The sequence below is a fragment of the Lactuca saligna genome, chromosome 4 (genome assembly GCF_052625555.1).
Source record: "Lactuca saligna cultivar CGN05327 chromosome 4, ASM5262555v1, whole genome shotgun sequence".
Lineage (NCBI taxonomy): Eukaryota > Viridiplantae > Streptophyta > Magnoliopsida > Asterales > Asteraceae > Lactuca > Lactuca saligna.
Genome location: NC_136420.1, coordinates 98,466,530 through 98,538,618, shown reverse-complemented (window position 1 = coordinate 98,538,618; position 72,089 = coordinate 98,466,530). Strand labels below are relative to the sequence as shown.

General features: G+C 35.3%; 2 protein-coding genes across 7 annotated transcripts; one reads left to right on the top strand and one right to left on the bottom strand.

The window, feature by feature from the left end:
- Positions 1 to 21,266: 21,266 nt before the first annotated feature.
- LOC145042455 (uncharacterized) lies at positions 21,267 to 24,417 on the top strand. 6 transcript variants are annotated; one of them, XR_013680661.1, is made up of 8 exons: positions 21,267 to 21,830; positions 21,923 to 22,195; positions 22,533 to 22,667; positions 22,762 to 22,827; positions 22,931 to 23,028; positions 23,282 to 23,416; positions 23,887 to 24,000; positions 24,170 to 24,417. XR_013680661.1 is itself a non-coding variant. In XM_078990882.1 (7 exons), the coding sequence occupies exons 3-7, from the start codon at positions 22,601 to 22,603 to the stop codon at positions 23,899 to 23,901; spliced, it is 381 nt and encodes a 126-aa protein (XP_078847008.1). In that variant the 5' UTR covers positions 21,267 to 21,830; positions 21,923 to 22,195; positions 22,599 to 22,600; the 3' UTR covers positions 23,902 to 24,094. The 6 variants fall into 6 exon arrangements, 4 of the variants coding, with proteins under 4 accessions (XP_078847008.1, XP_078847009.1, XP_078847006.1 ...); XR_013680660.1 differs by having other exon boundaries at positions 23,887 to 24,005; XM_078990882.1 differs by lacking the exon at positions 24,170 to 24,417 and having other exon boundaries at positions 22,599 to 22,667; positions 23,887 to 24,094.
- Positions 24,418 to 63,538: 39,121 nt separating this feature from the next.
- LOC145039947 (uncharacterized) lies at positions 63,539 to 64,727 on the bottom strand. The gene is made up of 3 exons (XM_078987942.1): positions 64,587 to 64,727; positions 63,862 to 64,492; positions 63,539 to 63,792 (listed from the first exon to the last, which is right to left on the bottom strand). Exons 1-3 carry the CDS (start codon positions 64,725 to 64,727, stop codon positions 63,539 to 63,541), a joined length of 1,026 nt encoding a protein of 341 aa, XP_078844068.1.
- Positions 64,728 to 72,089: the final 7,362 nt, after the last annotated feature.

Here is a 72,089-nt window from a genome sequence, read left to right as displayed (position 1 = left end):
TTAACTAACTTTGTTTCTTTGAGTTTAGTCATGCTTGGCTAAACTAATCTTGGTTGACTTTTTGTTGAATCCTTTGAAATTTTGTTGGGTGTTGAAGAATCCATGAACTTGTTCTTAAATCTTTATGGAAATGTTTTGTGTTTTATCATATTATCACTACTAGTATGATTTTATTCATGAGTTTAAATGTGTTTGTGGTGATTAGTTGGCTAATTTCTTGATTAAGTAAATGATCCTCATTTAGCAAGAAACAAATGCTTTTTGTGTTGTTTTTGCTTCACACAATCATAAAAACATTTCCTCCAACATGGTGGTGAAAGCATTTGACCCCTCTTGGATTTGGTGACTTTTTGGTTCTTAATGCTAGTTGACTTTCACTAATTACATGCTATTTGGAATTAGTGACTTTGACTAAGGAAATTGTTATGAGCTTCTCTGGCCATTTCAACAATTAAGAAAAGTCTAGATAATCTCAATCTCCTTGGATTACTATAGCCAAATTAAGGATTTAAATCAAAGTATTGCACCATTGGATTCTAATGATATGTTCATCAAAAGTCAAAGTGAGGAAACTTTAAGTCAACCATCTCTCCCTTATTGATTTTACATCAAACCCTTATTTTTGTTGAAATTGTCTATTTAAATCATAGTTAATTCTAGTTTGTTTCAAGTATCTCAAAACACCAAGTCCCCCATTTTATTTTTATTGTTAGTTTACAAGTATTTTTACAAAAAGATTTTTCATTGAGTTACAAATTGAACCAATCTCCATGGATTCGACCCTTTTACCACTATACACTATTTTAGTGTGTAATATGTAGGGTTATTATTTGTGTTGGCCTCGACAACCACCAAATTTTTGGCGCTGTTACCGGGGATTGGTTTATTTTTAATCAGTTTGTTTCTCTATGCCTAGATCTCATTATGCAGGTACTCTAATTTAAAACCCCAAAATTAAAAAAAAAAGTATGATTAAAAAATGAACACTCCTTGCACTGAAGACAAACTTTCTGAGCTAGCTCAGTTAGTTATGATTATTGAAAGTGACCAAAGTGTGCAACCTACACCTCTTCTTTGTGATTATTGTGCCCAAAATGGACATCATTCCGACATGTGTCCATATTTACAAGGAGAATGGGAAGAAATGCAAGAGAAGGGAAGATACTGCTGGTCAAACCAATGGAGTTATGATCAACCTCAACATGATCAATGGTGGGACAACAACCAATCTTGGGGATACAACCAATACCAAAGCCCATACCAAGCTTGGAGTAACGACCAATACCAACAACCTCCACAATTCCAACATCCATATCCTTCACCTCCTCAACAACCTGAAACGCCAAGCATGTCCTTAGAGGACATTGTGAAGAGCATTGCCACATCTACCCAAAATTTCCAGAAAACAATGCAAGCTAGCCTCAAAATCTTAGAGCAACAAATAACACAACTTGCTCAAACAGTAAGTATAATGGAAGATCAAGATAAACTACCATCTGAAAAGAGTTGATGTGCCATTCCTTTGAAAGATGAGAAAAGTTTTGATGGCCCAAGAGTGTTATATGGAGAAGAGGAAGAAGGTGTAGAAATGGAAGAGGCTATCAAGGAGGAAGAAGAAATTAAGAAAGATGTAATGAAAATATAGAGGACGTGTTGGGGATTAACGAAAGAGAGTTTGAGCCACCCACTACCATTGAGAAACTAACTCTAGTGGTAGATGAACCACAAGAGCCGTGAATGATAAATATGTCGGACCCTTTAAAGGATACATATGTCGAGAATGAAGACGCCCAACCGGTCACCAACTTGACCACCATGTCAAAGATGGAAGAGTTGGTCACCTTACTAAACAAGTACAATAAAGAATATGGTTGGATGATGTCTATTATCAAAGGTCTAAGTCCGGTATGGTTCTCCCGTAAAAAGAAAGTCAAGTACAAGAAAAGAGTCCCAATGGAGGTTTGGAAATTAAAAAGTATTGACACGGGGCAAGTTTTCAACATTAATGGACATTGGTTGAAACCTTTCTATGAAGGTTTTGATTCAAATGTCCAAGATGTCGTCCATTTGGACGCCCTAAAGTGTTAAAGTGAAGTTTGGAGGTGTCTCGCCAAAGACGTTAAAGAAGGGCAGTTTTGGAAAGCATTGTGCTTTCGTCTTTTGTAAAACGAATAAAATGATTTTGAATTTTTTTTTGTTTTGAAAATGTTCATTTTTGAAAATTTTCAAGCTTTATTATCACCTTTAGTCCAAACTTTTTGTTGTGTTTTTGAAATCGGGACTTTACGAGAATCGTTTTGGCCAAAAATCAAGTTTTAGAAAATTTCAAATTTTGAGGTGCAGGAAGTCACGTGGCCCGCGTGAGGTCATGTGCGGCTTATGCGCGGCCCATTCCTTGCATGCGTAAAAGAATCACCTCCAGCCCTGTTCAGCACACGCGGCCAGCGGGGCTGGTTTTAACACTTACTATTTTTTGAGCTTCAGTTCACGCGACCTTTATGCGGCCCGCGTGTTTCGACCCAAAATTATTCTGAACCTTCTGTGATCTCAAGAGGAAACCAAGAATGTTACACGCGGCCCACGCCTCGCCCACGCTCCACACAAAAACTTGATTTTCCGGAGATCTACCGGTCGGAATCCCGCAAGACCACCACCATTCTTCACCATTTTTCCTCCTCTACAAACCCCTATGCTCTACCCAACCCTCCGATTTAGGTCATTTTCGCCCTTTCCTTAAGCATTGAGGACAATGCTTGTTCTTAAGCTTGGGGTGGGGCATTTCCCTTTCTTTTTATTTTTTCATGCATTTTTCTTTAGTTAGGTTGCATAACATATTAGTTTAAGTTAATTTGCATTCATTTTTTTTTTGATAAAATTTCAAAAAGTTTTTATTTCCTTCTTTTCCACTTTTTATTTTTGCATAACATTTAGCTTAAGGCATTAGCAATCATGCATTTTTGTTGTCTGTTTATTCTCACCTCCTTGGATACCATGGAATAGGTACATAGTTATTGTATCATTATTGGTTCATGATCTTGTTGTTATCTCACCCATCGAACCGGGACCACTAGCTGCAGTTTAGGATTTCATACTTGGGATCACATGCTGGAAGCTTAAAGGGGTAAGTGATCATGGCCAGGTAGTTTCATGAAGAATTATACATACAATACTAACAACTGTAGGATATACTATAGCAATGGATGTTCTTAGCCTTGCGGTCACTACCGCTGAGAGGATAACACTTGATCATGTTTGAACTTTTAGGATGAAGCATTGGTGCTTGTCCCCGAGTAGAATCCATATCCGGTCTCTTTACATCACCATATTTTTTTGCGATTTTCTTAGGATTTTAGAGAGTCTTTTAGTCCACATTTGGACATTTTCATCATCTTTGAAAAATCACAAGTTTGAAAAGGAGCTTACATTACATCTTTATGCTCCACACATGGTCATTTTCACACTTAGACCATTTAGATTATATCACTACCCTTTTGGTTCCACTTTCACACTTTTGGGAACCAAATTATGAGTAAAAAGGTTCTTGCTAAAAATTTTGATTGTTGATACATTACCTTCAAGTTTATCAAAAAACAAAAAAAGAAAGAAAAAAAAAAGAAAAATAGAGAGAAATGAATAGCATGCAAATTTCTAGCTGCAACTATCTTAAATAGGTGACCGGTTCAATTATTGAACAAAATTTCCAACATTTTGGTCACCCGACGTTTGATTTTCATTTGTATAGGCTTGTTTTATTGTATATAGATCGAGTTGTTTTTCGAAAATTGGTGATGTTAGAGAGACTGCCGAGTCGGATAGTACGGGAGGTTGGGGCCAACACTAAGTGAACCGATTCCTACGACGTTTCCCGAGTGATTAAACCCAATTACACATGAGAGTAGCCGGCAGACGTGAGATAAGAGTGTACACTTAAAAGAAGAGCTCCACACGAGCCCATCCACTTGCTTTCTCCCTATTACAGATGTTCTTCATTGTATGCATGTTTCATTGGGGCTGCGACTGCTCATCCCTCCTTACTCACCTAAAGGAGTTGTCTTGGTTGTGCTTTATGGTTCCTTTGTCATCGGATGAAAAAGTAATGAGATAAGCAAGATCAATTCTGACCATGTTGACTAACGGTGATCAGGTTCTGCGGTTCTATCCATTCTTTTTATTTTCCTTAAGATAGTTCATCCCAAGTTCATTTTAGTCTTGTCTCACTTGAGGACAAGTAAGGTCTGAGCTTGGGGTGATTTGATAGTTTGTTTTATTTACTTCTTTTATAGTTTATTTTAGAACATTTCATTCGCATTTTAGTTAATTTCCATGCATATTTTCCATTTTGTTATTTTTATGACCATTTCGGGTACTTTCTAGTTTCTTGTGCATTATTGCAGATTTTCTTAGAGACTAGCGGAGCGGGACTCTTAGGAGGCGATTGGGCTTGAAGGGAAATGGGGATTTCGTGCTTGATGGCTATGGAGGTGATTCATGGAGTGGGCTTGTCAATTGCTTGAAGGCGTGGAAGTGTTGAACTTTAAATTTGAAAGGCGCGGGGGAATTCTTGAGTGTGCAAGATCGATGTTTAGGAGTTTGCGGAAGCTTTGAGTGATGTGGAGAGGCAAATTGGGCTCAAATTGATGAAATATTGAAGAAAAGTGGGCTAGAAGCTGATTAGACTCGAACTAGGCCAATGGTTAAGCTGTGGGGGCCCAAATCTTGAAGAAGCCCAAAAACTCCGTCATAGTCACGCGGCCCGCGTAAGATTCCCCGCGGCCCACGTGGATTCCTGACAAGGGAAAATTCGGGATTTTGTCTAGAGCTCTATATTGGGAAGGTTGGTGTGCCTCTTCAGCCTTATCTTGGAGGTCCGACTTTGATACTTTCTCTTTGGAGTTTGGAGATCTTTTGGAGGCCAAGAACACTTCAAGAATATCTTCTTTTCATCTCTTGATTCTTGTCAAATGTTTGGTACAATCTTAACTAACTTTGTTTCTTTGAGTTTAGTCATGCTTGGCTAAACTAATCTTGGTTGACTTTTTGTTGAATCCTTTGAAATTTTGTTGGGTGTTGAAGAATCCATGAATTTTTCTTAAATCTTTATGGAAATGTTTTGTGTTTTATCATATTATCACTACTAGTATGTTTTTATTCATGAGTTTAAATGTGTTTGTGGTGATTAGTTGGCTAATTTCTTGATTAAGTAAATGATCCTCAAATTAGCAAGCAACAAATGATTTTTGTGTTGTTTTTGCTTCACACAATCATAAAAACATTTCCTCCAACATGGTGGTGAAAGCATTTGACCCCTCTTGGATTTGGTGACTTTTTGGTTCTTAATGCTAGTTGACTTTCACTAATTACATGCTATTTGGAATTAGTGACTTTGACTAAGGAAATTGTTATGAGCTTCTCTAGCCATTTCAACAATTAAGAAAAGTCTAGGTAATCTCAAGCTCCTTGGATTACTATAGCCAAATTAAGGATTTAAATCAAAGTATTGCACCATTGGATTCTAATGATATGTTCATCAAAAGTCAAAGTGAGGAAATTTTAAGTCAACCATCTCTCCCTTATTGATTTTACATCAAACCCTTATTTTTGTTGAAATTGTCTATTTAAATCATAGTTAATTCTAGTTTGTTTCAAGTATCTCAAAACACCAAGTCCCCCATTTTATTTTTATTGTTAATTTACAAGTATTTTTACAAAGAGATTTTTCATTGAGTTACAAATTGAACCAATCTCCGTGGATTCGACCCTTTTACCACTATACACTATTTTAGTGTGTAATATTTAGGGTTATTATTTGTGTTGGCCTCGACAACCACAAATATTTTGGATGTTTTATTATACTGTTGGTTTTATAATAGCGTATTTAAAAATGAAATTTTTGCCTGAATTTTTGGGATGTTACAATGAGACTGTGTGTGTTTCGAAAAATTGTTATTGGTTACTAAGAGCAAAAGCAATTAAAAATTCTGATGGACTTTTTCAAGTGAATAAATTTGTTGATGTACACGCATGTTCTTCAACAATTTTGCAACCTAATCATCGACAAGAAAATTATGTTTTGGGTGAATATCTTGCTGATGTTTTGGCTAAAGATTATAGTAGAGTTTATCAGGGAAAAGATATTATTAATGATATGAATGCTCAATTGAATATCAATATCTCATACCATCAGACATGGCGTGCGAAGCAATATGAATTGTTGTTATTAAGGGTACAAAAGAGGATTCTTTTACCAAACTTCCAGCTTATTTCCACAATTTGGTCAAACATAATCCAGGTATGGTGACACATATTAAAACAGATGGTGATGATCGCTTTGGGTTTTTGTACGTCACACTTGGTTGCTCGGTTAGTATTTTAATATTTTATTATTTTTTTGGTGTATTTGAATAGATATACATTGTATTGTAGGTACGCACTTTTGTCAAATTTTGTAAACCGAGCCTTGTAGTAGATGGAGCCCACCTAAAGGGCGAGTTCAAAGGTACCATGTTATTTGCAGTTACTAAGGACGGACAAAACCAAATATTATCGGTTGCATATGGTATATGCAAAAATGAGTGTACAAATTCTTGGACATGGTTTTTTCAAAAACTACGTGATTACATAAGAAATATGCAGGAGCCTACAATTATATCTGATAGGTCTCCATCTATAGCAACATCCGTAGCCAACATTTTTCCTCACGCTCATCACGTAATATATGGTGTCCATTTGTATTTCAACATAGTATCTAGATTCAGGAAGAGTAACACAGTTAAAGGAATTTTTTGGGAGGCTTGTAGGGCGTACACAGTTGATGCTTTTGACGCTGCCATAGATGTTATGAAAAAGACAAAAGAACCAGGGAGTACTTAAAAAGTATAAATCCAGAAACTTGGTCAAGGGCACATTTTAGAGGGAACCGATACAATCTAATGTCGTCCAACAATGCGGAGTCTATAAATGCATTATCTAGACACGCACGTAAGGTGCCAATACTTATGTTGATCAATTTTTTTTCGTGCAACAATGCAACTGTGGTGGTTTCAAAGACGTAACTTTGCAGGTATTAAGTTAATTTTTAATATTAATGTTTTATTAATTAAATGTTATTGAACTTAACTTCTTCATTTTGCCTGTTTTTTAGCGGAAGCAACAACAACACTCATCCCTTGGGCCGATGATATTGTAAAAGAAAACAAAAAAACTTTTAGTAAGCGGGATGTTCACATGATCTCAAATACGAAATGTGAGGTCAAAAGGGGGGCACAAAACGTGATTGTTGATTTCCAACATATGACATGTACATGTCGGCATTGGCAACTTGATGGGATACCTTGTGGTCATGTCATAAGATGTTTAACAGTGAACAATTACCAAGACTGCTAGAGGTATGCATTAAATGCTTACTTCACTGAAACATTAAGGAAAACGTATGAGGAATCAATAAACCCTTTGCCAAAGCCATCCGAATGGGATATCCCCGATGATTTGATGATTGTTAAGCCACCTATAGTGGATAAACGTCAGCCAGGCAGGCCAAGAAACACAGACCGCATTCCATCCCAAGGGTCCAATTAGAAAAGAGTGTTCTACATGTGGTCAACTAGGACACACGAGAAACAATTGTACTGGAAGGGCATCCGATAGTAGAGCACGTCGTTCAATTTCTACTGCAGAAATGACATTTAATATTAGTGGTTCACCGAGTTGCTCACAAACCTATGACACTGATTTTGATATAAAAACAACCTTGAAATGAAGAGTTGTTAACTTATTATGTATTGTAATTTTTGTATTAAATCTTACAAGACATTGTTATGCTTTCATATTGTAGTTTAGTTTGCAGATTATAACAATTAATGAAGCTTTATATTATAATATTTAGTTTGCAGATTATAACATGCAATTACAAGATGTTATTAAAAAAACAAGTCCAAATCGTCACGATCGTTTGATGTAGTCATTCGGTTTTCAACGTTGAAGATATTGGTTAAACGAGTCCAAAACATAGGATCCTTTAACTTGTTGGTCTCGTACACATGAATATATGCACGTGTAAGAACCAAGAACTCCTCATTGCTCCATGGTATAGAACTCATTTTTAGTGAAACAAAGAGAGTAAAATTTCAAAAATAATATATGAATAATTGTAACATTGTTTTGTAAACTGTTTTTTTTTAACTTAATGTCAATTTATAGTATTTTATACACAATATCGCAGTCCAATATTCTAATTTGTCTGCAATTCATAGTCCAACTTAACTGAAGAACGTAGTGTACTAACTGAGAACACAACAGATCACTGTTCTAGTTGACAAGTTATTGTATCGAATGACAACACAATACACTGTTACTTGAGTTGACAAGTCATTGCACCGGAAAGATAAGGAGTCGTTATAAATAGTTGTTCATATCCATTTTGATTGTATCACATTACTTTTCCCCTTGCAACTATGGACTCACCTGTACCACATAGATGGAGCAACGAAGAGGAGGTCGCTTTGGTTCAAGCTTGGATCATAACTGTAGAGGAGGATTTTCCACTAGGTCCGCCACAAGTTCGCGTTGGATCATTTTGGTCTCGTGTCTGTCATTTGTTTCATCATCAAATGGGGCGTACTCAATATCGAAGAAGAAGAGATGTCAAAGCGAAGTTTCTGGATTTGAAAAGAAAGGTCAAGCATTTTCAACGTATTTATAACGAGCTGGATAATGAACATGCGAATATAGATGAAGACATTCTCATACAAGTGGCTTTGGAACTATACCGTTTCGAATCTGATGGTAGAGAGTTTACCCACGGAGATGCATGGAATCTTTTATAGAATGTCCCTCACTTTTAATATGCATGTTGGTTAAGTTAATTGTTTTTCGTTAGTTAAGTTGCTTGTTGTTGCACGTGTGTTTTGTGACTAGTTAATAAATCTCTCTTACTTTTAATGTATGTTGTTTCCTCAATCGCAATTAAAAATGAATTAAGATAACAGGTACATAAATTAGTAATACATAATACGACATAAAATGAAAACAGGGTGCATCAATTAAGATACCAGGTACATAAATAACTAATACATAATAGGACATAAAATGCAAATGGGGTACATAAATAACTACTTCTTTTAGGGAGTTAACAGTACCACCCTTTCATTTGGTATTTCCCAGTGCACATGTAATGGTATAGATTCACCATCTCGGATCCAAATGCAAGTCGATACACGAAAGCAGTGAGCTTATAATCAACCATTTCGTGAATGGCTTCAGACGTACGAGTTCTTAGAGATGCTATAGCGTGGCCACATGGTATACAACTTTTTTGCCATTTCCCAAAACTGCATACCCTAAGTTCAAGTTGTACTTTGTTGGTGGCAAAATTGTCATCGACTTCAAATATATCCCCATATAAACGTCTTGCCATCCAATTATAAGGCTAGTTGATACGTTTTTGAACCTTATTCTCAACATAAGGGGTCACCCCACCAGACAACCTCCCTGCAAAATTTGTTAATTTTAAAATAATAATACAATAAAAAACTAAATTTAACAATCTCCCTTACCCGCCACTTCAGCCCGTTCAGCATACTTTGATTGTATCGACGTATTGATTAACTTAATTGTCGTTGTTATAGGAAACTCACTTGTGGACGTGGATATAATTTGCAACATTTCAGGGACATCAATCGATTTAACATTGTAACGTACTTTTGGGAAAAATGCTCGTGTCCATTTTGAAATTGCTATATCGTCAAGCCAGAAAATTGGACTCCTAAGCATGGTGCAGAAAGCTGGTTTCCTACAGGCACTTTGCAACCTTTCCAGACACATGTAAAAATCATGAACACTATATGCATTGCATGACTTCCAAAACAACGTTTCAACTTTCGTATCATTATGTCCGACAGAGTCACATATTTTTCGAGCTATATCTTTAGGACAATATCCACGATACGGAGTATATCTTCAGGACAATACCCTAAATGGAGCCGTATTTTTCGAGCTATATCATTAGGATAATACCCTAAATGGAGCCGCAAATCCTAAGACAGAGTATTTTAAAGTTTGGCGATGCTCAGGCAGTGATAAATATTTATTTATCTTGTTCCACGTATCCTCAAGGTCCTCATAGGTAAAATCCCATAAATAGCTACCCCAAGCAAAACTAACAAAACAAATAAATATTAATTATAATATAAATTAACATTAATAATATGAAACTTTCAAAGTAAACAAAAAAAATACCTGTTCCAGACATCTAAATTCTCAGCCAAAAAAACTAATCTTGCGGCACCCGATAATTTATTTCTTTTCCCAAAAAAACCTTCACACAAAATATATATCAAACATACTCTAACTGCATCAGCGTCGCCAACTTCTAAGAATGGTTGATTTAAAATAAAACTTTTCAGGTCATCGATTTTCACCGAACTATTTGTATAGTTCGGAAATAGTCGTACACACAATAAACATCTTTTTTTACTACTAACTATTTTTTCTGACACTTTTTTCCCGATATTTTTTGAATACTCCCCAAAATTCAACTCGGTTATCAAACAAAATTCTTCCGGATCATATATCATTTTCGTATCACTCACTCTAAAATATAACCGTTTTATCCCATCCGGAGATAAAACAACGTTCGACCATATTTGATGAAGAAACATCTTGTGGAACAACAATCCGTCCCCTTGTAAACGAGGGACGTCCAACAAGTAACCAAATATCGTATCTCTAAAGATATCACGTCTGACACCATCTAACACATCAAATACTTCTCATATATTACACCCTTATCATTTTAAGTTGACAATAACTTTAACATTGAAATTATTATAATCATGCTGCACAAAAAACAATAACATATTATAAAACTAAACAACTATTTCATTTTAAAATATCAGATTATAAAATGCAATAATAATCCAACATTCAAATTACAAACATAAACAATAATAACAATGCAAATACTAACATTTAATCAAATAATTTATATTATATATTTACGTTGAAAAACAATAACATACTGTATAAACGACAACTATATAAACAATTTTCCAAGTTATACGACAAGTATACAAACAACTATATAAAATAACATATTCTAACCATACTATAACAATTTCTCAACTTAAACAACAAATATATACAAAATTTCAAGTTATACGACAAGTATACAAACGACTATTGTAAACATATTGTAAACATTATTTTAACCATTTTTCAAGTTTTAAAACCACTTATACGATAAGTATATACAATTTTTCAAGTTATACATACAACAACTATACAAACAACAAATAACATATTCCAATTAAGAACTTAAAAAACCACTTATACGATATAAATTTTCAAGTTATAAAACCACTTATACGATAAGTATATACAATTTTTCAAGTTATACATACAACAACTATATCAATTTATCAACTTAAACCACTAACCAAACATTTTCTAAACATTATGGTAACAATTTATTTAACTAAGAACTTAAAAAAAAAAATAATATATTCTAACCATTTTACTAAATGTATAACTAGCCAATACACATTCTACTCAGTCTATATTTGTACGTTCATACCAACTAAACAACCTATAATTATATATATAATTAAAGCTCAACATCGTTGTGAACAGTAACTAACCTACGTACTGTTCATCGGTTAAATAAACTCCACCCTGGTTATGTCCACTGTTTCGATTATATTTCACCCCCCTTTCTCTTTATTGACTGCTTCTCCCTTAATCGAATCAATGGTAACCCAAAGCCTAGAGACGGAATGAGACCGAACAGAGGGAGGGAGGGAGGGTTTAGGGCTTTGGTAGGATACTTTAAGAAGCATGTCAACCTGATCATGAAATGCTTGATTCATTTGGTCTGCTTCTGAAACAATTGGTTTTTCCACACATTAGTTGTGAAGAAAAAGAGGTGCATATTTGACGGTTGAACAGAAATATACTATATTTATCTTCAAAATAGAAATGAATTGTTTGATTTTGGAGAAAAAGTTAGTAACTTCACAGAATTGAAGTGACATAACAGCTTCATTCCGATATTTTAGTGTTTCTTTATAAATGTATGATTGGAAATGATGTAGGAGAAGGGAGTTGGATCTTTCACAAGAAGAAAAATTCAAAATTTTAGTTGCCCTTCCAAAAGATTATACAGATTTGGAACGGTAGTCACAATGGCTTGTACGACTTTTTAACAAAAAGCTTTACTGCAATACTTTCCGTGTCGATGACAACCATTGTTTAACTCAATAATTTGTGAGATTGCAGTTATGAATCTTGCTAAATATGACAAACTTTGTTGTCATCTGTAACATTTAGGAGGTCTGTTTTTTGAATAGGTTATTTTTTAATGTCAAATGCATTTGGTATCTGTTTCATTGTGTTATCATATTATATTACTTTGAAAATGAGTTTTGAGCCCTAATATTTTATAACTTGCTTTCCCTGTAGCTTTACGTCATATTTGAAGCTATGTAACCCTCTTCCTTTCTCGGTTGATCACGTCTAAAGAATCAGGTTGCATTCCTTCTTTAGTTTTTTAATTGAATTAACGACTCTTAGGTTTTCTTAATATTTGATTTCGTTTAATTTTGTATTTGACAATTTTGGTTGTTATTAGTTGGTTTTGACAGTGTAATATTAGGTGTGACCATTTGAATTGTCAAAATTATTGCCATGAAAGCCCAAATTAAGGTAACTTTACGGTCATGTAATATCGGAAAATCAGATGACATGAATTTTATTAGTTACGACGACAAGTCCCTACTGGTAATTCACCTAAAATAATAGAAGTGGTAATCATTTCATTTGTCTAGCCCTATTTCTATTATGCAATATAACAGTAACATTTGGTTTCTATGTTTTGCATTTACTGGTGCATGATTGGTTTGTTTATGTGATATGTTAATGTGTATGGACCTATGACATCAACAAAAAGAATTACAACAAGAAAATAAGCCTCCTTGAGCATTAGGCCTCTCGAAAAAACCCGAAACCCGTTCTATCCACCCAACCCGTTCCGAATTCGGGTATAATGGATCGGGTAGAACAGGTAACAGGTATGAACATTCGGGTAATAGGTTAACCCGATAATAATATAGGTCGGGTTTTAGGTATGAATATTTATTTCCGGGTATACCCGAATACCCGAATTCGTTTTTTAAATAATACCAAATATACAATGCAGTCACGTATGCACACTTCAAATAAAACAAAACTCTTCGTTTCCTTCTTATGAACGACGGCTCGACAGTTGATGCAAACTTGCAAAGGAAATACGACGCTGAAGCTGAAGTCCTGAACCGTCATCACAATTCTCAGTTTCTCTCTATCGCACGTAATGGAATTAAAAAAATACATAACATATTATAATGATTTGTATTGTTATTATAGATGTACTTGTTAATTGTATCAAGTATTTTCCTACCCAATTCTTTATTAAACCAACCAACATGTAAAAAAATATCAATAAGTGTCATTTAAGAAATTTTCGGGTATACCCGATAATTACCCGACCCGACCTCAAACCCAAATACCCGAAACCCGAAAAACCGAATTACAATATAGGTCGGGTATCGGGTATTATTTTCTTAAGCAAATACCCGTTCTATCCGACCCGTTCTACCCGAAACCCGAAAATTTTACCCGTTCGACACCCCTATTGAGCATTGGGTAAAGAAAACAGAACCATGAAACATCAGTTTATTAATGGGTGTTCTGTTTTTTTCTTTCCTTTTGCAGCAAAGAATAACCGAGACAAAGAACATTTGTCTTTTGGTGGTTGGTTTACTGTTTGTGACTGCATACCGACTCATTTGGATAAAAAACAAAAAGAGGCTTCAACAAATGGTTCTAAGCTCTTACCACCTCTTCATCAAAACCGTACTTTCAACTTTTTTTTTATTAGAGTATTGTATTTCAAAGTTTTTGTCCTGTTATAAAGTGAAAAAAATGCTTTCCGACCCATGTGAAGCATGGTCCCTACACTAGTTTAATGATAATAATAACACAAAACTTTAAAAATGGTCCCTATGGTTTTCAAAAATATCAAGTTTAGTCCTTAAGTTCAAAAAACCTCACAGATGGTCCCTGTGGTTTCAAAACTTTTAACATTTGGTCCTTCCGGCTAACTCCGTTAGCTTTTGGCCGTTAAGTCAGGGGCATTTTTGGCATTTCATTACACAGGGACCATTTATGAGGTTTTGCAATTACTTTTTTTTAAATAAATAAATAAATAGTATTTAATATGCAAGGGTCCTACCCCATCTATCTCTCTCTCTCTCTCTCTCTCTCTCTCTCTCCCTCTCTCTCTCTCTCTCTTACACACACACACATACCATTTAAACATCACCACCTCACCTCCTTTTCTCTCCCTCCTATCAATCTACTGCACAAATCGAAGAAAGAAACAAGGACAACCAAGGACTGCCACCCTCAACCACCCACCGGTGACCCCCATCGTCGTGAACCACCACAAACGGCCACCTCTCTCCCCTGATGTCGTTGCTTTGCACCTTTGAATATCAGATTAAAACAGTTGTACTGGAGAGCACCTCTAACCACCTTTTCCACTGAGCTTATTATCGTTCTCGGTAGTCTCTTTGATGTCTCCGGCGTTATCATTCTCGTTAGTCCATGTGGCTATTCCATGTCTGATTCCTTCATCGTAAGTAAACCTAGTCATGGAATGGAATTCCCAAATCCTGGTAACCAAACTCATTCATAATTTCATATTCTGTTATTGTATAGGTCCAAATTTGGGCAAGCAACAAAATACACAAGGAAGAAAGACCGTGTGTCGGAAAATGGGATGTGAAATCAATGCTCACATCTTCGTCGGAGCTTTGTGGTCCAGAAGAATGCAATACTCAAATGCCTCGCCACATCAAATTCGACTTCTGAAATCCTGTTCGATGTCGTATGATTTGGATAAAATTAAGTATCCAAAATGAATTTGAATCATTACAAGAATGAATTTGGACAAGATATTAACAAGGTATGAACATTGACTTATTGACGACTTTTTTGGCAATTTTAAGGGCAACAATAAAGGGATTGACGTATCCTATGAAATACTTTGAGAAAAGGTTAAGGCTAGCAATTGAGAAGACAGGGACTGATGAAAGTGCACTCTCAAGAATTTTGGCTACACGAGCTGAATTTGACATGAAATTTTATTGACTTTTGTTGCACACACCAACTGTTTGACAGATTGCTCCAAAGAATAATCATTTTCTAAAATGTTGTTTTTTGATTGGATTTGTTGTACAAATTGTAAACCCAAATGTGCATATTGACTCTCTGCAACATCACACAAGAAGCCATGGAGGGGAGCTGGAGAGGTTAGTAGAAAAACAGAGAAGAAAGGGAGGGAAAGAGCAGATCGGAAACATCACAACAGGTGGGGGTTCGTGGGTTTGCTCAGCAACCGAGGAGAGGTGGAGAAGTGGACAACCGGTTTTTCCGATGGGCTCTTTTCCTCGACTGTTAGCTAATCTCACCAGAGTTGTGGATTTTGGGAAAGCAAGGGTCGAGCAAAATAATAATAGAGGGTGTTTGGGGGTGATCCCTCTTAACGAGAGAGAGAGAGAGAGAGAGAGAGAAGATGGTGTGTGTGAGAGAGAGAGGGGTGGGACCCTTTAATATTAAATAGTTATATATTTTTTCTTTTTTTTTAAAAAAAAATAAGGTAAAACTTCATAAATGGTTCCTGTGGAAGTGAAATGACTGAATTGCCCTTCACTTAATGACCAAAAGCTAACGGAGTTAGCCATAAGGACCAAATGTTAAAATTTTTGAAACCACAAAGACCATCTGTGATGTTTTTGAACTTAGTGACTAAACTTGATATTTTCGAAAACCATAGGGACCATTTTTGAAGTTTTGTCTAATAATAATATAAAACTAATAAAAGAGCACCAATTCAGTAATTAAAAAACATGCATAATTATATATAGATACTAAGGGGCTGTTTGGTAGCCTTTTAATAGAAAAATTAAGAGGCAAGCTCTTAAAAATTCAGATTTAGACTGTTTGATAACATCTTAATTTTTGCCTCTTAAAAATTAAGAAGGCTCTTAATATTTCAGATGTGGGGCTGTGTCTGAAAATAAAAAAAGACACGTTTTTCCTTCTTTACCCTACGCTTCTTCCCTTTCTATTTCTTAACTCCTTTTCCATCCCACACCCTCCGATGATCTGCAACCTCCACCGGACCTTCGCCACCAGCTGGTCTCCTCCCATCTCCGATCAATTCCAGCGCTGACCACCTCCGACCGACTCTTGCACCGGCCACTACCGACTGATTCGATTTTTTCTTCCTTCTTTTGCCACAACTCAGCTTTGACCGCCAACATCTCTGATCCACACATCCCTGATGTCGTTGCACAACCCAGTAAATTGTATCGTACCGTCGCCCCTATAATTGACCTCTCACAACACCAACACCCCATCTGCTCCAAACGGTAAGATTCTCTTGTTCTTGATGTTCCGATGTTTTTTCTTTCCCTGAAATCGATCAATTTATTCTTTATTTTTTCCCTGAATTCGATTTTCACTAGGCCACTATATTATTTGTGGATTTCCTGGTTAGCATACATATTCCTTGTGCTTGATTTTCTTTTTGCAAAATTTCAATAATCAACTACACATACAAACAAATTGTGAAATGTGAAGATTTGAAATATATTGTGTACAACTATTTCTAATGCGTGAAGATTTGAAATATGATGACCATCAAAGTTATTTTGATTTTTTTTTTAAAATCATATGACCATCTAGATGCTGAAATTATGTGTATTTCTTGATGTTGGAATCTGATGTGGTGATGTTTGGAATGCTTGGAGTGTTTGAAATGCCAAAATGATATGTGTATTTCTTGATGTTGGAATGAATGATGCTTGTGTGGTTATTAAAAGAATTGGGTAGAGGTTATGGGTTCTGTTTTTTTGTTGTTTTGTAGGGATGTTTTCATTGAGCTTCTAGATGAATTTGCTGATGAAGTGAATTAGTTAAAGAGCTTAAAGTTTGAACATTCATTTGGTGAACCTCATATCATTGATTTGGAATAACTATTAAGGGTTTTTCTTTCAAGAATGTGTTTGTACTTGTCATGATATGTAAGAAATAGCAATCTATTTTTGTTGATCTAGTTATTATAGAGTCAAACTTTCACCTCTTCCTATTAGACCATTGTATTTTGAAAAATCTATTTAGTTAAAGCAATGTCTTCCAAAACAAAGCAACTTTATTTGCTAATTGGATTAGATTTGTCAAATATTTATGTTTGATTTTGATTTTTGTTTTATTTGGATTTTGTATGGTGTTTATATATATATATATATATATATATATATATATATATATATATATATATATATATATAGGCTTAGGTTATTTTGTTTTTACTAAGTATTGTGTGCCAGAATGCACAAATCTGGACCACTGGATGAAATTAATCAATGAACATGATTTGAGGGTGTATGATATTACAATGGGGTAGCATATAATCACACAATTTTAAGTAAAAGGGTATTTTGGACTGATGCTCTTTCAGGATTTTATTCTAATAGAATAAAAGGAAATTTTCGGATTTTTAGGGATGATTAATTCTCCTAATTTTAAAAAAATCTGAATTTTTTAATTAATTCAATTCAGTTTTTTTACCGATTTTATTCTGTCGGAATATTATTTGTTAGAATGATGCTCTTTCAGAATTTTATTCTAATAGAATATTATTTTGTTAGAATGATGCTCTTTCAGGATTTTATTCTAATAGAATATTATTGAAGAAAAACAAAATTCTTGAATCAATTCTAATATATTCTTATACATCCAAACTTAATACAAATTCATACATATTCTTACATTCTAATATAATTATACATATTCTTAAAAAATATCAAGGTCTTCAACGCCTTCTTCCAGCCATTCCTATCACAAATACAACAAAAACTAATACTTGTTAAAAACATGTTACTTACAATTATCTATAACTTAATATATTCTGGTAGAATACATAGAATATGATATAATACATATAATACATTCTGGCAGAATACATCGATTTTATTTTGATAGAATAAATTCTAATAGAATATATAGGATACATTCAAAGGTATTGTATTTACAGCTAGTAATTCTGATAGAATGCATACCACAAGGTTAAATTCTTTAAATACTCTTTCAGGCATTTCAACAAACACTTGTTAGACATTATCATCAAACAAGTCAAAAACCATATTTGATTTACATGCAATAGTTTACATATAAACATAATTTCCAGCAACATGATTTAGAATGCATACCACAAGGTTCAAAGAGTAAATTAATTTGTGTTGATGAAAAATAAAAAGGCACAAACAACCTAGAATTGTATTCCATAACCGAAAGAAAAACAAAATATATGGCAGACCCATTAAAGCATAGAAACGTGGTTTTCATATAAGATTTGAAAACATTATTTTGTAAGAAAGAAGAGCATCCACATAAAAGAAATTGAAACTCATCAACTTGAACACATGAATAAAGAATGTTACTTACATTATAAGGCCCTGATACAAGAGCTGGAACCATACGAACTAACATCTTTTTCTATGCTTCCTTCTAACTGAAAGTGACTCATTAAGCAAGAAAGAACAAATTTTGGAATAAGTAACTGAAGTTTACTGAGACATTTTAACAAACAGTTGGTGTGCAAATCAGAATATTTTCAATTCCACCAACAGTTCAATAAGACAGCAAGTTGGTCCTTCTTTCAGGAATTTAGTCGAGCACCTTATGTGCATAGCTCGTTCTTCTTGAACACGTTAGGTTTTCCCTTACTTAACCATCCAATTCAGCGAACAATAGAAATAGATAATTTGAATCACAAGTTAACGATCCATAATTAATGAGAATTAAAGAGTTGTTACCGGATAAATAAGGGCATACGAAGTTTGCTCAATTTGGAAAAGCTCTAAAGAACCGATCATCGAAGGAACTGTAACAATGATGCAGAAACATACACTGACTTCTTGTGACTCCAAAATTGCCTTGATGTTGAAGCTAGCTTCGATTGGAGATGGAGCCACCGAGAATAACATCTTCTTAATCAATGGAATGGGGAAACAGATTTCCAGCAAGAGGTTTGACTACCTCTTTTGATCAGACGATCTTCATTCGTCCATAAGAAAATTGGAGGAGGCATATTACGTATGATATAGAAGGCTAGGGTTAAATAGTTGGTCAAATAGATTTTTATGGCAATTTCCATGAATAAAGGGATTTTATTTTAATTAGCATGCTAAAGTTACATAATTACCCTTATTACCATTTTTTATTATTTAATTATTCATAAATTCCTATTGGTGCACATGGGCACACAATAGTTGTCAAAAACATTTGAACCTATCTCTCTCTCTCTCTCTCTCTCTCTATATATATATATATATATATATATATATATCCAAGAAGTTGGTCCAGTTATATTCTAAACAAAATCATTTTTTCAGAAAAAATAATACAAAAGGGTAAAATGATCATTTTTATAATTCAGACAACAATTTAGAGGTTCCAACCAAACAGCATGATACAAATTTAGATCTCTTAAAAATTCAGACCCTCTTAAAAATTTAAACCTATTAAAAATTCAGATCCTGCCAAACAGCTCCTAATTCTAAAAATTCTAAAGTACCACTTAAACGATTGAATGAATTTTTTTTGTTTTTTTGTTTTTTTGTTTTCTTTTTCTGCTTTGTTGTTTCTTTTTTTAATTATTATAGACAAAACTGCAAAAATAGTCCCTGTGGTTTGCATTTTTTCAGGAAACAAGTCCAAACAGTGACTTTTTTTGATTCGTGGTCCTTTTGGAGTGGTTTGTATGTGAAAATGGTCCCTCCGAAAATTAAAATGACTATAATACCCTTGGGGTATTTATTTTTCATTTTTCTTTCATTATTCTTAAAATTTAATATTTATTTATTTATTTTAACAATTAAAAAAATAAAAAAGGTCCCACCTCTCTCTCTCTCTCTCTCTCTCTCTCTCTCTCTCTCCGGTGATCTAGAGCCAGCCACCACACCCCGTCGGCCACTAAAATGCCACCGTAAATCCCACACACTACACCACCCCTGCTGCCACCACCTTCTCTCCACCGGAAACAACCATCCCAACCTCACTCGACTGCTGGAGCAACCTCCGACCACCAAACCACCTCCTTTCCCTCCCCCCTCTCTTTCATGTTCGTTACCAGCATAATAGAAACAGGGCAGCAAGGTCGCCTCCTGATTGCTATAGGAAATAACCATCCTAACCGAAATTAAGCCACCAAACTGAGAAAAAGGTTGTTGATTGGAATACGTAGAACAAACATCAACCAAATACGGTCCCTGTGGTATCGCTGCTGATAGGAAGTCGGAAATTGCAGAGGGAAACATGGGTTCATCGCTTCCCGTGGTTTAAAGAACCCCAACTCTAGTATACCCTAAAACAATCACACAACAATAAACTCAAAATTTTGATCCAACACAAAATCTGATCATCGGGGATAAAATAAAATGTTACCTGAAGCCGATTAAGAACGCAAGTGTATTTCCCCCAAAGCTCCAGCCGACGGGATTCGACAGATTGGGAAGAAAGGAACGAAGGCAGCTAACGGGAAGCTCCGATGATGGCTGAGAAATCACGAGGAAAGGATGGGCAGTCGATCTATTGTGAGCCCTCCATGGTTCATTTGCTTCCCAGTAGCAACACACGACAACACATGAAGGGGAGGAGGAGCAAAGCAGTCGCCAATCAAGGTGGTGTTTTTGGATCTTTTGGAGAGAATGACGATCTTTAGGGGTGTTTGGGTGGCGTTGCTCGGCCGGAAGAGGAAGGAAAAGGCAGCTCCGGTGGCCGACAACCTTCCTTGGTCGGTGGTGAAGAAAAATGGGAAGGAATGAAGGAATGTCTTCTACCTGATGAATGAAGGAATAAGAGAGAGAGAGAGAGAAAGGTGGGCCCTTTTTATTTTTTTAATTGCTAAAATAAATAAATAAATATTAAATTTTAAGAATAATGAAAGAAAAATAAAAAATAAATACCCCAAGGGTATTATAGTCATTTCAATTTTCGGAGGGACCATTTTCACATACAAACCACTCCAAAAGGACCACGAATCAAAAAAAGTCACTGTTTGGACTTGTTTCCTGAAAAAATGCAAACCACAGGGACAATTTTTGCAGTTTTGTCATTATTATATTGTTGGTGGAACAGTTCTTCTACCATCTACCATCTATAGTTGGTGGATTACACATGTTAGCAACAGTTCTTCTACCATCTACCATGGCGTTCTTCCGCTGCTCTATGAACTACGTGTTTGGTTTCTGTTTCCATCGCACGGTATACCACCGCGTACTCCCTCCCACTGGTCTGATACCACCGCCTCTCTCATCCGATATCTTCTAGATTGCCTTACCAGTTACCCTTATCTATCGGGTCCTTCCACACTACATGTCTTCTCGATTGTTCTTGTTTCTTTTTTCTGCTTCACCCCCGCTCTTCCTCATCCGTTCTCTGATATCGCCACCGCCAAGGATTCACCGAATCCACCTCTTCATCCCTTCTTTCTATTGATTTCTTCATCTCTTTCCCTCTGTAAATGTCGAGAATTTGGTCGGGGTTAACAACCATGGTCAGAAATCGGATGTTATAGGAGCTGATAAACCTTGAAATCAAGCATCTTTCCACCGGAAGTAACAGAGACGATGGAGACGATACTTTTGAGGTCTTCATCGACTTAATTTGAAACCTTGATTTGAAGGCTATCCATCTAATTTCTCTTCAAGTCGACGACTTTTTGGTTTCTGGTGAGTATACTTCCGATTAGATTTACGTTATTTTTGCATTTCGTGTTATATATGCTGGATTTTAACGGAATCCAATAGTTCCCGTTTCATAGTCTTCGTCGATTGGAACATCAAATCGTTGATTTAGCACTAGACGTGTGTAGAAGGTAGTGTTTGGAAGCTTAGGATCCCGAGATTCTCATCCCAGCAGCTTCACCATCACAAGAGATTCCACCCTTCCATCAAAAGGTTTCAACATCGCAGATTTCCTCCACCATTGCAATCATTGCTGTGTTCACGGGAATAAAAAAAAAGGGGAGGACGGTAGGCGATGCACCACCGGACAGGGCAGGCTTTTGCAATAAGTACCTAGGAACTTGATTTAGGTACGTCTCAACCCAAAATTTTCTAAATTTCATGCTTTCGATTTAATTTAGGTATGAACATGCATAATTTTTCCTTCAAATTCTTGAAAACTCTCCGATTTTTTCATATACATTTTGATTGGGAATGAGTTCCAACTCAAAATGATGATCAAAATTGTTGTCTTTCTCTTCCTAACACGAATTAGGTCGAAATGATTTTAAAGGACGATGAATTTGGTTTCATTCATGATTAATGCGTGTTAAATAAAAAAATATATGAAAATTCAGGGAGAAATCTTCGCCATTTCTGCATTTACACTATTCATGGCTTGCTTCTAATAAATAATGCAATAATCAGTTGTAGGTGTTATGTTGAAAATACCACATTTCTATGGATTTTGAGAGTTGAATTTGATGTGTTTAGAAATGAAGATGGAGTTTGAAGGTCGGTTTGGCCAAGCTCAAAGGCAGAAATATGATTGCCTTCTTTTCGGTACATATAACACAAATCGTCTTTTGCTGCTATTTTAATCATTTTGTTGACTGTAATTAGTTAAATTTACTTACGGAATTTATCATCTGTACAGATCAAGATGATACTCTTTACCCTGTTAGTGCTGGATTGGCAGCTGGAGTTCTCAAGAACATGAAAGGTTTTGTTCGACACCTCACATTTGATAAAGATCCACTTCCTGAGATCAATAATAATTCGTTTGTTGATCTGTAAAATTGCTTCGTGTTTGATCAAATCTGCAGATTATATGGTTGAAAAGCTTGGAATCTTTGCAGAAAAGATCCCTGAACTATGTAATTTGTTGTACAAAAACTACGGGGCCACAATGGGAGGCATTCGGGTATGGGATTTTCACTTTTTCTTTTAATGATCTTAATTTTGGATTTTGCCTTCTGAATATCTGATAAAATCTTATGTTCTTGATTCGTTTAGTAGAAAACCCAATTGCTCTTTACATGCCCGATGAAATGCCTCAATGATGCTTCAACTTGATTAATAGAAGCATGTGTGAAATTAATAGCAACATTCGTGATGTACAAATGCTATTGTTCATAAAAGTTTATAACTATTATTTATGATAAATTTTTATGCAGGTGGGGCTTTGTGCGATTTGGAGAAGAAAAAGGGCATATAGTCTATATTTTCTTTTGAGGTTGGACATAAAAAAGGATGAAGGAGAATATAATAGCTTTTGGTATGCACATAAAAAGATTCAAAAAATCAAATTGGTATGTATTTCTTCATTTAATTATATTGTTTTATTTATGTTGCTTTAATTCTTCAATTTAGAAATTACTTGGGTGATCAGGTTGAGTTATTGTTAGTTATGTATTTGACACCAAGAAACTTGGAATTTCCAAAAAGAAATATGAAAGTCTGAAGCCTAAGATAACTGAATTAGAGTATCAATTACGTGACTTAAAAGTAGACAGACACGAAAATGATAGGGACACAAAACTGTCACAAGTAGTTGAGGCTTCAGGCTCTCAGGCGGTTCTTTCCTGCTGTTCATGTTCTTATGACTGAGCTGTCCGCGGAGCCTTACTAAAAATACTATCACGCATTTCTTAAAAGGGCGGAATGAATCAAAGATCCCAATTGTAGCTTTTTGATGCCTTATTATGTTCTTTTCTGTCGCATTCCTATGTTTTTTTAATAAAATCTTTGGCTGTTAAAAAAAACTTATATAAAATGACAGTTGCAACTCTCATAGTAATAATAGTATGCAAAAGAAGGAAGCAATGATGAAGGAAGAAAAGGGCAGTAAAGAAGGTAGCTAGAGACCCGGACCTCGGCTTGTGGTGGGTGTTAGGTGATGTACGTTCTGACTTTTTCAACTGCTTTTTTGTTACATTGTATTATTTCCTATTAATAATAACAAACGGCAAGCTTTTATTTTGTTTTTATTATGTATGTATTTTATTCCTATAATATCAATTATATTACTTTCTCATCTAAGTGAATATAACAAACTATTTAAGGTTGAAGGATGCGGACAAAAGGGAACTGAAGTATAAAATGTCAACAACTTAACGATTATTCATGCTTGATGTTAATTTACTGCCAGTGGAATTTGGAAAATAGAATTTCCTTATATAGTCTAATTTTATTTAGCGTACAAACTTGAATATTTACCGGCAGCTATCGTTGATTATGAGGGTTCCCAACGTCGTGTGTTGTGAATTGTAAAACGCTGATTCTTGATTCACGCTTTCTTTTTTCAATTTAATTTGTGTTGGGCCACGGATTATACCCTAAAAAATATTTGGCTACTAAAACATAGGATATTGGTTTTAAAAATATGATTTTTATATATAATTTTTTTTCAAGATAAGTTCATTTAATTTTAAATAAGGTAGGTAAAAAAAGGTGGGTCAAGTGACCCACCATGATAATATACAACATCGCCATTTTATATATATGTGGAGTACTAGGTGTAAGATCCGTGTACTACACGAGTTTATTAAAAATAAAAATTTAATATCAATATCCATTTTAGAGCTCTCATTAATTATGTTATTTATTATATTATAAATATATCATTTCTTTTTCAAGGAAGTATTTATTTCTCTCAATATTATAACCAAAATAAGTTATGATATGTGAACAAATCAGAAAATTCCATGTAGACATAAATAAATTCTAAAAATCTATTAAGATGCAATGTGTCCAAATCAATGAGAACATGACATGTGGCACAGAATGGGTTTTATTTATTAGTATAGATGTGTGTTGTAGTTATAATACACGCAGTTCATACACCGCACTTTTCAGCTCTCTCATTTTGTCCCTCTTTCAGAATCTGTCTAAATTAGAGTTATATATTTGTTCCTGATTGTTCTTTGAAAATAGTTGTAGATTAGGGTTGAGTGTATTATATTGAGAGTAGTGTAGGTTTTTTGTATAGAGTTTTCATCTACAAGTAAATGAAAACCTTATGATTCGTTGTCCTAAATTGATATAAGAATCGTTTGGGAATATTTGGTTTCTATATGTTTTTACAACAACCTCAACCCCCATCGCCTTTCACCTCGCCATCACAAACCATGAGCAGTTGTGGTATACGTATCACGACCACGAACCCTAAAAGCATATGAGGAGAAAGAGGGTAGAAGAAAGGTGATTGGTCATTGTAGTTCGTTCTCCCCACCACAATTCCCCATGACAACGACGAAGAATGGAGGGTCGGGATAGTGTGCATGATCATTTTAATTGATTTTATTATTTAAAAACTTATGTATTTACATTTTTCGTTTCACATATTATTTGATATTTTTCAATTTTTCCCTTTTTACATATAAAAACTATTCTAATATTTGAAATATATATATTTTCAAATTAATGCATTAAAACTTCTGACTGATTTTTTATTAGTTTTTAGATGTTACATGGTTGAGTAGAAGGCGTCTAGTGACTAACCGTTGCATATATAACGAGTTAAATTATATAAGCCGATAGAATTTAAACACTTAGAAAAAGTTATATCTTAATGGAAACTATTTAAAGAATGATTAATGTTGTATTAATAATATTAACCTATTGTGTTATCATATTAATGGTATTTAACAACTTTTTTATGATTATTAGCCATTTTTTTAAAATTTAACGGATTTATAATTTAAGATCTCTAATTAATCGCCGACTAATCTTTGATTAGGCGGACTAATCTATAGTTGCTAGTCAACTGACTTACTACCGCTTAGTGACTTTTATAATTTTGGTATTATTATGTTCTATTCTTGGGATGAGCATCGGTCTGGATCCGGACTGAACCAGACTGAGATCCAATTTAGTGAGAAATGAAGAACCAGAACTAGATCGAATATTAGGGAAAAAAATTACCCATTTTTTTTATTAAAAAATTGCAAGGATAAATTAGATGGTTTTTTAATAACTAATTAGGAAAAAATGGATATTAGTTTTTATAAAATATAACATAAATTTTGTTGTGTCTAGATTCGAAGAAAAGATATAAATATGGTTATAAATGAACTAAACATTCGTGAATTAATCGTATTCGTTCATTTGTTTTGTTAAACTTAAACGAACGAATATAAACAAAACTTCTTTCATGTTTATTCGTTTCGTTTACAATCTTAGTTACCAAAGTTTTCAACTTACTATTATTGTGAGTTCGCGTAAAGATACTAATATTTACTATTATATAAAGCATTTTAAACATTTCTTGAAATTTAAGAGGTACCAAACCTACTACATCATGTACAATCAACTTATGCTTACTATTCAATACACATATTACGATTGTATATTTAGTAGGTTGAAAATCTTAATTGGTATTAAATCTATAACCATTATATCATGGTGTTTGTATATTTAGGAGGTTGAATAATGGGAAATCTTCAGAAAAGTTTCAATATTTTCGGAAAATTTACACTTTAGTCCCAAGATTTTTTTTTTGAACGAAAAAATCCTGAAAATTGGCAAAAATTTGCAGTTTGACCCTTTTTGACCGATTAAAACCGGTACCAAATTAATTTGGGACTATTTCGTAAACTAACCCAAAATATTGGGATTTTTCTGTAAACAAAAAATATTCGGATTTTTCTGTAAACAAAAATATTAGGACTTTTTTACAAACAAAACCCTTATTATTGTTATTATTATTATTATTATTATTATTATTATTATTATTATTATTATTATTATTATCAAAGAATCGAGTATGAATATTAATCAAAGTTTGAAATCAAAAATATATGCAAGATTGAACACCGATGTAAATAAGATCTTGTTTCAGCTCAATATTACGCTTTCAGGTTTACACAGTGCAAAATAGACAAGACTGTAAAAACCTTATCTAACTCTAGTAAAGACTCTTATTTATAGGAGAAGAAAAGTGTACAAAAAATATACTAAGGACTAGACAATTAAGCTTCGAATAATGTGCCTTAGTAAAATAGATTACAGAGAATACGAAGACTGTACTATATACGAAGACCTATGACACTTCGACTAATTACAACCAATTTAGCCCTTACAATCTCCCCTTTGTAATCATAGTCGAATTCTTCATTTTGTAATCAATTGGATCGAGTACATCATCACTCTTCGTATCTCAGTGTACCAAGCAATAACCTTCCTGATTTCCTTATTGTCTCCTTCATTATTCTTCTGACACTTATTCATACGAACAATTAAATTCGTATACTGTGAAGTAGCATATCTTTCCACTTCGCATGTTTGGAACAAAAAACCGTTTAGCTCTTCCAGCTTTATCCTTTCCAGAAAAAACTACTCCAAATGGCTTTAAACAAATTTCTCCATCATCATACTCTTTCAACTCTTCTTGCTTCTTTGTAGGAGCCATTGGAGCAGTGATATCAATTCCCTTTGCAGTAGCTAACTCCACATCAGTTTGTGCCAAACACTCAAAATAATTTTCAATGAAAATCTTGATGTGTTTAACTCCAAGCTGGAATACATCAGGCTCTGTTTCTTGAAGATGAGAAAATGACTTATCTTTCAAAATTAATGCAACTTGTATAAGATCATACAAGTTCATTATAGGAAAATCAACAATAGTAAATTCACTAATTTTTCCATTTGACCTGATCTCCGTATATTTGAGATTTTGAATAATGCCTTCGAAAATCACATATCTTTTTATGCTTATCACTTTCTTGATTTTCACCAGTGACCAAACATCTTCTGGAGCTTTTGCTAACACCACATGAAATCGAATTTTCATCTGCTTCCCTTCATCCTTATCTTTACAAACTATTTCAGCTTTAAACTGAGGCATTATGAACATCATTTTATTCACTGGAAAGTCAAGCTGACTTGCATCAATGTTCGTAACCACATAACTTTGTTTTGGCACCTTTTCAAAAGAATACATGTGGTCAAATGACACCTTGGCTTCAATTGTTTCATAGTTGTATTGCTTTGCTGGATCTCCTTTCTCTAAGCCTGGAGGATCTTGTGCACGAAGAGTCATTACACTTTGAACCATCCTCATCTTTTCCAACTCAGCATCAACCTCAACCTTCTTTTCTTCCTTAGATTTTTTAATAAGTATGCCTTTACCTTTGTCATTCGAACTAGAATCTCCCACCACTACCTTATATTTCGAAGCACCTCCAGCTGCCTCACCAAAAACAACACATTTCTGTACTGGTCTGATCATAGGTATTGTTGTAACAATAGTCGAAGTGACTAGACCAGCAGACATTACAACAGGCTTCGAAGATGGGATCTTTGAAGAAAACACTTTTCCCACCACCTTCAAATCTTCACCATTTACCTTCGCTTCTTCACCAGCCTTCGTACGTTCAATTCTCTTTTCTCCCCCTTACACCCCTGTGAAAGCAGGTGGGGCATCTGATATGGCTGGTAGAAGACTTGAAATGCGAGATAAAGGAGATAATTGTTTTTGAAGGATGGCTTCGAATTGAATAAACTTCTGAGACAAATATTCTTGAGTGATTAAGGATGAGGAAACAAGTTTGACAGACAATTCTTTCAAATCCTTGAGATACAAAAGCACTTCAGCAAAATTTGTATTTTCCATTGTAGAAATTTGAGTAAGTTGAGGACTCATTCTTTCATAGAATTTGACAAATTTAGTGACCGCATCACAAATTATGTCAACCTTTTTATGTAAAGAAGAATAGTCATGTTGAACAGTTGCAACCTCCTTTTGCAGATCCTCACGAAGTTCACGAATTTGCATATTCACATCTTCCCTTACTTTCTTCACATCTTGAGCAAAAAAAACATGTCTCTCTTTAAGCATCGTTTTTAGTTTCTTAATCTCTTCCGAAACTTTTGTAGTTAGAGAACTTATACGAAGTTCGTTAGTATTATCAGTTTGATCAACTTTTTCTAATATCCTTCTATTGGAGTCCCTAACCATCCCAGATACTTTGTTAATAATCCTTGTTTCAACCAGCTTCAACATTAAATCTACTTCCAAGCTTGAAACTGAGAAACCACCACCAAGATCAGCTTGTGATTGAATAATAGTATTTAACTTTGAATTCAAGATTTTGAACTGCTTCATAGTCATCAGCATATGATACGGAAAAAATCAGCTTCATCATCATCAAATGCTAAAGCCTCAAAGGTTCCTCTAAAACCTTCGTTATCCGTATTAGTTTCCATTACAATGGTTTATTCAACAGGTGAAATGGGTTTGGGTGGATCAGTTGATTATGAAGAAAATATGGAAGTGAAAGGTTGATTTATGATGTTTATGAATGTTGGTGAATCAGTGGTAGAGGTAACAAGAGTAATTTGAGGAGGTAGAGAGACAAAAGTTTCAGAATTAGTGGAAATAGGATTACCTTGAATATCATCCTTCGGGCCTGCTTCACCCATATTGACATTTGTATCCGTATTAGATACGTGTACAGGGATATCCAAAGTTCGTGTCGCCTCATTAGATGACTTGACATTCAAATCTTCGGGTGGAATAACACTTGTTTGTTCAGGAGTTGAAAGTGCTTTAATGAGATCAAGATCAGGAGTTTTAGGAATTCGTTCATCTTCTTCAGTAGACTCATTTGTAGTCACAAGCTTTCGTGACTTCTTCTTCTTCTTTTTAGACAAGTGTTTAGCCATATCTGCAGCCTTGCATTTCTTTAAAGATGTAGAAACAAGCACTGGAACCTCGCGAATTAACACACCTTGATGTGTCAATTGAGGCTTTCGAACAACATGGGGTGAAGATTTTCGTGAATGTTGAGACTTCATTTTAATTCTACGAAAAACCCCAGTTTTCAAAGGAATTCTCTCTTCCTCTTGAGTCTCTTCGACAATGGTAGGCTCAACAGGTGTGACTTCAGCAATAGAAACTTCGTGAATAATAGGTTCTTCACCAGTAACAGACTTCTTCTTTGGAGACTTTTTGGGCTTAATCTCTTTTACAGGTTTCTTAGAAGAACCAGATTCGTTCTTCTTCCCACGCTTAGACTTTTTCTCCTCCTTTTCTAACAAAACACCAGTTGTCATCGATGTGTCGATGGTTTGTAAATAAGCCTCTAATACTGGGTTCAAAGGATCAACCCTTTTCAACATTGCATCAGGGATTCGAGCCACAGAAGGAAATTCATCAGCATCGTCTGTAGCATCCTTTGGACAATTGTACACATGAAAAATTGCTTTGTCTTCGTCATTTGGAACTAAAATGCCTTTTTTATCATAGAAATACTGCAAGATTAACCTCCAATGTCTTGCACATGAGATACCATGAATAGCATCCATTTTCTCTACACTCTTCTTAAATTCTTTCCATATTTGAGAAGAATAATCAGCCTGTAGATCATAGTATAGCCCTACAAGCATGGCATATACTTCCATACAACCTTTATCCAGACCCACCGTTCTTCTAGTTAGACACCTTAAGAAAATCCCAAACATAAAATTCCAAACTTTGGTAAGACATGACTTCTTGAAATCATTAATTTTTTATAACTGTGGTTGATGTCCCATCTCGTTGAACATATGAACAATTTGAGGGAATGTGAAATCAACGAATGGTGGAGAATTTGGGATTTCCAGAATCTGAAAGAAAAGCTTTTTGGTGATTCTAACTGTATCACCTGGTCCTTGGTATGTATTCTTTATAATTAATTCTTCAATATTCTGCATTTTTGGTCTTGGACTTGGCGAGTTGAAGGACCAACTCACCGAGTAGAAGCGGGATAAGACGCGAGGTCTAAGCTATGGACTCAGCGAGTCGGGTCCCGGACTCGGCAAGTAGGCCCTGTCTGGACAAACCCTAATCTGAGGATTTCACCCTATTTAAACAGCCTTAACTTGGCCTCCTTTGTCCATAACACTCCCAGAGAGCTGGAGAGCGAAACCCTAACCCCATATTGTTCTTGTGAGTGATTTTTTTGGCTTTGTGAAGGAAGTTTGGAGCTTAGAGAAGAAGGAGGAGGTTGAAGAGTGCAAGGAGGGGAAATAGATCTGAAATCTATGCTGTAAGAAGCTTCCATTCAGGTAGTAAAGTTCCTACCTTGATCATTAGTTTAGTAGATCCCCTTTTTGTCCCTAATTTGTGGTTTTTAAGCCCAACAGCCTCAAGCTCCATGTGTTTATGCTCTATATCCTGAAAGGACTTTAGATCTGGACCTTATGGACTTCTTAGTAGTGTAAATCCTCTGTGGTTGAAGTTCTTGAGGTCCCTATTGAGTGTGTGACCTCATAGAGAGATTGGATTTGCCTTTTGGAGCTTATGGGGTCATGCATGCACGTAAAGTTTGCAACTTTACGTGATAAGCATGCCCTGGGAGCTTAGATCTATGGTTTAGAGCCGTTGCATGTATCAGTTTTGGTCGGTATGGAGAGTGGGTTGAAGGGGCTCGGCGAGTTCCAAAGTGGAGTGTAACGACCCAATTTTCATGTCCAAAAATTTCATTTTAAAATATTACTTTTAGAAAACATTAATAAATAAAAGCATTGTTTGATCACGCCATAACACATCGCAAACCACGTTTTAATATTCAAACCATACAATCCATTAAATATCAGAGTACAATCCCAGTGAATCTCGTAAATGCGGAAACCGAAGAGTGTGTGTGTGTGTGTGTGTGTGACATGCTGCTACCGTGCCGGCTCCTTTCCCTTAGCTGAGGAGGTACCTGAAACCAAAAACTGAAACCGTAAGCACAAAGCTTAGTGAGCTCCCCCAACGTACCACATACCATGCAACACATAACATAAATACTGCCAGGCTATTCTAGGGTGCCTGACTACCCGGTACGGCCATTCTGGGGTGCCGACCTACCCATACGGCCATTCTGGGGTGCCGTCTTACCCGTGTCAAGCCATTCTGGGGTGCTGACTACCCATGTCAAGCCATTCTGGGGTGCTGACTACCCATCGGTCCTAACAACCGATCCTCGGGGACTGGTCCCCTCCCGCTACCTCTATCGCATAACATAACAGGCCAACATACAAGCATACCATCACATACGGTCAGATGTTTCTGGGGTGTCTGACTACCCTGCGGTCCTAACAACCGAACTCCACTACTATTGCATATAACGTATCATGAGAGCATATAACATAACAGGTAATAGCAAACCTAGATGATATCACAAAGACAATCATCTATCATACGTCCCCTACTGGTGGGCCGGCATTATGGCCTTAGGCCCACCACTACTGGAAGGTAACTCACCTGAGACTGCTGAACCCTACTGATAAATCTCTGGCTGCTACTCGACAATCCCCTGATCCGCTGCTCCTCCAGCTCTCTGAGCTATCAATATACATATAACACTTAGTCTGACAGACAACTAAGTCAATTCTGGTCAAAGTCAACCTTCCAGGTCAACCCTACTCGCCGAGTCTTCCTAAAGACTCGCCGAGTTCATAAACTCAGGGTCTTTCTTATTCGCGACCCGACTCGCCGAGTCAGTCCATGACTCGCCGAGTCCTAGACAATCTTCAACCAACTCGCCGAGTTGCTCATCCAACTCGCCGAGTCCATGCCTAACTTCATCCGACTCGACGAGTTGTTCATCCTACTCGTCGAGTTCCTCCTCATCTTCAAGCTACTCGCCGAGTCCACTCGAAGGACTCGCCGAGTCCAGTCGGTTCTACATACATGCAGAGGACCTTTGAGTCATGCATGGACTCCAAACTGTAGATCCACTCTTTTAAAGTCTATTCCTTACGTAAAGTTGCAAACTTTACGTGTAGAGAAGGAGATCTAGGCAAGATACGCCATTAACTAGGGTGTAAGGCCAAGGGACTTCAAAATCAACACAATGACTGATACTTTATGCTTCTCCAGGCCCTAAAACACTTGAATCTGAAGTAGCAACTCCAGATCCGGCTTCTAACCCAAAATAATAACATTATGGCAAAAGAGCCCCAACAACCACACATAGATCTAGGTGCAAAAAGGGTCCAGGAACTAGTTTATTACCTCCAAGTGCTCAAAATGAACTCACAATCCCAGATCTATAGCTCCTTCTTGCTCCTCCAAGTTCCTTCTTCCTTTTCCAAGCTTTAAAGCACCTTCCAAGGCTCAACTAGGAGATATGACGGCTAGGGTTTGATATCCAGGGCTAAAGAGGCAGTAAGGAACCCTGGGAAGAAGATTAAGACATTTATATAGGCCCCAAGTCCCAAATTTAGGGTTTTCCACGCACAGACCAGACTCGCCGAGTCCCCCTGGTCGACTCGCCGAGTCGGTCACTTACTCCCCGACCCGGATCCTGCTCGGACTCGCCGAGTCCCCCTTAGACTCGCCGAGTCGACCCCTAAACTTAGGGTTTTCTTTCCTTTCTTGGTCTTCGAAACTTTGGGTGTTACAACTCTCCCCCACTTAAACTAAACTTCGTCCTCGAAGTCTGCTATGGCCCACTGCCTGCGAACTGCCCCTAACCCAACCGACTATTCCAACACCAACTGCCTACCCTTGCTAGCTTTTGCTCGATCCTTCCGACTAACCTTATTCCCTGCAGATAACACCTCGGGTCAACCCTGACCCTGAACATCCTGGAGACCCAACTTACTCAACTGGCAATCCTTCTGGTACTCACCGAGTACTGAACTGAACCTATAGAGGTTCACCCCTTCCTGTCCTTGCGCAAATCCCTTGCCTTCCCAAAGCAAGGTTCTATAACCAACTATTTCTCTGTAACTGTGAAGGTCCTATACTTCACCACTCCATCACCCCCGCCAATTCCAGTACGGGTCAATACCGCCAACAACCACCGACGCCCCTATCTGACATAACTTGGTGCCGAGCACCCCCGGTCCTTACTGACGTCTCCATATTTGGGTTACCGAACCCTACCGGTTACTACACCCCTTCGCAATCTCCTAGTCGCTTCCAGCGACTCCTGAAAATACTTCGACTATCTATAACTGTTCTACCCATTCTTCCGCTCATACTGAAACGATGCTGCTGGGAATAGCTTGCTTATATCCCATCTGATTATTCAACTCCTACTAACTCGAGTCTTTCATCCCGAAGAAAAGCTACTTGCCTAGCTATCTTTACATGTCACTTATACTCAGCCGAAGGCTCAACTGATCCTGCTGAGAGAGACTTGTCATTTCCACATCAACCAACTATACCGACAACACTAGTATTCCAACTCAAATACAATACTGACCCAAAACTCCGAAACCTTTCAAACACTGAATTGTCTACAATACCGAACCTACCCGAAACATTAAACTGCCTGAAACGTTGATCTGGCTGAATCACTGAGCTGCCTGAGACACTGAGTTAGCCGAAACACTGAGCTGCCTGAAACACTAAACTGGCTGAAACGCTGAGCTGCCTGAAACACTAAACTCAAGTCCAACTGTGGAGTCAAGGGACTCCTCCCTTAGTCGCTTCCACGACTTCTGAATGGAATCTTCCTCAAGGACTAGTTTCCACTAGTTATCCTGTCACTGTGGCTCTAACGACCTTCCGATCCAACCGATCGGGTCCATACTTCACATCCTGACATCATCCATTCTATGACTAATAACATGATGGCTCCCAGACTGACGGTAGCCCTTAACATACCCGAACCTCAACGGTCCACTGCTACTCTGATCTCATAACTGATGTGACGATCTATAGCCAAGATTCGCTGACTTAGCCATAACTGAACCATTTGGGAAATCCAAATCTAATCCGTGGATTCCCATATTCCCACCGCTGCACCCGAACGGGTGGGAATTACTACATTCCCGCGTTCATCCACGCGCTCATGCTGCTACCAATCTGATAAAAGCCACGGCTACACCCGCGGATTCACAAGTCTCAAACACTATCTGGCTGCTAATGAACGCTACGGCTACCCCCGCTGGCTTACAACACTCCTACTACCATCCCGAGGACATCCTAACTATCCCTAGTCCCGCTAGTGATTCTTCATCCCGATTTCTCAAACCAGCCCTCAGTCTTTGAATTCTGCATCATCCTCGACATCTTATATCCTTGGTATACTTAGTGCTTCGTCGAGGAATTCTCCGACTTGGTTCCCAAACCAACCGTCTACTAATCTGAATACAAGAAGCTATTGTTGGCAAGTTTCCAACCTCCCAACTCCTGAATCTACGCAATCTGCATGCTGCCTCAGACACTGGCTACCAATGCTAAAACATCTCCTGCTACCCGTTCTCAGGGTCTTCATTCCGACTCTCATGCGCCCGACAGGTGGCCCTCAATCTTGGATTCTCAACCAGCTTCTAACCATCTCGATTACATGAACTAACTGCTGGGAAAAGTTCTCGAACTCCTAATTCTGAACTTCTCAATCCATCCATCACTGAGCTACTACCATTTCTTCTTAGAGGCCGTGCACTCGTTCTGAGTCTACGAGACTCTTATCCAAATATACCCGGAGGGTTCTCCCCCACTTCGATCCTGCTTAATCCTTGCAGCTTCACACTCAAAAGAGATCCCGATCCTCTACTACCATTCCAAAACTTCTACTGGGGAACCCAAGCCCGCCATGTAGGAATTTGACCATTCCATCCAACCCACTATTCACTCCGAACTAGCGAAACGATCCAGATCTCTCCCTACCATGCTACAATTACTGCATCCTCCGAAACTTCTCTATATGAGCACATCCCCTAACTACCAACCAATTATCCGAGATATGAAAATGGCATATGACGTAATCACAAGCAAGCCACTCCATAACACAACACTTATACCACAATTGGTGCAAAAACCATAACAATATAATCATGACATAAGCTGACAAACACGAAGTTACATACCTCCATTACTCAATGCTGCTCGAATCCCTGCTGAAATCTACCGGAGAAACTCGGCTCCGAGCCGTAGGCACCCTTGCCCGGCCTTGACAACCACTGACGGTACTTGAAGTTCCAAGGGCAGGAGCTGGCGCCTGCCCTGCTGAATACAAACTCGGACAGTGGGCCTTCTTGTGGCCCCTCAGACTGCAATGGAAACACAACGGATCAAGTCCCTGGGCGATGATAACAACACAGTCTCTGCTAAAATGACCAATCTGGCCGCACTTGAAACACCCAACATCGCCACCACTTCTACGCCTACACACACCCATGTGCGTCCTCCCGCACTTCCCGCATTGACTACGGCTCTGATAATTCCTCGTCCTCAAATCTGAACTCTTGGGCCTCTTACTCGAACCTGTGGCAGCCTGAGTCTCATCCATTTTCCTCTTCCCTTCCGACTCCCTGCCCGACTCTCGCTCCTGTGTTACCCCAATGGTAACGTCTGCTGACTGAACAACAGATGTCTGATCCTGAAGCCTCGCTATCAATCTATCAGTGATCCTCACGACCATGTCTGGCAGACCCTCGCGAATGGCTCGCGAAACTTCCTCAACTATCCAATCATGCAATGGTTTCTCTTGGAGATAGAATGCCCCACACACCCCTGCCCCCTGATAGCAGAAACTAGAAATGGGATCTCCCTCCCTGATGGATCCCTGAACTCCATAGGATTCGGGACCTAGACGAGCCCCAATCTGTCCTGAAACTAATCCGGCCCTAAAGGCCTCAAGATGACTGTCCATGAGCTCCACAATAGCCTCTCTAACTGAACCGAAAATCACTGGAGTCTGATCGATGATGTTGCGCATAATCTCTGTGGAAATGAAACCCCTCATCTGATCATCAAGCTGCCCGGCTCTAAAGCCCGAGCCAGACCCCTCCCCTGCACCTGAACTGCCAACTGATATCCCGCGCAACGTCACCATGCTGAAAAAAATATAACAATCCCTGATCAATTACATACTACTGCTGAGGGGTCTCTCACATACTCTACTAGTTCCTTGGTTTCGCCTCGGCCCCTCATGAATCGAGTACGGATCCTCTGCTTTCAGTAGTATGGGCCCCTACTACCTTCCACATCTATCCGTACTTTCCTCAAGAGTTACCTCAACTCCACCAAGTCCCCTTTACTCTTCTACTGATCTCTGCTACTCTCATCCTAGGCTTGCCCTAGGGAACCTCTAACTCTACCCAAACGGTCCTCAGCTGCTGAAGGCCTCCTTGTAATGCCAATTAGTCACCACCTGAATACCATCACATGTGACGAGGCTCAGATAATCCTTCAAGTAAAGGACTCGTCCCTACAATGGTTGGACTCAAACAAGAGCTGCGCAGTAGGGCCAAATCCAGCACTCTGAGATTATTCAACCCTGATCACATGTAATGTGACGTATTCACCTAATGGCTAACTCTCATCACTCAGAGTTCTACAAAGCACGAAGCAAGCAACATTCGGATAAGGGAAACATACTCAGGAAAAACTATTCTCATAACAAGAAACTTCACTAGCATACAATGCTAAGCTCATACTATCAGGCATAACCTACCCAGGCTATCCTACTACTGTCTACTCATTACTAACATGCAATTATCATCAAGCTGGAACACATAAAGCAGGCACATAAGGCATCATCCTAGATCCTTAGTCCTATTCTAGCATGCTGTTCTACTGAAGCTGGAACTGAAACTGAACTGAAACTGATACTGAAACTGATATCGAAAATAATAACATAACTTGTATGGGTAAATTGGGAGTACTTACTTGAGCTCGGCCGGTCGCGCACGTCACACACTTCGCACTTTCTTATGACTCTTTTCCAAGTTTTAGAGAACATTTTCTTTTGAAAAATCTTTCAATCCCTCGATTTGAGTTCAGACACTCCCGAAGGCGTGTCCGAATCCCTCAAACTAGGGCTCTGATACCAACTTGTAACGACCCAATTTTCATGTCCAAAAATTTCATTTTAAAATATTACTTTTAGAAAACATTAATAAATAAAAGCATTGTTTGATCACGCCATAACACATCGCAAACCACGTTTTAATATTCAAACCATACAATCCATCAAATATCAGAGTACAATCCCAATGAATCTCGTAAATGCGGAAACCGAAGAGTTTGTGTGTGTGTGTGTGACATGCTGCTACCGTGCCGGCTCCTTTCCCTTAGCTGAGGAGGTACCTGAAACCAAAAACTGAAACCGTAAGCACAAAGCTTAGTGAGCTCCCCCAACGTACCACATACCATGCAACACATAACATAAATACTGCCAGGCTATTCTGGGGTGCCTGACTACCCGGTACGGCCATTCTGGGGTGCCGACCTACCCATACGGCCATTCTGGGGTGCTGTCCTACCCGTGTCAAGCCATTCTGGGGTGCTGACTACCCATGTCAAGCCATTCTGGGGTGCTGACTACCCATCGGTCCTAACAACCGATCCTCGGGGACTGGTCCCCTCCCGCTACCTCTATCGCATAACATAACAGGCCAACATACAAGCATACCATCACATACGGTCAGATGTTTCTGGGGTGTCTGACTACCCTGCGGTCCTAACAACCGAACTCCACTACTATTGCATATAACGTATCATGAGAGCATATAACATAACAGGTAATAGCAAACCTAGATGATATCACAAAGACAATCATCTATCATACGTCCCCTACTGGTAGGCCGGCATTATGGCCTTAGGCCCACCACTACTGGAAGGTAACTCACCTGAGACTGCTGAACCCTACTGATAAATCTCTGGCTGCTACTCGACAATCCCCTGATCCGCTGCTCCTCCAGCTCTCCGAGCTATCAATATACATATAACACTTAGTCTGACAGACAACTAAGTCAATTCTGGTCAAAGTCAACCTTTCAGGTCAACCCTACTCGCCGAGTCTTCCTAAAGACTCGCCGAGTTCATAAACTCAGGGTCTTTCTTATTCGCGACTCGACTCGCCGAGTCAATCCATGACTCGCCGAGTCCTAGACAATCTTCAACCAACTCGCCGAGTCCACGCCTAACTTCATCCGACTCGACGAGTTGTTCATCCTACTCGTCGAGTTCCTCCTCATCTTCAAGCTACTCGCGGAGTCCACTCGAAGGACTCGCCGAGTCCACTCGGTTCTACATACATGCAGAGGATCTTTGAGTCATGCATGGACTCCAAACTGTAGATCCACTCTTTTAAGGTCTATTCCTTACGTAAAGTTGCAAACTTTACGTGTAGAGAAGGAGATCTAGGCAAGATACGCCATTAACTAGGGTGTAAGGCCAAGGGACTTCAAAATCAACACAATGACTGATACTTTATGCTTCTCCAGGCCCTAAAACACTTGAATCTGAAGTAGCAACTCCAGATCCGGCTTCTAACCCAAAATAATAACATTATGGCAAAAGAGCCCCAACAACCACACATAGATCTAGGTGCAAAAAGGGTCCAGGAACTAGTTTATTACCTCCAAGTGCTCAAAATGAACTCACAATCCCAGATCTATAGCTCCTTCTTGCTCCTCCAAGTTCCTTCTTCCTTTTCCAAGCTTTAAAGCACCTTCCAAGGCTCAACTAGGAGATATGACGGCTAGGGTTTGATATCCAGGGCTAAAGAGGCAGTAAGGAACCCTGGGAAGAAGATTAAGACATTTATATAGGCCCCAAGTCCCGAATTTAGGGTTTTCCACGCACAGACCAGACTCGCCGAGTCCCCCTGGTCGACTCGCCGAGTCGGTCACTTACTCCCCGACCCGGATCCTGCTCGGACTCGCCGAGTCCCCCATAGACTCGCCGAGTCGACCCCTAAACTTAGGGTTTTCTTTCCTTTCTTGGTCTTCGAAACTTTGGGTGTTACATGGAGTCGGCGAGTTCTATGAAGATGGTCTTAGACTTGACGAGTTGGATGGACAACTCGGCGAGTCCTATAAAGATTGCCTTGAACTCGATGAGTTATTCTTCAAACTCGGCGAGTCGTATGAACTGTTCCCGATTTCAGAAGAGTAAAAGTGAGGAAGGCCCAGCCCTTCGTAGCTACACGCGGAATTAGCAATTTAGCGTATAGTAATAGTCCCAGAAGCCCCAAATCTCAAATATAGACGCTCTGGCGGATATTTGGAGCGAGTCGATGAGACCTGCTCCAACGGACTCGGCGAGTCGAGTCGCGAGTCGGTTAATTGCCCCCGTTTAGCGAGTTAGGGTGACTCAGTGAGTGGGAAGAGGGACTGGATGAGTTAAAAGTGGGATAGTAGTGCCGGGACTCGGCGTGTCTGTGCCATGACTTTGACCAAGGAGTTGACCTTGGACCAGGGGTAGATCTGTCATTTGAACTAAGAGTATTTATGAGTACCTAATCTATGTTTATGGATTTATAGCCGAAGGATTACCGGTGCGACAGTCAGGCATCAATTGAGCAGATTTTCAGCAGCTACTTTTCGAGGTGAGTTACCTTCCAGTATGGGTGGGTCTAAGGCCACAATGCTGGCCCACCAAAAAGGGGTATTTATAAGATAATGGTATTTGTGATAATTATCTTGGACTGGTTATGTGAATTATTTGGATTATATGTTATGTGTTTAGTAGGGATTAGTTCCCTGACAGTGGTCCATAGGACCCAAGGGTAGGTCAGTACCCGAATATGCCTGACTATATGCTTATATCGGTTGATTGCATGTTAGTAGTAGAGGGTGAAATAGTCCTCAGTTACCAGTTGAAAGATACCAATGATAGTTACCGGTTGAAAGATACCGATGAAAGTTTCCGGTTGAAAGATACCGACGAATGTTACCGGTTGAAAGATACCGACGATATTATGTGGTATGTGGTATGATGGGGGAACTCACTAAGCTTTGTGCTTAGAGTTTCGGTTTTGGTTTCAGGTACCTCTTCGTCGAAGGGGAAAGAGCCGGCGGCGTAGCAGCGCATCACACACTCATGTTTCCGCAAGAAGTTTTGGGACTGTGCTCTGATTTTTCTACACTATTGATGTCATGGTTTAAAATATAGTATTATGATTTTGTAATGAATGTTTATTGACAATGTTTTGGTAAATGTTTGGTAAACGTGTTAATTCAAAAACGAAATTTTTGGTCTTGAAATTTGGGTCGTTCCACTAACCTTTTTAGCATTCACTAGGTTGAAAGTAATTGCATCAAAAGCTTTTGTAACTGTAGCCGTTGATCCTGCCTGACATAACCAAGTAATCGGAACAGAGAAAGAACTGAACATCGCCTTTGATAAAACAGAGCTCTTCAAAGAAACAACGACCATCTTAAGTTCTTCTGGATATTGTGATACATCATATTCCATTTGATAATTTGTGCCCTGAATCTTCATGATTGGAAGTGAAGAAACATCATCAGTTGTTTGAGAAGGTTCAGCATTGACATTATCAGTAGTCGCCATGGTTAGGGTTTTGAAGCTTTGAAATTCAAAGAGAACTAGGAATTTTCTTTGAATACGTAAAGAAATAAAGAATCCTTGAACGCCTTTTTATATGTAACCCTGATGTTTGAATTAAAAGTGGGATATGCATTTAATGTTGGCTAACATGTCACCAAGAAAACCGCGTCATGATGATGATAAAGTAACCATGTGCCAAAAAGTAACTGTCTCATCGCCTTGAAACTCGGACAAAATACAAAACGTCCCCTCAAACAGGCTGGTTTGTTTTCCCCAATAGAATAGAAACCGTCGGAACACTTCGTATGGAGGTAGGGCTCTTTTACTTTAGGGTTTCAAAGTAAAGTCATTTTACAGATTTTTGAAATCATCAGCCTGAGTTGGTATTACTCAGAACCTCAAGGATTTCGTGAGTGCAGTGTGCCAAAGATTCAGATGAGAAACAAAAAAATTTTTTTTTTTTTGGATATCAGTGATGTCAAAAATTCAATTTGACACGAAGGCAATTAAAATCCCGGGCAAAGATTTCTTCGTTAATTATTAAGAGAGATAATCAACAGCTTGTGTAGGTTCCCATGAATTACAATTGAATACTTGTAAAGAAGTATCGAAGGGCTTCTTTTTCAATACTTCAATGGGTGGCATACGAATTTCGTTACATATCATACTAAACATAAGGTGAGTAATTGTAACCGAAATTACTTGTTTGACCAGTGTAGTCAGTGACAAGTGGCTTTGGAAAATTTTGAAAGTGACTAATAACAAGAATTGATACTCACACTGAAATGACATTCATGAAAATCAATTAAACTGGATTTTATTGGGAACAAATGTCGTGGGTTTCGAACATTTGATTAAAAACCACTCATACAAAAAAATGTGATTTGCAGTATACGAAATGTGGGTACAGAAACAAGTGTTTCACTTAAAGCCTGGAACATAGTTCCTCGTCAATTCATTAAATGTGTAGAGATTTGGGTTTCACTTCCATCACGGTCTCATGATGTCTGATCATAAACACAGATTTGTGATATATCTAAGTTTCGATTGGTTTGATCAGAAACCTCTTGGATATATGTCTTCGTGTGTGATCGTGTAAGAATTTTGAGATGAAAAAGATGGGTTTAAGAAAGAACATGTACCTCTGTTATTTTGGACCAAACAGTAAACTCTTAACTCATGTGAGAAAATTAAGGTAGCTCATTAGACTAATGTGAATTCAAGATTTATTGGGAAGAATTCTTCGTATGAAAATTTCATTAAGGCCTTCTTACACACACATTGAGTCAATGGAGGCTTCGGACAACATGCAACAGCATGCTTCTAGGGACATCTTAACTAGTCTAAAAAAATATCTGAAGTTCAAAGATTAGAATGATATATGTACCTAACTTTAGAACTTGTGAGCATTATCCTCTTCGTATCTTCATGAATATCTGCAACAAAGTACTTAAAAAGAAAGAAGAAACAAAATCTTTTTGTTGTTTTTGATTTTTCAAAAATAAATAACAAAATAATAAGAAAATCTTTTTGATGTTTTTGATTTTTCAAAAATAAAGTACAAAACAATAAGAAAATCTTTTTGATGTTTTTGATTTTTCAAAAATAAAGAATGAAACAATTAAAAGTACTTGTTGCAAACATACGAAGTTTTACCAAACTAAGAAAAATACAAATCATACGAATTTGAAGCGTTCGAAGAGTTGACTATGAACAGTAACAAGTTTTACCAAACTAAGAAAAATACCAATCATAAGAATTCGAAGCGTTCGAAGAGTTGACTATGAACAGTAACCTCTGAATGCTGAATGATTTCGTTTTGTCTTTTATTCAGCGCCTCTGACTCATTCTCTCGTAATCACTATTTGTCTTTTTCGCATAGAATTGAATTTCCATGAATCATTCCCAGTCCTTCCAAAATTCGTACAAACGATCTTTCATCCAAATCTTTCATGAAAATATCATCCAATTGATCAGTTGTTTTCACGAAGTGTACTTCAATATTTTCATCTTCCACATGATCTTTGATGAAGTGATAATGAAGAGCTATATGTTTAGTCTTCGAATGCTGCATAGGATTATGACAAATTCTTATTGCACTTTGTGAATCACAATATAAATGAATCTTTTTCATGTTTATTGCATAATCACGTAATTGACTTTGGATCCACATTATCTGTGAAGTGCATGCAACAGCAACAACGTATTCAGCTTCATCCGTTGAGATTGAAACACATGTTTGCCTTTTCGATTGCCAGCTCACCAACTTGCCATCGAGCAATTGACATCCACCACTTGTGCTTTTCCTATCAAGGTTGCAACCTCCCAAATCTACGTCCGAATATGCTTGAACAAAGAAACCAGTATTCGAAGGATACCACAATCCTAGCGAAATAGTTCCTTTAAGATAACGAAAGATATTCTTTACAGTAGTGAGATGTGGTTCTCATGGATTTGATTGATACCTAGCACAATTACATACAGAAAACATGATATCAAGTCTACTAGCAGTTAAATATAATAAAGATCCAGTCATGCTTCTGTATAAAGTGAGGTCAACTGTAGGTTTATCTAACGAAGGAGTTAGTTTGATGCCAGTTGCCATTGGAACTTGTAATTGTGTGCTATTCGTTAATCCAAACTTCTCTAGCAAATTCTTCGTATATTTTTCTTGATTAATGAAGATTCCTTCTCTGTTTTGACGAATGTTTAAACCAAGGAAATTATTAATTTTTTTCCATCATGCTCATTTCGAACTTACTTTTCATCAAGTTTTCGAATTCTTTAGACAAAGCAGGGTCATTTGAGCCAAAAATAATATCATCAACATAAATTTGAACAAGCATAAGATGATTCCCAACTTTCTTACGAAATAATGTGGGGTCAAAAGATCCTTGTTTAAATTTAGATTGCTTTAAAAATGAAGTAAGAGTTGCATACCAGGCTCGTGGAGCTTGTTTTAAACCATAAACTGCCTTATCTAGAATATAAACATGATTAGGACATTCTTCGTTAACAAAACCTGGGGGTTGTTCCACATAAACAGTTTCTTCGAGTTCTCCATTTAGAAATGCACACTTCATATCCATTTGATAAACATCAAAGTCTTTGTGAGCTGCATAAGCCAAAAATATACGAGCTGCCTCGAGTCTTGCGACAGGGGCAAAAGTTTCTTCGTAATCAATTCCTTCTTGTTGAGAGTATCCCTTAACAACAAGCCTGGATTTGTTTCGAATGATATTTCCATCTTTATCGGTTTTATTTTTGAAAATCCATTTTAACCCGACAATTAAAACATCTTCAGGTTTAGGAATTAATCTCCAAACCTTGTTTCTTTCAAATTCAGACAACTCAGATTGCATTTCAACAACCCAATCAGAGTGTTCCATTGCAATATTCATAGTCTTTGGTTCGATTTTAGAGATGAAAACATTAAACATGCAAAATTCTTGATGAGTATTTAATACCTCATTCTTTGCACGAATCTGAGCTCTTATCAATACTCCTTCTTGTGGACTTCTAATTATTTGTTCATTCGGATGATCTCTTGTCCATTTTTCCGTTGGTGGATAAGCTAGATCGAAGTCCAGAGGTGCGTCTTCGTACAATTCATCATTATCTGAGCCTGCAATTGAACAAACATCATTAGCATCATGATAATTTTAATTATTTTGTGATAGCTCCCCCTCAACATTAGCATTTTCTCTATCATTCTCCCCCTCGAAAGAATGTTGCTCCTCCATCAGAGTGTTCGAATCCAAGTGCTCCCCCTCCACTGGATCATTTTGCATACTTTCTCCTATCTCTTGAAGAAATGATGTTGAATCGTCAGTTAGCTTTGAAAGTTCAGGGATATGATTATCAGGAGCTTTTAGTTCAGCATTTCTAGCATGATTTGAAATTCCAAATATCAAGTCATAATCAATATCTAACATTTGTATTGCTTCAGATTCATCTTGTGTTTCTTTCCAAATTGGATGATTTTCAAATTTTTGTTTAGATTGTTTTATATAATAATCATCAAATGTAAGGTTAAAAGTTTCTTCCACTTTTCGTGTATGCTTGTTCAACACACAATATGCCACAAAATTATGCGAATACCCCAGAAAAATCCATTCATCAGCTTTAGCTTGAAACTTCGAAAGGTTATCCCTGAGATTCATAATAAAGCACCTGCATCCGAAAACATGGAAAAATTTCACATTAGGTTTCCGATTATTGAGAATTTCGTATGGTGTAATATTAAAATGTCAATGAATGAAAGATCTGTTCTGAGTAAAACATGCAGTGGATACTGCCTCGGCCCAAAGATATTGTGGTAAATTCTCATAAGCCAACATAGTCCTTGCAGCTTCGCATAAAGATTGATTTCTTCATTCAACAACACCATTTTTTTGCGGAGTGTATGGAGAAGAGAAATTATGCGAAATGCCTTTTTCCACCAAAAACGAATCAAGAACATTGTTCTTAAATTCAGTTCCATGATCACTCTTGATTTTACGAACAATCTTTTTCAATGTTATTTCCATTTTCTTGATAAAATCAATCATGATTTGTGTCACTTCGGATTTTAATTTGAGAAAATAAACCCATGTGAAACTAGAAAAATCATCAAGAATAACTAAGATATACCGTTTGTTGCTGAGTGTTGAAACTGTCGAAGGACTACATAAATCAATATGTAAAAGCTCCAGTGGTTCGACAATCTTCAAATCAATTGTGATCGGATGACCTTGTTTATGTAGCTTGCCAACTTCACAAGTTGCACATAAAGAATCATTATTGAATTTAAGTACGGGTAAACCTCTTACTGGATCTTGAACAATAAGTTTGTTGATGTTGCGAAAGTTGAGATGTGAAAGTCTTCGATGCCAGAGCCAGCTTAAGTCAGATGTGGCTTTCGAAAGAAATCATACTGCTGGTTTGCCTACAATACAATTGATATCCAATGTAAACATATCACATTTTCTCTTTGATTTGAGCAAAACCTCTTTAGTGTTGACATTCGAAATTATGATGCCCTCTTCGTCAAAAAGTACTTGATTATCAGTGCCCACAACAAGTTGAGTGACATTGATCAAGTTATGTTGCAGACCTTCAACATATGCAACTCGATTCACCGTGAATTGACCATTCGTGATCTTCCCATATCCTTTGACTTGGCACTTCTGATTGTTTCCAAATTTAACAACTCCAACATTCTTCAAGCTTCGAAAGTCTCTAAGATTCTCCTTCTTCCCAGTCATGTGACAATAGCAACCACTATCAGTGCACCATTTGTTATCATATTGCTCGTCACAAAGTACCTGCAATCATTGAAAGAATTTAGGTACCCAAGGATTTCCCGGTCCTTGGAAATTAGATTGCAACAAAGAGTTTAAAGAATAACTTTTGACCCAATCACAAACTTTAGTTTTGAGACTATTAATAATGTCCACATCTTCATTTGTAGGGATTGAAACATAAGGTTTTGTTGGTTTCGTATGTATACTGACATTACCCTTCGTATTCTAAGTTTGTGATTAACCGATCTTCACTTTTGTGACTGGTTTCCATGCTTTCACCAAGATATTTGAATCCTTTGATGAAGAACTTCCATTTGAAGAAGTATTCACATACTTCTCATAAGCTTCGTTGATTTATTCTTTTGAGTATTTACTCGATTGATAAATTTTTCCTCTTCCTTCGAGCCAGCGATCAATATTCTTTCTTGAAGTTATCCCTTTTTCATGTGAAGCTTTCAATGTTTGTTTCTTCGAATGATTAGGAAAATTTGGCTTTTGAGGAACAAAATCAATTTTTGGTTTTGAAACAAAAGATTCAGCATAGGAAGTATCAACTGTTGATTTAAAATTTTAACGTTGAGAAAAGATCTTTGGTGTATTAGAATTATCTGAAATTTTTATTGAAATGTTAGGTTTTGACACTTTTGAAAACTTTGGTGTTGTTTTCACTTCAAACTTAGAATGAGTTGATTTACGATAAGTTTGTTTTTCTTTTTAAAAAGATGAATTTTTCACTTTGAGAATATATTTTGGTGATTTTAATTCAGACACATTTTTGTTTAAATGAGCGAGATTTTTCTTTTTGTCTGAATAACTTTCTGATTCACAGTCTTAACTGGTTTCAACAGTTCATTTGACATCTTTTATGACTTGATTGTTTGCCAAAATATTTTCTTTCTTGCTTGTCTTTTTTAAACATTATTTTCTTTCGAAAATTTGTCAATTTGTTCTTTGAATTCTTTTGAATTTAAATTGACACCACTTTTCGTTTCCTTAATAACTGGTTTGGTGACTTCTTTCTCAAGTTTTGATTTTTCAATCCATTTTATCAACGGTTTTCGTCTTTGAAAAACATATGAATTATTCGTTAGGTTGTTTTCAACTGTTCTTCGATTTGCGAAAAATCCGTCATCTGATGTTTTCAAATTGTCTTGTTCCACCAATTTCTTAAATTCTGGTTTGACATTTTCAATGTTTTCAGTTGTTACGAACACTTGGTTTGGGAAAACGACATCATCTGTACACTTGAAAATCGGATAAACCACAATATTTGTTTGAAGGTAATGAGCACCTTGTTCATTCAACACTTTTTCGAACTTTTGTGTATCACCATACACCTGGTCAACTACAATTCGAGGAATTTCTTCTTCCTTTGAAAATTCCTTTTCCATTGAAATTTTCTCATCTTTTTCGTCATCACTATCATCTGTTTGATTGTCTCTGATTTCCACGAAGTCCAAATCGCAAACTTTCGAAGTTGAGGGTTGATTAGTATCAATCTTAACCAACAAATCATTAACTTTTTCTTTCCCTTTAGATGATGATGCAACATTAATAATTGGCAACTGGGAACAATCAACATCCTCAAGTTCACTAATTTCACTGATATTGTCAGAATTATCCTCAATATTAGCAAAATTAGATTGAGAATCAGATGTTGAATTCTCAGTCTTTTTCAAAATGTGAATTTGTTCAGACTTAGTCAAAGTATCATTTACAATATTAACTAATTCAGTTGTATCAAGACATTTATCTACTTTGACTATTCCATATCTATATCTATCATCAGGAACTTTGTCAAATTCAACTATTTCTTTCTCACAATCATACGAAATATTATCCACCTTAGCTATTTCGTAAGCTAAAAAAAGCAATAATTTTCTATGTGGTTCTTTGCTTATTTCTCAAGAATGATGTAATTCTGTTAATTTCCCATACAATCTCTTAGCTAAATTACAGTAAATGTTTCTTTGAGCTAACAACAGTTTTATTTCACTTGACAAATTATCCCTATCAACCATAATGTTTGTAATATGAAGTTCTAAACAATCTACTTTAGTATTTTTCGAATCTAACTTCTTCTTTGTCTCTAACAACTGTATAGAAATCTTCTTAGCCTTATTGCTAGCAGATACCACAATTGAATCAAAATAAGTAACATTTTCATCGAAAGATACCAATTCAGAATTATAAGCCTGTACTGGAATATTAAAAGATTCAAGAATATTGAGTACCTTTGTTGTCATTGGAGATTTGTTTGCAACCTTTGATACGAAGCATCTTCCTTTTACTTCGTATGCTTCTTCATCAGATTCGTCCTCCATCTTAGCAAACATTGCTCCGTGTGTCGAATTTCGTATCTCCTCATCATCTGATCTAGATGACCAGACCTGATAAGTTCGATCGTCTTCTTATTCACCCATGGCAACCAATGACAAGTTTTTCGTCTTCACACGAACTTCTTCCAGTCTTTCAACATAATATGCTTCATCTTTTATCTTATTCTTCTTATCATCCTTCTTTTTCAACATACAATCATTGGCTAGATGATTAGCCCCATTATAGTAGTAACAATCTACTCCAGCATCTCTCTTCAACTTCTTCTCACTCTTCCCTTCAACAAGCTTCGCATCCTTCTTCTCATCTTTCTTTTTCTCACTCTTCCCCTCAACAAAACTTCCTTTTATCTCAGCTGACTTAGTCTTCGGATTGAATGGTTTTTTGAAGAACTTTTTAACACGATTGTTCGAATAAAATGTTATTGCTTCATCATCAGAATTCATGATGAATCCCTCTTCTTTATCAGAATCACATTTCTCATGAATTTCTTTCTCAGTCATTTTTGAAACTAAAGCCAGTGGACCTCCCAAACTCACCTTCGTTTCATCATCAATTTCATTCACTTCATTTTCGTGTGATTTTAACTGATTGTACAAGTCATTCAAAGTTAATGTATCAAAGCTCTGTTGATTCTTAACCATCATGTTTACACTTCGCCGCTGCTTTCTAACACCCATAACGAAGATAAGATTGAACTCCATGACTGATCTGGTGATTCCATATCGATTGCATCGATAGATTAATTCATTCAGACGATCGTAGTATACCTCAATAATTTCACCATCTTTCTATCTGAAGTCTTTCAGTTCAACCAAGCATTGTTTCACTGAGTTAACTCTCGTCTTCTCGCTTCCTTGAACTTTCTCCTTTAGATAGTTCCAGATCTCCTTTGCAGTTTTACAACTCCTCACATAGTTGTACACAACTTGAGGCAAAGCTCCTCGCAGCTCTCTCATGCATCTCTTCTCCAGCTTTTTCAGACGATCAGTTTGATTCTCTACTATAGAACTTCCAGAAGAAGCTCCAAGTGGTTGAACATTCGATGGACGATTGAGATTACCAGAAATACATGTCCACAACTCTTCATCCAAACCATTGAGATAATCCTCCATACCATCAACCCACTGATCGTAATACTCAGGGATTTGCATTGGAATTTTTGTTGATGATCCTAACAAATGAGAAAATGAAGTCATGGAATTAAGATTGAATGACGCCATTGTTGTACGGAAGAAAACTTTGAGAATTAAAAAAAAAAAAAAAAAACTCTGAGAATTTGACAGCAAACTAGTTGATTCAAATTGGAATCACTAGATGAACACTCGATTCAACAATTCAAGTGCATAATTGAATCACATACTTAAATCCAATGAATTTTTTCACTTTTCAAAAAGTGCGGAAACTTTTAAACTAAACAATTCATTTAAAAACTTTTGAAAAGATGAAAATCAGATCAGAGATATGATTCCTGCTCTGATACCAAATGAAGAATCAAAGAATCGAGTATGAATATTAATCAGAGTTTGAAATCAAAAATATATGCAAGATTGAACACCGATGTAAATAAGATCTTGTTTAAGCTCAATATTACGCTTTATAGAGTGCAAAATAGACAATACTGTAAAAACCTTATCTAACTCAAGTAAAGACTCCTATTTATAGGAGAAGAAAAGCGTACAAAAAATATACTAAGGACTAGACAATTAAGCTTCGAATAATGTGCCTTAGTAAAATAGATTACAGAGAATACGAAGACTATACTATATACGAAGACCTATGACACTTCGACTAATTACAATCAATTTAGCCCTTACAATTATTATTATTATTATTATTATTATTATTATTATTATTATTATTATTATTATTATTATTATTAAAAATATAAATAAGAATTCTATTTTTGAACTTGTTATTATTAATATTGTTACTAATACATATAAATGCATTTAAATGAAAAAATAATATTAATGACGTTATTTAAGGGTGTAAGTGGAGGAGATGGTGATGCTTTTAGCATTGAAATCGTGAATGTTACTTGTATATTTTTACTTTGTATATGGTCATTTCACTTTTGTTATTATTGTTTTCAATTCAGAATAATAATACTTAACAATCTTAAAGAAGTTGCATATTTGTAAAATTATTTATAAACAATTTAAGGTAGAAAGATTTCTCACTTTGTATATAATAATGTTTAAGGTAGAATGATTACTTTCCAAATCCAACAGATCCACTGCAAACATCTACATAGGTAGCCCATATCAAAATTCAAAAATATTAATTACAATATCTTGATTGATAAAAAGTAACAGGATATGTTTTTTGGATTAATACTTTTGAATTTTGATTAATACTTTTGAATTATTCCTATTACTTTTTATTAAACAAGATATTGTAATTAATACTTTTGAATTTTGATATGGGTTACCTATGTAAATGTTTCTAGTGGATTTGTTGGATTTAGAAAGTAATTCTTCTATCTTAAACACTTTTATATACAAAGTGAGAAACCCTTCTACATTAAACTATTTATAAACAATTTTACAAATATGCAACTTCTTTTAAATTGTTAAGTATTAATATCCTGAATTGAAAACAATAATAACAAATGTGAAATGATCATATTCAAGTAAAAATATACAAGCAGAGATTCAGAATTTCAATGCTAAAAACATCACCATCTCCTCCACCTCCACCCTTAAATAATGTCATTAATATTATTTTTTTATTTAAATGCATTTATATATATTAGTAACAATATTAATAATTACAAGTTCAAAAAATAAAATTCTTATTTATATTTTTAATAATAATAATAATAATAATAATAATAATAATAATAATAATAATAAGACTTTTGTTTGTAGAAAAGTCATAATATTTTTGTTTACAGAAAAATCCTAATATTTTTTGTTTACAGAAAAGTCTCAATATTTTGGGTTAATTTACGGAATAGTCTCAAACTAATTTGGTACCGGTTTCAACCGGTCAAAAATGGTCAAACTGCAATTTTTTGCCGGTTTTCAGGACTTTTCGTTCAAAAAAAATCTTGAGACTAAAGTGTAACTTTTCCGAAAATATTGAGACTTTTCTGAAGATTTCCTAAATTTTAAATACGGGTGAGATACGTTCCGGTGGTTTTCTTCACACCATAGGATTTTCCGGAGAGGTAATGATAAGAAAAAAGTTGAAAAATATATTGTTAAAAAATAAAAGTAAAATGCTATAATGAACAAATAAATATATAAATATTTGCGTTGAATTTATAAATTAAAATGGTTTCAGGACTACAAAAAACTACCTAAAATAGATTGAAAAAAAATGAATTGAATGAGTGATTAATTGCAATTTACAAAAAAGAGACACGTAAATGGATTTTTCAATGTTTGAAGATTGTAAAAACGAAAAAATTATCAATATTGTAACTTGGTTATACTTAAAGGTTTTTATAATTTAAATAGATAACCACAATGAAACTATTCACCGAAGTAAATTAATCACCGTCCGGACACTATTTGTGGCTGCCGTTTTGCACGGGTACACGTCTAGTCCATTTATATGTAACAAATTATGAAACTAACTTATTAGTTTATCAAATATTAAATCAACCAAAGTTAATTTTATAATATTAATGTTAATTTTTACGTAAGCAATAGATTGTGATTTCTTATGTTAAAACACAAAATTTTATTCGTTAATTATTTCAAAATTACTAAAATAACAAGAGACTAATTAAATATAAAATAAAAACATTGAGATATTTGTTTTTTGAAGATTGTATCCAAATTTGATGGGACTATGTCAGTAACATATGATTTCGTTCGTGCATGTAGGTGCATATAGGAGGCCCTTGTTATTTTTTTGAAACTATCCGATCAATCTTATTTTCATAAGGCAATTTCAATATTGGTCTTCATTCATCACAAACTCAACGACGTAATCATTCATTGTAAAACACGAATGTATTTTTCATTAAGATCCAAATGACGAAGAAGATTCAAATAAAATGACAATACTATATGCTAAAAGCATTTAGGTAAGGAAAACCAAAACGAAAACAAAAACGATACTGTAAATCTCAAATCTGTAAACGATACTGTAAAACTCAAATGTGCATTAATTTAACTTAAATCAGCTTCCCATCCTCCTCAAGCTGGTTGTACCTTCATCAATGATCTGCTGGTTGATTTGGGCCTGGATTAGTTCACGCTGTTAGCTCTGTATTGTCTCCTTCTTCAGTTGCTTCTTCTTCAACAGGTGGAGCCCTTATGTCATTTCGGATTTGGATAGCCATGGCGAACTGAGCAATTGCCAAAATTCCACTGATAATACCAGTAACAATACTACCAAACAGATTGTCTTTTGCCTTATAAAAGGAAAAGAGTGCGAAGCCGATAGATGCAGCTGGAACAGAGATCCAAAGAACTCTATCTCTATACCACACCAGGTCATCTCTTCTTTGAGGGCTACGGATAATGAAGAGGGTACTGTCGATGCTGAATATGCAAATAGCACAGATCAACGTGAATGCCATAAAACCGGTGTAGAACTTGTAAAGTGTAGATCCATCATTGTTTCCCCAGAAAAAGTTGGAGATGGTTATGATAGTTACGAGGAAGATTGCATACGCCATACTGTAAGGCGCAGGTCCCCATGGATTGAGACCTGCTTGAGCTGGACGGCGATGTTGACCCGCATTTTCGTTCGCCATGGATAGTTTCTCTATGTGTAACAATGGAGGTGAAATGGTTGGGTGCTGAGTTGCAGAAGAAAAAGGAGCTTTTATACTAGCGCTTGGGAATAAGACAAAAAGCTGTAAAAGGACGATTTTTCTCCCACTAACGGCGTCGTTACGGTGTTGGTAACTGATATTCACAGAACATTATTACAGTGGCATGATACCATCAAATCAAATTATCCTTTTTTTTTCTTATACACCAATAAATGTTAAATATTACGTACTAATTTTCTATACTTCTTATTTACACGTTTTAACATTTTTTTATCTTGTAAACGCTGCTTTTAAATCTTTTATTATATATTTCATAAAAAGAGTCACATATATAACCATAATTACTGAAAGCAAAACATTTCAACCGATTAAGAAAAAAAAGTAAAGGAAAATTTTCATAAAAACCAAGTTTTTTTCTCAAATTAAAAAAATCAAAATTTTAATGATTAAATCATAAAAATGTTATTTTAATGGCTAAAGCAAACAAATTTGAAATTATAATAATTTTAATAGAATCCAATATTTGTGTAGTAGTTTTTACTTAAAAAAAGAAAAAAAAGAAAAGAAAACATATAGTGGTTAAACCGTACAGAAAAAAACATTTATATATAGAAGAAAAAAAATATCATCAGATTAATATAATATAATACAATCCATTAAACAAAAATATTTTAAAAATATATATTATTAAAAACATTTTAAAAATAACATTTTTTTTGCAAAAAAAAAAAACATAAAATTAATATAAAACAATATAGCCTGTTATATAGGAAAAAAAATATACTAAGATTATAAGATAATATCTAAACAAATAAAATAATATATTTTAAAAATAATATTTATATTTTGATCATATGTATGAAAAAATTATTATATTTTGTTTCAGTTTACCAAGTAACAATGTTAAAATGTAACTAATTATCAATGTTTTAGATTTAATTAAATATAAATTAATATAAAAACTAAATGATTATAAAACCAAAATATAATTTTTTATGTAGATTTCTATATGATATAATAAACCAAATTATGTATCTTAAATTTAAATGAAAACGAATAAGTTGAGCTAAAATATTAAATCATATTCATACGATTTAAAGATATAAATTATTATAAGTATTATATAGTTTTTGTTATAGATTTATTTAACTTGATACAATAATAAAGTTTATTAAAAATATAATTGTAAGATCATTAGTTCATTACTTAATGTAATGTAATTAAAAGGTAAGCGCAAATCATGAAACATATTCTTTTTCATAAAAAAAATGGTAACTAAAAAATATCCGATCGTTATCTTGTTGTCTTTTATTTATTTATTACCACTTGTGAGACTCATGTATTACATAATATTTAAAAGAAAAACTAAATATAAAATTCTAAACATTTGAAAAGTTTGAATTTATAAGAAAAGTAAAAAAATATTGAATAATAAAAATTAAAGTATTTTTTTATCAGTTAAATTTAAACAAATAATTTAGATAAATAAATAAAGAAAATAATGAATCTTTAATTTAGTAATTTTGAAATTAGGAAGAAAATTCATTAATGAAATTGATATGTATTTATTATTGCATTTAAATACTATTTGAAGTTTAATAATAAAAAAAAGCCCATAAAATGATATGTGAAATAAAAATTAATTTAAAAAAAAAACCCACAAAATTACATGTGACAAAATAAATGAGAATGTAAGATTTGACAAAAAGATCTTTATTTATTAGGGAGGATTGAATTTTATTCATGGGTTACCTGAGTAAATTCCACGTCATTTTTTTTGCCTTTTTTATTTTTGTATAACTTCTTTCCAAATCATCTTATTTTTAAAGAAATAAATAATTTTATTTCAAATATATAAAAAAATATTATATATTTTATATAAATTGTTTGTAATTTCTAGCTTAATGCTAGTCGTATTTTTAGCTGATCAAAAAGAAATTCAAATATAAAATAATATAATTTATTTTTCAAAAAATATAGAAATAAAGTTTTATTATTGATTTTAGTTTTTTTTTAATTTTATATATGTTTAGTGTATTTTAGTTTTAATTTAAAATTTAAAATTTAATATTTATAATATCATGTTATATATTAAAGACAAATCTTCAAAAATAGTCTTTATGATTTTTAAAAAAATCAAGTTTAATCTTTAACTTTTTAGAACATCAATATTGGTACATATGATTTCAAAACTTTTAATGGATGATTCTTATTGATTAACTCCTTCGGTTCTTTAACGTTAAGTCTAGCTGATATGAGGGTAAAATGTATTTTCCATACCTCATGGATCACTCTTGAAGTTTTTTCTAATTATATTAATAATAATAAAAAAAAACCCCTCCCCCACCATCAACCACTTCCTTCTCTTATCGTCTTTATCGTTGTTGTTTGGGGTGGTAAAAGGAGGGCGACAATAGCCTGGTGGTGGTAAGAAGAGGAGGTGTTAGAGGGTGTGGGAGTAACGTTATTTTTCTACTTTTTAGTATTAATAAAATCAGACAAAACATCAAGAATGGTCTTTGAGGTATGGAAAAGACGATTTTACCCTCGTATTAGTTAGATTTAACAACAAAAAATTGACGAAGTAAGCTATCATGACCGTCCATTTAAAGTTTTGAAATCACAGGGACCAACGTTGATGATCTAAAAAGTTAAGGACTGAACTCAATTTTTTTGGAAACCAAATGGGCCAATTTTTAAGATTTGTCTATATTAAATTATACTTATGCTAATTGATCATAAACATAAATGTTTATATATATATATATATATATATATATATATATATATATATATATATATATATATTAAAAGTAGAACAGTAATGTTTTCCTCTTAGGATTTTGGTCACAATGGTTTTGGTTTGTTGTCACTTTTAATCCATAATATCAAACTTTTTCCACTTTTGATTTTGGCCACATTGGTTTTGGTTTGTTGCTAATTTTAGTCCCTAATATCAATGTTTTTTAACTTTGGTCCCTTGACTCATTGAGCTTACCAGTAGTAATAACTTTTTAACCATTTTAACACTTTTGATCTTTGCATTCAAAACTTTTATATTTTGGCATAAAAACACCCAAAGCATGGGTTATCCACTAGTTTATAAATCAAATTCATATAAAAAAAATTAAATACATCTTAAAAGGTACAACGATCGTGAAAGTTTTTAAATTTTAAATATTGTATTAAGAAAAAGTTAAGGTTTCAAATTTTTTATTAACTATTTTCATGATTTTTTTTAACTTAATGGATGATGTATAACGATTTTTATTTTTATTCTTAAATTAAAGAATGTTTTTGTTTGAAAATCATTTTTAGCCTTCTTTATCATAAGTTTATATACATAAATATAAAAGTCAGTTTTTAAGCTATGAAACTTTGATTAAATACGAATATGTTTGTAAGACATAATGGTTTACAAATTTTGATTAGCTTATTTATAATTAGAATGTACGTCTTAAAATTTCCAATAAATTTGAAAATTTTAAATTACATAATTCATCCAATTAATATTTTTAAAACCAAACCCCAAAATCAATTCAATTTTAAAAAATCATTATTAGTTATAATTCCAAATTTTAAGTAAACATAAACCAAGCCATAATCAAAATTCCAACAATATGCCTCGAGCCGGTGTGTACGATAATGTCGTGCAATCCTGTGTACTTGAAATAATATTTTTAAAAAGGAAAGGGGGTAAGCACAAAGCTTACTGAATTCCAAACATACACAGTATCATATCATATTAACATTACCCATATTCACTATATTGAGCCATATATGTTGCCTCGTGTTTAGATTTGGTTGGTACATTAAATATCTCAAACCCTTATGGTTCGTGTAAATGATACAACGAACCTCATACAGGCAGTGTGTAACATCTTGTTTCCTTCAATCTCTGGGTCGTGGGCCAGAAGTCGATTGTGTAAGGCTTTGGGCCTTAAGGAGGCAATTTTTAGTCCCTGTGGAAGGAGGTAATGTTGGTTAAGAGATTTAACCCTTGAATTGTGTTTTGGGTCAAATGGTGAAAAGGGAAAAGTCATAGGTCGAGTTCTTGCATGAAATATGGATTTTTGTTCGAGAAATTTTTTGTCCAAGATAGTTAAATGATTTTGTAGAGCTCTTCAACACCTTTTCGTGGATATAAAGATCGACGAAAATAAAGTTGAAACAAAGAAGTTATGACTGTTCGAAGATGACAAGGATTTGGGGGAAATATAAGCTCACAACGTGATCAATTGGAGATCATGACGTGAGAAGCGATTAAACAGAAATGTTGATTTTAACTGTGCTCACGACGTAAACATTAAGGGCTCACGATATGAGAACTGTGCAGCCCAAGTCCACGTAGTTTTAGGGTTCTCAACAGATATAAGGGTTGGTTCCATGTTTTTAGGGCATTTTATGAGCCTCCATCATGTCTACATCATCTTGACAGAAACCCTAGCCTCCCTTTCACCATTTTGAGCCTCCCTTCTCATCTTCCATCTATTTATGAAGATTTTGGCGCTTTGAAGAAGAAGAAGATGTTCTTGGTGCTTAGATCCAGCAAGCAAGCTCCCTCACCACCCTAAAGATTATACCTTGGACCATGGTAAATTCTCAAGTTCCAACCTTTATGTGTTATTCTTCTAGATCAAGACCTTTATGCCTTTTTCGTCATGTTCGGGGTGGTTCGAGTGATTGGATTTCCATAAAGTTGGCAACTTTATGGATCCATGAGGTCTCTTTGAGGTTTGGTGTGCTAAATCTATGGTTTGGTTGAGTTTTGGTCCCATGAATGAGATTTGGATCTCATTTTCACCATTTTGACATAATCAAGTTCAAGACATGCATTCGATATGCATGTCCACAAAGAAAGGATTTTTATGTTGCTTTTGATGTATGAAAGCCCTCTGGAAAGTTGGAATGGATGAATTAATGGATTAAGGACTTAAGACATTAGGATTTAGCATCAGGTGTGGCTCGCGATGTGACACTGGGAGTGTCACGACGTGATTGTGGTTTTTACGCGATTTTTTCGACTGATTGAGGTTCACGTCGTGACACATGCTAAGTGGGTCATCCGAGACCGAGTTCACTAAGGTGAAGCGAGTTGAGTTGCAATCTGATCGAGTGCGTTCTCACGACGTTACCAAGGACTAGTCACGATGTAAATGTCAACTGATGGAAATGTTGATCGTTGACTTTGACTTCGACAAGGGTTTACCAAGTTTGACTTAAGGGTATTTAGGGTATTTCAATTAATAGTGAGACTTGGTCTTTATTTGTTGAATAGGTGACATGTAGAGCCGATGTTTGGAGCAAATTATCGTTCAGCTATTCGTCAGCCTGTGATGTGAGTTTTCCTCGTTGTATCCGTGGGTCGAAGGCACCAATGCCGATGTAACAACGTAAATTTTCAAACAAAAATTTTCAATTTAAAAACACATTTTTCACAATAACAAAATCCCAAAATGTCACAATGTCAAATCACCATATCTCATAATAAAAAATTGTATATATTTATGTAAAACTACAGGATCCTCTAAATCATAACTCAATCTCTGATGTGGGTGTGTACAATCATGTCGGTGCCTTCCCGTGATCCTGAAGAGTACCTGAAACACATAACACGGTAAGCACAAAGCTTAGTGAGTTCCCCAAAATACCACATGCACAAATAATAAGCCACTCAAGGCTATAACTCGACATGTACCCTCCAGTCTCATGCGTCTCGGTGAGGACCCTCCGATCTCACGACTCGGTATGGACCCTCCGGTCCTATGTCTCAGTGGGACCCTCCAGTCACATAGCTCGGGTAGACCCTATGGTCCTAACTCGGGTGGACCCTCCGGTCCTACTCAATAACTCAGAATAATACACAATATAAATCACATAGAAACAATGCAAGATATCACAGTACTCAAATAACACAAGACCCTCCGGTCACACACAACTCATATTACCACTCTAGGTATGTATAGTGAGAAGACTCGCCTCAAAAGAATCGGATAACCTCAAATTCGTATCACCAGTCTAGCCTCTGCCTAACACACACAATAATTATCCCTAATTAATAACGACTCTCATGAAGCTAGACTAATCCTTCCATACACTCACAGAAGGGTAAAAGACCATTTTACACCTCTATGGGTTTAATAGTCCACACGTTGACCAAACCCTAAAAGTCAACCAAAAGTCAACAGCAGGGAGTACGCTGCGCATACCAGCTTTCTACGCTGGGCGTACTCAGCTTCCATGCATATATTAGGGATGCTCGACCCCTACGTCGCGCGTATTGGGATTACGCCCATCGTAAGTCCTAGTTTCACTCTCCTCACATATTTGGTCTTAATCAGTTAAGACCTTGGCTCATATCATAGATCTGGACTCCCTAATATCTCTTAATCCATAAAGTCAATGACTTTAATTCTTTGCATGGCTGATTTGGTCACTAACACTCAAAACACTCATCCTTTTTCTTATGAAGCTCATATCTCATGCATAGCTTGTTTCTAACGACCAAGATTGGATTTTTATGACATTACTCCACAAAATACACTAAAAGGGGGTGGATCATGACCTCTGGGGCTCATTATCCCATAAAGCCTCCATCTTTTGGGAAAAAAACCCTAAATACTCCATATAAATGCACAAATCAAAAGAGTAAGAAAGCTTGAAGCTTTATACCTCTAGGTGAAGCTTTCCACACAACTATGCTCAAATCCAAGGGCCTGACTCTCACTCCTTTTTCCCCAAGGCTTATTCTCCACTTCAAGAACACAAGAATACACTCACAAGCTCTCAAATGCACTCACAAGCTATAAGAACGATGATTTAGGGTTAGGAGGGTTTGGTGTCTGGGAATGGTGGCTAGGAATGAGGTCATCATATCCTTTATATAGGGGACTCACCAAAAATTAGGGTTTTCATTCTGGGCCTAGTACGCCCAGCGTACTAGGTGGCCTCTACGTTATATGCACACATAAGAGTACATTCAACGTACACTCTTGTACGCCCCGCGTACTTGTTTACCACCTTTTATCTAATAAGGGCCAAAATGGACAAGTGCTCAAAAGATCAAGGTTTACAAGATATACCTAGACTTGGGATGTTACAGCCGACCCACTCAGTTATGTATCCTGGCATATAGGATGGTTGTATGCAATAGCAATCTGCATATTTGTTATCTAATTACCTGTTGATTGGTTATTTGTTTGCATGTTATGCACATGTTAACATGTTTTGGTATTCCAACCCGAGGCTGATTGGACCAACCATGCTTATGATACGAGGGTATCCCATTTTGAGGATGACTGGACCCACCGTCGACATGCCTATTCCAGCCAGAGGCTGATTAGGCAAGTCATGAGTGTTTGACATGTTATGATATATGGTGAAACTAGACTGCTTTGTGCGTCAATCAACAGAACGGGGGTATTCCAGCTCGAGGTTGATTGAACCCGACATGTTTTGGTATCCCAGCCCGAGGCTGATTAGACCGAACATGCTTATGATACGAGGGTATTCCATCCCGAGGATGACTGGGCCCATCATAAACATGCCAGCTGGTATTCCAGCCCGAGGCTGATTAGGCCATATATGAGTGTTTGTGTATGTGATTTGTGTGTGTGTGGTGGTACTTTAGGGGAACTGACTAAGTTTCATGCATATGGTTGTTTGTTACGGTTTCAGGTATTTCAGGTGATCAGGAAAAGCAAAGGCATGATCATACACAACTTCCTGTTTTTATGACTTCGGGTCTTGGGAAAACTCTTATTTGAAATAATAATTTTGAAACAATGACTCTTTTTGTAAACAATATTGATTCATGGTTGTTTTGAAAATTTTAAATTTATTGTGATTTTGGAGTGTTACACAGTATCGCCATATCTTAAGGGCAAAAACCATTGCCTCCAACTCTAAGTCATAAATCGGATTTTTAGTATCATGATGCTTCAACTGCCTAGAAGCATAAATAATCACCCGACCACGTTGCTTGTACACGGTCCCCAATTCTATGATCAATGTTAGTAAATCTCACATCGGTATGACACAATCTTATAAGTGGTTATATATGTTGGAGTCCCCCTTCTATCCACAAAGGATCTTTTGGAGAGTTAATATGGGGCTCCACATATATTTAGATGGTATTAAAGTCGGTATCATGCATCTCCGTGACTTAGCACATCCATGTCTATCCTCATCGATCCTTCAACTTTGAGGGAGAATGTTACTATGTTAGTGTATCCCACATCGGTGTAACATAGATTTATAAGTGAATATATATATATATATATATATATATATATATATATATATATATATATATATATATATATATATATATTGGAGTCCCTCTTCTCTCGATAAGGGCTTTTTGGAGAGTTAATATTGGGCTCCAACATATATAGTCACTTCTAAAATCGTGTTACACCGATGTGAGATATACTAATACTCCCCCTCAAAGTCGAAGGCTCGATGAGAATAGACAGAGATGTGCTAAGTTATGGATTGTAATTAAAAAACGGTTGTAAAAAATTTATAATTTGGTTTGTAAAAAAAGCTTAAAAAAGATTGTAAAAGAGTATATAAAAAACTGATCAAACGTTCTTAAAAAGTGTAAAGAAGTTACAATAAATTTTGAAATTCAAACTTTTAAGTACGATATTTTCATTTTTCTACACAATTAGTTTGGTTTAGTTTTAGCTTAGAAACTAATTTAAATAAGAGAAAATTTGTGATATAACCAAAAAGGAAAGGGTGTTTGAAGAAAATGACCAAGGAAAAATGGATTTTGGAAAATGTCCGAAGGATCCGCAGTGGGTGCTCTGCGGATCTATTAAGCCATCTGCGGATTTGCTACACCTCTGCGGAATGTTGTTTTTTTAATTTTTTTTTAATTTTTTTGTGTTAATTTTAGTTTATTAATATTACTTTTTTTAAAATACACTAATACATTATGTTATTATTATGTAAAAAATTTGACAAATTTTTTTTTTTGCGTTAATTTTAATTTATTAGTATTAATTTTTTTTAAATACACTAATACAAACCAAATACATATAAATAACGTAATACAAATCGGTGCATATAAATAACCTAATTAAATACAAATATTCCATGTTTTTATAGGTTACAAAACATACCTTAAAAAACATAAACATACAACCCTCATAATAAACATAATTTGAAATAAACTTCATTCATTCAAATCGAACCACGAAAACTTTGATCTGTTTTCGTATTCCGTCCATGGGTTATCTGTTGCTTGTGTCCCTAGGTTTACTGTCTCTTGTGTCCATTGGTTATCTGGCTCTTGCTGCCATTGGTACTCGGTGCAACCCTGCCATTGGTTTTGTGGCTCTTGCTACGGTTGGTATTTGGTCTCTTGCGCCCATTGGTTATGTAGCTCCTGCTGCCATTGATGTTCGGTCTGTTGTGTCCATTGGTTGGCTGGCTGCTGCAGCAATTGCTGTTCGGTATGTTGCGTCCATTGGTTCTCTGGCTCAAGCTGCCATTGGTTTTCGGTCGCTTGCGTCGGTTCCTCTTATGTCGCTTTTGTCCTACTTCCTGACGCCCTAATACGTTTTTTTTTTACTTTTACTTTGGTTCTATGGAACGATTTTGCTTACATGTCCTTGCATTTTGAGTTGTGCTATGACATCTACTACACCTTCTTATTTTTGGTTCCTCACCTTGAGATGGAATACGATTGGTGTTTTTTGGTCTATCGGCTTGACGTATTTCCATCACAAGAGGGTTAACAACCATAAGGTCATCCAGAACCTCCCAATCACTAAGTTCTGAAAGAGGGTATACGGCAGCTCGTACGTTCTTCGATATTTTTCAATTTTATAAGTATCTATAGCCATATGCCCACGATGATCATTTTTAAGTGCGTTAAAACCATTATCACATGACCACATGGCAAACCAGTTAGTTGCCAATATCTGCAAGAACAAGTCTTTTCCTTCAAATTCACTATGTCGCCACTTTTGAAGTCATGCACTTGATATGTTGTATTGTCAACACTGGATACCAACCATCCTTGAATCCCCTTTTTATTTTTTTTAACCATATCTTCAGCCCACTTCGTAAGTATTGTTGTACTTTTTTCTGTTAAAACAAACATATATTATTATATATGACATTTATCATATAATTTAAAATTAAACATAATCATACCTGCAGCCATCCGCCGTTTGTAAAACCGTTTACGCATAAGTGCACAAAAGAACTCAATAAGTGGTAATATAGGCAACTTCCTTGCTTTATATGATCCAGCATTCATGGACTCCGCACTATTTGAGGTCATATAATCATACCTCGTGGTAGGGCAATACGCTCTAGTCCATTTCTCATGTGGAATTTGACTGAGATATATCGCTACATCATCTCTTATATTACGAAGTCTCCCCCAATAGAATTCAAACTCAGTGGTTTTGTAAGCTCTTACCAGCTTCCAAAACAAAATTGCTGTTTTTTTGTTTTTTCTAAAGGTGTAGACTATGTTTCCTATTAGATGAAAACCACACAATCCATGTTGAGCATTTGGAAAAACATTTTGAATACTTACAACAATTGCGGGTGCTTTATCTGTCAGACCTTCCACATCACCAATGCATTCATGTAGTTTTTCAATAAACCATGTCCAAGAATCTGTAGTCTCTTTTGGGCAAATTCCATACCCAATAGGCAAGATCTGATTGTTGCCATCCATGGCTACTACATGCAAGATGGTGCCTTTGTACTTTCCCTTAAAATGAGCACCATCCATAATAATAACTTTTCTACAACACTCTCTGAAAGCACGTATCTGCAACAACAATATAAAAACCATTAATATATCAACAATATAAATTGTTTATAAACATTTAAGATAATAGCAAATATATTTAAAAATATATTACCATGCATCTAATAGCGAAAAAGCAATACTCAAAACAATCCTCCGAATCAATTTTTATGTACACCACAGTATTAGGATTATGTTTCTTCAGATTGTGAAAATAAATTGGAAGTTTGGAGAAACTTTCTTCGGGGGTCCCCATCATCAATCCCAAAGCAAATTCTCTAGCATATCACGCTTGTGAATAACTCATATTTATTTGTAGCAAAGCATTCATATCTCTAAATATATCATTAGGCTTCTAAACTCTCAAACTTCCTTGACCCATAATGTTATGTATTATGGTTCCCACAACTTCGCTATTTGCTTGCCTATGATTTGGGTGTATAAGCAATGAAGAACATGTATGCTCGTCATTAAACGTCTTAATTTCAAACATTTATGTTCCTTTAATGACACATGCGTATAAACGCCAATGACAATTTTCTTGCATACAAACAACCTGGTACCGAGATTTTGAAGATTTTTCAACCTTTATCTGAAACTTTTCTCTAACGGCTTAGAATTTAACAGCAAATGCTAGCTCTTTTTTGGTGTTATAGGTTTGATTGACAATTAATTTGTCATTCAGACCTAAACTGTGAAATGGTCCAGGTTCAAGAATAGGTTCTGGACAATCAAGAATAGAAGGAATACAATATCATGGATTAAAAGCAGTTTTTCGTTGTGTGTACTCATCATCCGACCACCCTTCATTTGATTTTTCCTCACATCTTCGATCATCAATTTCAGGAACTTCTCCAAACTCGAACAAATTTTCACGTTGTAATTCAGTCATGCCCACTTTTGGTTCTTTATCATTATCTGATACAAAAGTGTCATTTCATCTTCCCCTTGAACGGTTTCTATCACATTGGCTTTCTCTACGACCTCCATTAGTTTTTGTTGGATTAAACTGGTTGTTAACCACTGCTTGTTTTTCATCTTCTTCACCTACCACCGTTAAATACAAATGCACCGTCTTCTTTGCTTCAGACATTACATGTCTCAATTGAAATACATAAGTTTCATCTCCAAGCTCCATGACATATCCTAACTTCGGGTGTTTAAAAGACAAACATATATGACTATTTAACATACCCGCCTTACTTCTAACCATTTGTAATAACATTTCATGGTCAATGTTAGGAGGAAGATTTAAACCATAGTTTTTCACATTATTTCTAACGTAAACCTCAACTCCATTAACTAACTGCCACGACCCTTCCATACACAAAATAACAAAACTCATTTTACAAATCACTCTCTACTAACACAACGAAAAAACAACTTCTACTAGTAATTGAAACTCACAAACTCACAAATAACCACTTAAATACGTCTATAACTTCTATAACTGATCCGCAGAGGTGTACACTGATTATTGTATTACGTTATTTATATGTATTTCGTTTGTATTAGGTTATTTACAAAACCAGTTGAGTTAAATTTTACTTTATTCCATAGAACATAAAATACAAAACAGTACAAATACATGAAAAACATACATTAGTAGCAAACGTATTACATAAAACATTTCATTATTTTTAACCTTTTTTTGTCAAATTTTTTACATAATAATCACATAAAGTATAAGTGTATTTAAAAAAATAATATTAATAAACGAAAATGGAAGCAAAAAAAAAAAAAAAAAAAACGAATTTTTTTTTAAAAAACCAACATTCCGCAGAGCTGTAGCTAGATCCGCACAGACTTTAATGGATCCGCAGAGGGTGGATTCCCAAAGAGTTCTGTAGACTGATATCAAACATAAGTTTATTATTTTTAACATTTTTTTGTCAAATGATTTACATAATCACATAAGGTATTAGTGTATTTAAAAAAATTAATATTTATAAACGAAAATGAACGTAAAAAAACGAAAATAAAAATAAAAATAAAAAAAAACAGCAATTCTGCAGAGCCTTAGAGGATCCGCAGAGCATTTAATGGTTCCGCAGAGGGTGTACACTTATCTGTAGAGGTGTATACTGATCTGCAGAGGTGTACACTGATCCGCTGATAACAGTTCTGTGGATTCCCAAACAGTTATGTGGACTGATATCGAACATAAGTTCATTATTTTTAACATTTTTTTGTCAAATTATTTACATAATCACATAAGGTATTAGTGTATTTAAAAAAAAAATATTAATAAATGAAAATGAACGAAAAAAAAAGCAAAAAAAACGAAAAAAAAAAAATTAAAAAAACAGCAATTCCGCAAAGGTGTAGTGGATACGCAGAGTAGCTAATGGATCCGCTGCTTGCGGATCCTTTGGTTATTTTCCAAAATCCATTTTTCCTTGGACATTTTCTTCAAACAATCTTTCCTTTTTGGTTATATCACAAATTTTCTCTTTAAATAATCCGTTTCCATAAAAATTGTTAACTCTATCTAAAGTTTGAGGAACTTTATTGTAATTTAATTAAAGTGATGTGCGATAACTGCAGAAATGAAATTGGTGAGTAATATATCTAAAATTTAACAAAAATAAATTAAAATAAAACAAAAGTATATTAAAAAAAATAAGAAGGGACATACTCTAAGAAAATGGGATTGTATGTCAGTTGTCAGACATATGGTGTCGATGCGCCTCACTGCCTCCTTTAATCCCATTCTATTTCGCATAAGAGGTAAATTACACTTTCTTTGTCTCCACGTGATTAGTTGATTTTTTTTTATAGGGTACTAAAAATTTATAAAATATTTATAATTATTATTAAGAAGTTTTTGTTTTAGGTATTTTCTCCATTAATTGTTGGTGAAGTTACTTAAAATAACATTAGGTAGACTTCATGTTTAGACGATATAAAGAAATTAAGTTAATTTACATAATTTGTGTATATGACTGGTTATCCTTTCAAATACCAATAATACATTTTGTCAGGTACAAATATTGGTGATTCAAATGATATGTCCAAGAAGATTCAACTAATAATTAAGAACCTCGATAATGTGTTTTATATGAGATTAAATTATGTTGTCTTGTTAACTTGAACTCCAAAATAGGGTATAAAGCTTGAAGGTAAAATGGAAAAATCTCACCATTACTGTTTATGAATTATTAGTTTTTTATTTTATTTGATGAAACGTATGAATTGTTTCTAAAGTAAAAATATACTTATTAATCATGTTTGCAATGTATAAGGGTGTTGATATTGATGTTTGTTTTTTTTTTTTTTGCTTTTTAATTATTATTATTATTTTTTTTTTTACCGAAATCACATATAAGGCATAGGATTTGATACAAATGATTAGGGAAAACTAAAGAGTTCCAGAAAGGTAAAAAAAATTGCACTTCTATTACTCATTAATGGTTTCATGTTAATCATAATGATCGTAGTGTTAGTAAGTAAACAAATGGAACATTGCTATTTTTTGAATCGTAACAAAAGTTATAAATAAAATAAATATAAAAATGTAATAGGGTATTTAGATATTAAGATATTGCATTTTCTGATAAAAACCATGATTAAATGATAAATTATAGTTAAGTTATATGGCGCAGTTTCCAAAAATTGCAATAAGACTATGTTATAAGGATCATATGTGCCACAAGTTAAACATTTGGACCGATTACATACTTTAATTATTCATAAAATACCATTCATACAATTTACTGACTATATTGACATAAGAATTATTTTTTAGCGGAAGGATAATTCAAACTTTGACTTGTTGATACGAAATTAATGTATTATAACAATGTAAAAGGATAGTTTTAAACAATAAACAACCGTATTGTCAAACAGAAAAACTGTAAAACAAAATCTAATAAATAGAGATTATCTAAACAATGAATGTAGATGGTGACACTCTAGTATCAAATCATAGTCATCCTTCATATTGTCCAAGTCTTTAATTAAAGTGATGTTTCTCTCTGTCATTGTCACTATAACAAAATATAAAAGAAGAAAATATTATGTTAGCAGAATGTATAATGTGATTAGATTAGAATAAAGTTCATTTTCAAATCGATTATTCTACCTAAAACCTCAAAATTGTGATTATTAGTGTATATAAAAAAATTTCATTCTACAGTTAAGAAATACACTAATAATCACAAATTTGAAGTTTCAGTTAGAATAATCGATTGGGAATATTGAGACACATCATAAGTATCATAAGTATTCAGAACATAAGTAAAAGGGATTCATGAAAGTAATGGAATTTGCAGGAAAATAAATTAAAAAGAAAAAGATTTCAAGGCTAATTAAAAGGTCTTTTGTTTTTTTGATTTCGTTTAATAAAATGGGTTATCTTCATATTGGATTTTGGAATAGCAAAACACATATATCAGAAAGAAGTATGGATATGAAGTATAAAGAACTTGGAACAAATTTGGAAGGAGAGACAATTGATATCACAACACCCAAAACAGTAAGTATCAAAAATGTTGAAAGGGTGAATTAAAGATAAGTAGAATGCTATGATGGTTCTTAAATATACTAAAATACTAATGCTGACCTATGATATTCGAATGATGTTGAAACTACAACAGCATGAAGCTGTTTTTCTGTGAGGAAGCGGTTAAAGGAACTACAAGATTCCAGGATTACAAGTTAGAAGTTAGAAAATAGTAAATATATATGAATACGGACCATTATGGTATGTATTAATTCCGATATAATTTCCTATTTTTTGGAATTAGACTTTATTTCAGAATTCAAATTCAAATTAATGATTGCATACACATTCCTTATATAGAGGATTGTATACCAAATATATTCATTGTGCATTAAATATTTTCGTGGAGTAAATAGGAAACAAATATGGAGTTATATTCAGAAAAATAAGACGAATGATCATTACGATCAATTTACAATAATCGGAAGATGGATATAGAGAGATGCCATGTGTACAAAAAGTTTCATTTATTAGATAGGTAGATATTTTTTATACATCCACTGAAATAATAGTGCATTGACATATATACCCTTATTTTAATTCAGAGATATTGAAGAGAGAAAAAGACCCAAAAGATTTGTTTCCATTTTCCAACCACGACGCACAAGACGGACCTTCCTCCTTCTCCTTCGGCGCTTCAATCTTCAGCTGGAAATCCGCTACTTCTGGGAAGTGATCTTGATTCTTGGTTCTATTAAAAGATCATGATCATATTTAGTCTCTGATTCTTTATGTATAACTATATGGGATTGATATCAAATATTATTGATCTAAGTTACTGCACAATAGTTGAGGAATTTGAAATTCAATAATTGAGTTTAATATCCTTTTACCTATGAATAATGAGAAATTTACAAATCAAAATAAAGTGAAACCATGTTCATGGTGAAACTTGATAATTAGATTTCTTTTGATTTCTCATTTTTTTTTTTACTATAGCAGGGCCGACTTTATTAAATTCCTGGTGAAGCCTTCTTTTTTGGTTCAAGGCTTCATCTTTTTTTTTTTTTTTTTATTTTATATTTTTTTATTCAAGACTTCATTGTTTCATGCTCTTTGCCGTAATTCTCTCCATATGCATGTGAACGATTTTAAATATAAATCTTATAAAAATTCAATAAAATTCAAGGTACTTAGCTTAGCGTCATTGAATTATGAATATCTTCACTTCTCTTTTTCTCATTCTCAAAAGAGGTCGCCAGAGTTCTCCCTCGGAGACAAAACCGGTACCTACGCTGGCAGTGGAGGTGGTGGTCACCGTGGAGGCCGGTAGTGAAGCTAGTCGTCTCTGTGGTAGCTCTAAAGAAGAAAATTGTTGATAAAAACAGATAGAAAGGTTAAGAGGGTGATATGATTGTGAATGAGGGGAGTTAGCTAGATAATTTTTTTGAAGTGCTTAAACCCGAAGAGCAATATATTTTGTAGTTAGAGAACTTATACGAAGTTCGTTAGTATTATCAGTTTGATCAACTTTTTCCAATATCCTTCTATTGGAGTCCCTAACCATCCCAGATACTTTGTTAATAATCCTTGTTTCAACCAGCTTCAACATTAAATCTACTTCCAAGCTTGAAACTGAGAAACCACCACCAAGATCAGCTTGTGATTGAATAATAGTATTTAACTTTGAATTCAAGATTTTGAACTGCTTCATAGTCATCAGCATATGATACGGAAAAAAATCAGCTTCATCATCATCAAATGCTAAAGCCTCAAAGGTTCCTCTAAAACCTTCGTTATCCGTATTAGTTTCCATTACAATGGTTTATTCAACAGGTGAAATGGGTTTGGGTGGATCAGTTGATTATGAAGAAAATATGGAAGTGAAAGGTTGATTTATGATGTTTACGAATGTTGGTGAATCAGTGGTAGAGGTAACAAGAGTAATTTGAGGAGGTAGAGAGACAAAAGTTTCAGAATTAGTGGAAATAGGATTACCTTGAATATCATCCTTCGGGCCTGCTTCACCCATATTGACATTTGTATCCGTATTAGATACGTGTACAGGGATATCCAAAGCTCGTGTCGCCTCATTAGATGACTTGACATTCAAATCTTCGGGTGGAATAACACTTGTTTGTTCCGGAGTTGAAAGTGCTTTAATGAGATCAAGATCAGGAGTTTTAGGAATTCGTTCATCTTCTTCAGTAGACTCATTTGTAGTCACAAGCTTTCGTGACTTCTTATTCTTCTTTTTAGACAAGTGTTTAGCCATATATGCAGCCTTGCATTTCTTTAAAGATGTAGAAACAAGCACTGGAACCTCGCGAATTAACACACCTTGATGTGTCAATTGAGGCTTTCGAACAACATGGGGTGAAGATTTTCGTGAATGTTGAGACTTCATTTTAATTCTACGAAAAACCCCAGTTTTCAAAGGAATTCTCTCTTCCTCTTGAGTCTCTTCGACAATGGTAGGCTCAACAGGTGTGACTTCAGCAATAGAAACTTCGTGAATAATAGGTTCTTCACCAGTAACAGACTTCTTCTTTGGAGACTTTTTAGGCTTAATCTCTTTTACAGGTTTCTTAGAAGAACCAGATTCGTTCTTCTTCCCACGCTTAGACTTTTTCTCCTCCTTTTCTAACAAAACACCAGTTGTCATCGATGTGTCGATGGTTTGTAAATAAGCCTCTAATACTGGGTTCAAAGGATCAACCCTTTTCAACATTGCATCAGGGATTCGAGCCACAGAAGAAAATTCATCAGCATCGTCTGTAGCATCCTTTGGACAATTGTACACATGAAAAACTGCTTTGTCTTCGTCATTTGGAACCAAAATGCCTTTTTTATCATAGAAATACTGCAAGATTAACCTCCAATGTCTTGCACATGAGATACCATGAATAGCATCCATTTTCTCTACACTCTTCTTAAATTCTTTCCATATTTGAGAAGAATAATCAGCCTGTAGATCATAGTATAGCCCTACAAGCATGGCATATACTTCCATACAACCTTTATCCAGACCCACCGTTCTTCTAGTTAGACACCTTAAGAAAATCCCAAACATAAAATTCCAAACTTTGGTAAGACATGACTTCTTGAAATCATTAATTTTTTATAACTGTGGTTGATGTCCCATCTCGTTGAACATATGAACAATTTGAGGGA

Excerpts from the sequence above, each read along its gene's own strand:
- LOC145042455 (XM_078990880.1), top strand. The coding sequence starts at position 22,589 with ATGTGTTTAGAAATGAAGATGGAGTTTGAAGGTCGGTTTGGCCAAGCT. Across the intron at positions 22,828-22,930 it reads AGTTCTCAAGAACATGAAAG|ATTATATGGTTGAAAAGCTT; the intron begins GTTTTGTTCGAC and ends TCAAATCTGCAG. Across the intron at positions 23,029-23,281 it reads CCACAATGGGAGGCATTCGG|GTGGGGCTTTGTGCGATTTG; the intron begins GTATGGGATTTT and ends ATTTTTATGCAG.
- LOC145039947 (XM_078987942.1), bottom strand. The coding sequence starts at position 64,727 with ATGGGGACCCCCGAAGAAAGTTTCTCCAAACTTCCAATTTATTTTCAC. Across the intron at positions 64,493-64,586 it reads TTTTCGCTATTAGATGCATG|ATACGTGCTTTCAGAGAGTG; the intron begins GTAATATATTTT and ends TTGTTGTTGCAG. Across the intron at positions 63,793-63,861 it reads CAAACGGCGGATGGCTGCAG|AAAAAAGTACAACAATACTT; the intron begins GTATGATTATGT and ends TTGTTTTAACAG.